Genomic DNA, 67760 nt, shown 5'->3' with positions numbered 1-67760 from the left:
TTACTAATAATCCTTATCGGTTCATATTTATTGACCTGACTTACTGTGCATGATTTTTAGATTTAAAAAATCATTCTCGTCCTTTATTTTCCTAATAAGCTCTTTAAAAACTCGGTCTTGATCAAGTTTTTACAGAGGGCTAACTTCAAAGTTTGCTCTTTGACATAATAACCGGCACGAATAATTTCTGATGGTCAGTGGCGGAAATTGGGAAACTGGAAAGGTTTTCGCTGTCTTACTGACTGAAGAAGAAATGTTTAAGAACCAACGTCATTTTTAGGCCCGAGCGCCTATTCTAGGCGTAAGGGGCTATTGCTTTTGCAACGCAGAAGACGACAAGTTGACGAGCGCAGCTCGTCAACTCTCGACTAAGTTGACGAGCGCAGCTCGTCAACCCTCGGCATCCAACTTTGCCATGCTGTTGAGGACGACCAACACACTCACGCACACACACACCAACACTCAACAGCACACACACACACACCGACACTAAACAACACAAATGCACACACACAGAGATCCACAAACACGAGTTGACGAGCGCAGCGAGTCAACTCGTGTTTGTAACTGTCTTCCGATGGTTGACGAGCGCAGCGAGTCAACCATCGGGCGACCAACACACCCACGCCCACACCCACGCCCACACCCACGACACTCAACAGCACACACACACACACCCCGACACTAAACAACACAGACACGCAGACACACACACACACACACAAACACGAGTTGACGAGCGAAGCTCGTCAACTCGTGTTTGTGTGCCCCCACAGACGCGTAGCCCTCGTCGAGACCATTCCGAAAATGTATTTTGTGTAGAAATCGCACACTCAGAAAAAAAGTTATATTGTTTTTGCAAAAATTCTTTATTAGGCCCGAGCGCCTATTCTAGGCGTAAGGGGCTATTGCTTTTGCAACGCAGAAGACAAGTTGACGAGCGTAGCGAGTCAACCCTCGACAAAGTTGACGAGCGCAGCTCGTCAACCCTCGGCATCCAACTTTGCCATGCTGTTGAGGACAACCAACACACTCACGCACACACACACCGACACTCAACAGCACACACACACACACCGACACTAAACAACACAAATGCACACACACAGAGATCCACAAACACGAGTTGACGAGCGCAGCGAGTCAACTCGTGTTTGTAACTGTCTTCCGATGGTTGACGAGCGCAGCGAGTCAACCATCGGGCGACCAACACACCCACGCCCACACCCACGACACTCAACAGCACACACACACACCCCGACACTGAACAACACAGACACACAGACACACACACACACACACAAACACGAGTTGACGAGCGAAGCTCGTCAACTCGTGTTTGTGTGCCCCCACAGACGCGTAGCCCTCGTCGAGACCATTCCAAAAATGTATTTTGTGTAGAAATCGCACACTCAGAAAAAAAGTTATATTGTTTTTGCAAAAATTCTTTATTCTTCTTTTTAGGCCCGAGCGCCTATTCTAGGCGTAAGGGGCTATTGCTTTTGCAACGCAGAAGACGACAAGTTGACGAGCGCAGCTCGTCAACTCTCGACAAAGTTGACGAGCGCAGCTCGTCAACCCTCGACAAAGTTGACGAGCGCAGCTCGTCAACCCTCGGCATCCAACACACTCACGCACACACACACCGACACTCAACAGCACACACACACACACACCGACACTCAACAACACACACGCACACACACAGACATCGACAAACACAGTTGACGAGCGCAGCGAGTCAACTGTGTTTGGAACTGTCTTCCGATGGTTGACGAGCGCAGCGAGTCAACCATCGGGCGACCAACACACCCACGCCCACACCCACGACACTCAACAGCACACACACACACACATCGACACTAAACAACACAGACACGCAGACACACACACACACACACAAACACGAGTTGACGAGCGAAGCTCGTCAACTCGTGTTTGTGTGCCCCCACAGACGCGTAGCCCTCGTCGAGACCATTCCGAAAATGTATTTTGTGTAGAAATCGCACACTCAGAAAAAAAGTTATATTGTTTTTGCAAAAATTCTTTATTCTTAGGCCCGAGCGCCTATTCTAGGCGTAAGGGGCTATTGCTTTTGCAACGCAGAAGACGACAAGTTGACGAGCGCAGCTCGTCAACTCTCGACAAAGTTGACGAGCGCAGCTCGTCAACCCTCGACAAAGTTGACGAGCGCAGCTCGTCAACCCTCGGCATCCAACACACTCACGCACACACACACCGACACTCAACAGCACACACACACACACACCGACACTCAACAACACACACGCACACACACAGACATCGACAAACACAGTTGACGAGCGCAGCGAGTCAACTGTGTTTGTAACTGTCTTCCGATGGTTGACGAGCGCAGCGAGTCAACCATCGGGCGACCAACACACCCACGCCCACACCCACGACACTCAACAGCACACACACACACCGACACTAAACAACACAAATGCACACACACAGAGATCCACAAACACGAGTTGACGAGCGCAGCGAGTCAACTCGTGTTTGTAGCTGTCTTCCGATGGTTGACGAGCGCAGCGAGTCAACCATCGGGCGACCAACACACCCACGCCCACACCCACGACACTCAACAGCACACACACACACACCCCGACACTAAACAACACAGACACACAGACACACACACACACACACAAACACGAGTTGACGAGCGAAGCTCGTCAACTCGTGTTTGTGTGCCCCCACAGACGCGTAGCCCTCGTCGAGACCATTCCGAAAATGTATTTTGTGTAGAAATCGCACACTCAGAAAAAAAGTTATATTGTTTTTGCAAAAATTCTTTATTCTTCTTTATTTTTCTTTTTCTTTTTCTTCTTTGTTCTGCTGTTTAAACGGCAATTTGACCCCCTGAACATGCTCGAAAACTCACCAAACTTTGAACCAAGCTCAGAACCGGCGAAAAATTAATTATTTTATGTGTTTTGAAATTGGGCATGAAAAAGTGGCGCGCTAGCGCCACCTACAAAAATCACAATGCATTGTGCCTATGGGGGGTCCGACGCCAACTTTGTCGGACAGACACGAAATTTGGTACACACATGCGTCAAGTCGGTGCAAAAAAAATATAATATTATGGCCACGCCCCGAAACACACAGGAAGGCGGCCATATTGGATTGAAACTTAAAAACTGCTGAGTCAGCGTTTGCACACACACACTCCAATCCAAACCAGACATTAAACACTTATTGACCCTTCCTACCTGGACACTAGGGAAACTTTGACAATCAGCCTTACAGCGCCCCCTAGAGAACGATAACAAAAATTGAATGGGAATTAAAAAAATACTTTGCCAGAAATGATTGAAACTTACCAGAAAAGTCCCTCGTGTGGTCCCGATCAAAAAACACAATCGTAACCATGTTGTTTTTACGCTGTTGCCATGGCGATGGCAACCCCTCCTATGGGGAGGGGTCCGACGCCAACTTTGTCGGACAGCCACGAAATTCGGTACAGACGTGCGTCATGTCAGGGCAAAAAAAAAATGTATTGTGGCCACGCCCCCAGACACACAGGAAGGCGGCCATATTGGATTGAAACTCCTGATGGCAGATAATCCAAATAACGATTTGACTAAACTGTGAGCTACTAATGCAGCTCAAATCTAAACACTTGCGAAGCACTCAGGACAAAAGCGGCGTGCGTCGGCGGGTCAGCTCAACGGCCTGTCGGCCGGCGAGGGCCTACAACGCCGCTTGCGGCTTTAATTTATTCTTTATTCTTCTTTATTCTTCTTTGTTCTGCTGTTTAAACGGCAATTTGACCCCCTGAACGTGCTCGAAAACTCACCAAACTTTGAACCAAGCTCAGAACCGGCGAAAAATTAATTATTTTATGTGTTTTAAAGTTGGGCATGAAAAAGTGGCGCGCTAGCGCCACCTACAAAAATCACAATGCATTGTGCCTATGGGGGGTCCGACGCCAACTTTGTCGGACAGCCACGAAATTCGGTACACACATGCGTCAAGTCAAGGCAAAAAAAAAAAAGTATTATGGCCACGCCCCCAGACACACAGGAAGGCGGCCATATTGGATTGAATTTTAAAAACTGCTGAGTCAGCGTTTGCACACACACACACTCCAATCCAAACCAAATTTTAAACACTTATTGACCCTTCCTACCTGGACACATTAAAAGGGAAACTTTGACAATCAGCCTTACAGCGCCCCCTAGAGAACGATAACAAAAATTGAAAGGGAATTAAAAAAATACTTTGCCAGAAATGATTGAAACTTACCAGAAAAGTCCCTCATGTGGTCCCGATCAAAAACCACAATTGTAACCATGTTGTTTTTACGGTGTTGCCGTGGCGATGGCAACCCCTCCTATGGGGAGCGTTCCGACGCCAACTTTGTCGGACAGCCACGAAATTCGGTACAGACATGCGTCATGTCAGGGCAAAAAAAAAATGTATTGTGGCCACGCCCCCAGACACACAGGAAGGCGGCCATATTGGATTGAAACTCCTGATGGCAGATGGCCATATAATCCAAATAACGATTTGACTAAACTGTGAGCTACTCATGCAGCTCAAATCTAAACACTTGCGAAGTACTCAGGACAAAAGCGGCGCGCGTCGGCGGGTCAGCTCAACGGCCTGTCGGCCGGCGAGGGCCTACAACGCCGCTTGCGGCTTTAATTAGGCCCGAGCGCCTATTCTAGGCGTAAGGGGCTATTGCTTTTGCAACGCAGAAGACAAGTTGACGAGCGTAGCGAGTCAACCCTCGACAAAGTTGACGAGCGCAGCTCGTCAACCCTCGGCATCCAACTTTGCCATGCTGTTGAGGACGACCAACACACTCACGCACACACACACCGACACTCAACAGCACACACACACACCCCGACACTAAACAACACAAATGCACACACACAGAGATCCACAAACACGAGTTGACGAGCGCAGCGAGTCAACTCGTGTTTGTAACTGTCTTCCGATGGTTGACGAGCGCAGCGAGTCAACCATCGGGCGACCAACACACCCACGCCCACACCCACGACACTCAACAGCACACACACACACACCCCGACACTAAACAACACAGACACACAGACACACACACACACACACAAACACGAGTTGACGAGCGAAGCTCGTCAACTCGTGTTTGTGTGCCCCCACAGACGCGTAGCCCTCGTCGAGACCATTCCGAAAATGTATTTTGTGTAGAAATCGCACACTCAGAAAAAAAGTTATATTGTTTTTGCAAAAATTCTTTATTCTTCTTTTTTCTTTATTCTTTATTCTTTATTCTTTATTCTTTATTCTTTATTCTGCTGTTTAAACTGCAATTTGACCCCCTGAACGTGCTCGAAAACTCACCAAACTTTGAACCAAGCTCAGAACCGGCGAAAAATTAATTATTTTATGTGTTTTAAAATTGGGCATGAAAAAGTGGCGCGCTAGCGCCACCTACAAAAATCACAATGCATTGTTCCTATGGGGGGTCCGACGCCAACTTTGTCGGACAGCCACGAAATTCGGTACACACATGCGTCAAGTCAAGGCAAAAAAAAAAAAGTATTATGGCCACGCCCCCAGACACACAGGAAGGCGGCCATATTGGATATAATTTTAAAAACTGCAGAGTCAGCGTTTTCACACACACACTCCAATCCAAACCAAATTTCAAACACTTATTGACCCTTCCTACCTGGACACTTTAAAAGGGAAACTTTGACAATCAGCCTTACAGCGCCCCCTAGAGAACGATAACAAAAATTGAAAGGGAATTAAAAAAATACTTTGCCAGAAATGATTGAAACTTACCAGAAAAGTTCCTCATGTGGTCCCGATCAAAAAACACAATCGTAACCATGTTGTTGGTTTTACGGTGTTGCCGTGGCGATGGCAACCCCTCCTATGGGGAGTGGTCCGACGCCAACTTTGTCGGACAGCCACGAAATTCGGTACAGACATGCGTCATGTCAGGGCAAAAAAAAAATGTATTATGGCCACGCCCCCAGACACACAGGAAGGCGGCCATATTGGATTGAAACTCCTGATGGCAGTTGCCATATAATCCAAATAACGATTTGATTAAACTGTGAGCTACTAATGCAGCTAAAATCTAAACACTTGCGAAGCACTCAGGACAAAAGCGGCGTGCGTCGGCGGGTCAGCTCAACGGCCTGTCGGCCAGCGAGGGCCTACAACGCCGCTTGCGGCTTTAATTCTTTTTCTTTTTCTTTTTCTTCTTTGTTCTGCTGTTTAAACGGCAATTTGACCCCCTGAACATGCTCGAAAACTCACCAAACTTTGAACCAAGCTCAGAACCGGCGAAAAATTAATTATTTTATGTGTTTTAAAATTGGGCATGAAAAAGTGGCGCGCTAGCGCCACCTACAAAAATCACAATGCATTGTGCCTATGGGGGGTCTGACGCCAACTTTGTCGGACAGCCACGAAATTCGGTACACACATGCGTCAAGTCAGGGCAAAAAAAAAAAAGTATTATGGCCACGCCCCCAGACACACAGGAAGGCGGCCATATTGGATATAATTTTAAAAACTGCTGAGTCAGCGTTTGCACACACACACACTCCAATCCAAACCAAATTTTAAACACTTATTGACCCTTCCTACCTGGACACTTTAAAAGGGAAACTTTGACAATCAGCCTTACAGCGCCCCCTAGAGAACGATAACAAAAATTGAATGGGAATTAAAAGAATACTTTGCCAGAAATGATTGAAACTTACCAGAAAAGTCCCTCACGTGGTCCCGATCAAAAAACACAATTGTAACCACGTTGTTGTTTTTACGGTGTTGCCGTGGCGATGGCAACCCCTCCTATGGGGAGGGGTCCGACGCCAACTTTGTCGGACAGCCACGAAATTCGGTACAGACGTGCGTCATGTCAGGGCAAAAAAAAAAAGTATTGTGGCCACGCCCCCAGACACACAGGAAGGCGGCCATATTGGATTGAAACTCCTGACGGCAGATGGCCATATAATCCAAATAACGATTTGACTAAACTGTGAGCTACTCATGCAGCTCAAATCTAAACACTTGCGAAGCACTCAGGACAAAAGCGGCGTGCGTCGGCGGGTCAGCTCAACGGCCTGTCGGCCGGCGAGGGCCTACAACGCCGCTTGCGGCTTTAATTTTTCTTCTTCTTCTTCTCTTTCTTTGTCGTGCCAGAGCTGTGTGGGGATGAGGATTTGGAAGCGGAAGCAGACAGCCCAGATATGGAGCCTGGAACAGAGATGGAGCAAGGTGAGCGATCAGAATAATGCAAATAATAGTAAATGCACATCATTGATTTAAAGTCACAAAGATCTGTAGTGGTAGTTCCGGCCCACATTTTTTTTTTCTTTTATTCCAGATGACATCCCTTCAGATGCTGAAGCCGAGGCTCGTTTGCATCCGTCGGAACATGTCGAAGGGCTTCCTGAGGAAGACAGCAAGTCCGAGAGTTTGAGATTGTCCTCCAGTACCGGTACACGCCACCAACAATTCTTTCAAACATGGGATTAAAAAAATGTCCTCAGGGGGAGGCTCTGCGAACCGAAGTGAAAATTTATGACCATCACATGGAATGAAAGGGCTGAAATCTGACTTAGTTAAACTGATCGCGCCGAGATATAGTAGTTATGAGGAATTGCAGTTTACAGTCACAGAACCAATAGACGTTATAGAATGGTTTCGTTACAGAATGTCAAAGAGCAACAGCAGCGTAATTCAACGGTGTCTTTTCAATAACTTAATCATGATGTGGTAAAAAATAAAGGGAAGTTATCGTAGAGCTGGGATCTTTTTTCAGGCCCTTGGACCACAGATGCTGAAAACCCTTGCGGTGAATTGATTATTACCCACAGATGCATTTTACAAAATTAGAATCGAATGACTTTTTTGTGTGTGTGTGTGTGTGTGTGCATCCAGATCCATCCAATATCAGCCCCATCCAAAAAGGAGATGCTCTTCTTTCCGTACTCAAACCATCTCCAGAGCCTGAAATGCAGGTGAGAGAATTCACGATGCTTCACTTTCATTATTTGAAGCCAGCTTTGACTTAATCTAATATTTTAAATGAACCTGACTAAAAGTAGCTTCTTCCAGCTAACTTCTTGACCTTGGACTACGGGCACAGCACTAGCTATACCAAAGTTGAATGCACTAAATTGCAGAAAATGTGTTCACTTCTACTGCTACAGTACCAAAGGCCACTGGTCACTGTAACAAGGTGCCTTATGTTCTGATTTTGAAGCTCATAAAAAAAGAAAAAATCTGAACCCCAATATTTAAGTATAGAGAGAACAATAGATCTTAAACATGTATAATGATATTTGAAAATTGAACTATCCCTACCAAAATACAGTGACAGTCAAAAGATTGTCTTAAGTAAAAAATGAACCTCCTCTCAAAGTATCATTTATTCTCTATATTTCTCACATTGGTAACAAACGGTTGGCTGATCCAGGACAGGACAGAAAAATACCTTGATCATCTTCTTCTGTTTTGTTTCCCAGATAAATATAACAAAGTCTCCTGGTACTCGCTTTTTCCCGGACCCTTTCTTGCCCGATGAAACAAAACCTGAGAAAACATCTCCGTCTGCTCCTCCAACTCACAAGAGCCCCATTTTCCCCTCTCCTGTTTCGCACAATCCTTCCTTATTCCCTTTGCCTACTTTTGCGGCTGCCGCGACTTCCCCTGTCAAAATCTCTGCCTCACCCTGTTCCAATTCAAACACCCAGTCACCCATCGGCTCCCCAGTTAAGCCAGCCATTGTTTCCCCTGTCAAATCGACCACCAGCTCCCCTATCCAGTTACCCACCGGCTCCCCAATCTGCTCTCAGCCTACTCCCCTAGCAGAGACACACGCTCCCAAATCTCCAGTATACCCTCATTGCTCTATTTGCCCTCTCACTGGCAACCCCCTCTCCCCAATCTGCACTCAGCCTTTGGCCTGCCAAGAACCCTCATCAGCCCTCACCTCTGACTCTCCTGTCAGAATTCCTCCTGTGCCTGGGGTCACTTCAACACCCATGATCAAAACAGACGGTGGCATGTCCGAGTCCTCAAAATTGTTAGATTCCTCAATGGCAGAATCGCCATCTAAGAAGACGGATATCATTGAGGAGTTTTGGTTGAAGAGCGCTGAGATCAGGAAGAGTCTCGGGCTAACGCCTTTGGACCGCAGTAGTCAAATCTCAGAGAAGAGTGTTGTTAAGGCTCCGATACAGGAATCCACCCCTGTGAAGACACAATCTCGAGATGTGTCTGTGGAACAGAAGCCTTCTTTTACTGGCCGAGCAGTCATCCGCAGGCTCAACATCACTCTTGAGGGTCAGGTAATTACCCCCATTGCTCCTGTGGAGCCTAAGAGTAATTTATCTGACAAGAGGTACCCCAGCAGCAGCTCTGGCTTGGGGTTGAATGGGAGCATGGCCACGAGTCAGACAGCAAACAATGACAGCTACAACACGTCTCACTCCACCATGCTGACCCCACCCTCCAGCCCACCACCACCTGTGCCTGCTAATCAGTCTCCAGCGGTGTTCAGGCAGCACAGACACCGGGCGTCGTGGAATAACAGGGCAGACAAATCTCCATCTGAGCATTCCAAAGAGCCAGCTAAGTCCAAGAGTCCTGTGCCTGCACCAAGGACCCAGCTAAGCCCAGTGTCTGCACCTAAACCTGCACCCAGGGAAGTCTCCTCACCTCAGGAAGCACCAGAAATGACTCCAGTGGTTATGAGGGAGAAGAAGAAGAAGAAGTCACAATCGGAGGTGTTGAGGAAGTCATTTGTGGAGACAGTAGAGGAGATCCCGTTTGCTGACGACGTGGATGAGGCCTACGATGAGCGGGCACCAGATACAAGCACGAACAGGTCCTACATTGCATCCACCAATAAGCCGGACAGGGAAAGACCTCCCTTGCATCTGGCTCTGGCAATGGAAAATGGTAAACCCAATATCCCTGAGAACCCAGCCTCCAAGAACCAGAGGGCAACTCAATTCTCCCCCGAGGCCAAGGAGATTGCTGAGCATAGAATAAGAGCAAGAGAAAAGTCCATCAAAAGCCAAGCTCTCAAAGATGCCATGGCAAAGCAGTTGAACAAAATGAAAGAAGCCGACATGCACACAGCTGCCTCGCCTAAGGTGGCCTGGAATGCAACGCCGGCTGCTACTGGGAAATGTAAAAAGGCAGCCTTGTCTCCAAAGACATCGGCTGTGAAAGCTCTGGAGTCCAAGAAGGCAGAGACTTTACCAGAGCGTTTCCTCAGTAGCAACAAGAGCCTGGACAGCTCGCTGGCTTCTTCAGACAGCTCTGCAACAAGTAAGACCAAGAAACGAAGCTCTCTCTTCTCACCGCGCAAGAATAAAAAGGAGAAAAAAGCCAAGAATGACAGCACGAGGCTCTCCGGTACGGACAAGACGCCGCCGAAACACAAGTCACTGTGGAAGGCCGTCTTCTCAGGCTACAAGAAGGACAAAAAGAAAAAGGATGATAAATCATGTTCAAGTACACCCTCCTCGAGTTCCACCACTCAGGACTCGGGACAGAAGAGAACGTCGCCTCCTGGGAGATCATCAGTTGAGAAAGGTGACCCATTGTTTGCCTTTGGAGGTGATACTTATTAGCCAAATTTCTAGAACTATATACAAATATCTCCTTTTTTGCTTATTGCTTGTCACAGACCTGAAGTCACGCAGAAACCTGAGTTTCTCTGAGGACTCAGACCTGTCCTGTGACGATGTTCTGGAGAGGTCCTCCCAGAAGTCAAAGACAGATGTGAGTATGAGCAGAGGCCTTTACGCACGTTGGAACATTGCCATTAGGTACCGGTATATACATTTTATATTAGGATCCTTGGCAGATGACACTATTGATCGGCTGCTTGCAACAACCAAATTACACAGAAACAATTGAAATAGTCTCTATATATTTTGAAAATAAAGGTGGCTGATTAGTCTTGCTTTCCGCTGTAGACTGTATATCCTATTCAACCTGAGCTCAAGACATTTTTCTGGGAAAACCAGCTTCCCAGAACCGGTCCAGTGAAATATCGATGTTGTGGGTAGAGGAAAGCGTGATCTTAAATCATCACGGCCCATTTATTGCATTCATTCATAAAATGATTTTGTTGGGTAATTTCAGCAAATAGCACATTCTCACCGACTTAAGATGACATCCATTTAGTACGACTGAAATGTACAATTATTTCACTGCGATTATTATGTTGATTATCTTAATGATTGATAATTAAAATGTTTTGCATATTAAATGCCAAGAAATTCTCGTTGCAATTTCCGGAGAGCCCAATTTGATTTCCTCTAATTGCTTCCTTTATTCAACAAACAGCCAAACTCTCTTAATTTATCTACTTTATAAATGGCAATGAAAATACAAAATAAAACATTTGCATTTACGAGCCAGACTTAGCAAATGATTTGAAAGGCTTCATTATCAAAATAGTCTTTCCATTGGCTAATTGATTCATTGGCTAGATTTTTAATTCTACCAGTAAGTTGAAACAGATTTTTTTTTTTTTAATCTTTCCTTGGCAGATGTTCCTGTTTAGATTTTCCCAATCCACAGTGATTGACATTTGTCTTTATGAAACCCAAATGTTTCCTCATCACGTCTTTTTGCATCCATTTCTGTTTCACTGTCCCTTTTTAAATAATTTGTTCCACTCCCAGCGACACATGGACATCTTTGACCTAGTATCAGGCGTGCAGAAGGAAAAGGAGGAAAAACTGGAGAAGCAGAAAAGGAAGGAGTTGCAGGAAAGAAAGAGGTTTACAGAAAGACGTAAAGGAAGAGAGCGAGAAAAGGATGATTTTGAAATTTCAATGAACATAATTTTGTAAGTAGGCCATTATAATATTCGGTTATATTCCTCAAAACATCTATCGAGGACTTCTTCCTGGCTTCAAATCAATCTTTCATGTTCAATTTAAATTGCTGGATTATTTAAAATATCGGTTAAAGCAGAGCGTAAGGATTTATTAAACTAAAAGCGGTACCATGGCCTCTAACATCCTCCCACAGATTTAGGAGTGATGCTATTACCTCTTACCAACGAACTTCCTGACAGGAGTTTTGGGTTATTCCACAACCTTTAGCGATTTACAGCGCGTTACTAGCATACGATTCAGAAGAAGCACAGACCTGCCGTCATCACTGCAGCCGCTGAGGCACAGCTTCAGCCAAATTGTTCTTAAACTTGTTCCTTGCCCAGTTTTTAAAGCAACGTCAAAATGAATCAGGATTCATTGTCCCTGAGGCAGATTACGTAACCAAATCATGATTAAAAATACATTTTCAACATGTTCAGCTCCAGAATATGACTCGTTTAAACGTGCATCATAATGAGATCTATGTGCCGAATTACACGGTGGGCGAGTTCTGTGTTCATTAAATATGCAGGTAGAATGGATATGATTATTTGAAAGTAGGACTCCTTTAATATTGAACTAATTCCATTCATCATGTTGACCTGAATTTCAAAATAATTTCCCCCACTGCTGCCCAGTCTGTGTGTGTTTGCTCCAGGCGCCTTAGCTGCCTAGTTCTTTGCCAGAGGCATGAATTCACCTAAATTATAGGGAGATTGATGCTCTGACATGCCTGTCAGGCCATTATTCAATACGAGCACACGGTGTAGACTAGACTTACCCGACTGCTGTGGTGTTGATAGTGCGCTAGATTTTTGAACGTTCGATAAATCCTCTAGAGACCCCTCTAGCTGTAGTGGTGTGTACACGTGGTCGTGCTTTAGAATCTGTAAACTGTGTTTTCTGATCATGTGGCTTAATGTCTGATGAACATAGATGTGTAACATGTTGCTTTAGCCTTCCATTTTTGTTTTGGTGTGGGACATTAACTGCCTGTTTTGGATGTACCAGCTAAAACGATGACTTTCTTTGTTTTAGTTTGAATGTGTTTTTTTTTTTAAAACATAATCATTAACCCATTTAATCATATCATTTTTATCCTGTTTGTTTCCCATTCTTTTTGTTTTTGTCTTCCCTAAGTCTGTTTATGTCCCTCACGCACTGGCGTTCAAGAGATCATACGCCACAAAGGTAGTATTATATGCTCCCATTGGTCACCCCCCCCCCCCCCCCCCTTGCACCCCCAGCCTCCTGCGCTTGTGCCAGTAATAACACTTTATGTGTATCTGGCCTCCAACTAACTGTCCTCTGGATGCATGTGACAGTCTGTCCACTGCGCCCACCCACTCACTGCTGGATATCCACTCTGCTAAATCACGACTCTCATGGCTCACTTTTATGGTCGCGATGTTTGCCTCTGCATCTCTTGATATCAGGTCCTCTGTCTGGTATAATGTGAACTTGCCTATCATCACTGTGGTACTATTTTCCTTCAAGTCCAGCTGCTGGAATAACTGACCCTTTTTTTGTCTTCAACGCTATTCTCTATTTTTTCTCCTGATTTATACCAACTTTGTATGTCCTTCAAGTCAGGGAGCAGGGTAAAGTAACTTGCTAATGATTATGGAAAAATGTCACAATGTGAGGATTAATCTTAACTGGGACAGCAGCAGGTTGATTTCTGCCACATTGTTTTATGGTTTGTGTTATTGATTTATAGGGCCTAGAAAAGCCTCTAGATTGTGCGGTGAACAGATTCTAGTTGATAGTCAGTGCTGTCCCTCAGCTTCTACATGCTCGCATCAGTCCCCTTCCTATTCTGTTCGGTTTTCCTGAAGGGCTACGACCCCCTGAATTCTGCTCCACATATCAGCAAATAGGACTTTTCAGTTTTCTGATCTATTTTTTTTCTTCTCTCTATCACGCCAGAAAACGTACACAGAAGAAGAGTTGAATGCCAAACTGACACGGAGAGTCCAGAAAGCTGCACGACGACAAGCCAAGCAGGAGGAGCTCAAGAGGCTGCACAGAGCCCAGGTAAAAGCGCCGTGATCCACGCCGTGATCCACCAGGTGGACGCTTGGCTCTGCAGCTGTTTCTGTGAAATATGGTTCAGGGTTAATTAAGAAATCGGTGCAAACCCTAGAATTTACCTCTACTATGTAAATACATAGACAAAAAAATATATTTTTGTTTTCTTATAAGACATAAAATCCATTTTGTTTGGGTGCTGCCAATGTTGTTTACGTTGCAAGGCATTCTGGGTGTGACGTGAAACGGCTGCAGCACCCGGCTCACTGCTATTGTTTAGTATGGCAGCGATCTCCTCCGTTCAGCCTTTACAGTCTGAACCACAGCGTCAGCAAAGACGTGAGGAAGAAGCCAGAGATGGAAATCGAGAGAGAGAGAGCGAGTTGGTAACATACATTCTTAAATTAATTACTCTTCAATAGCTTAGATTCATTTAGCGGGTCAGGGAAGTTGCCCGAGTCTGTCTGATTATTAGTGTTCCCCTCCCACCTGGAGACGTTCATTTTTAATCAGGGTTTTAATGAAGGTAAACGGTTTTATTATTTGTTTAAGGTAGTAACCTCTGCAACCGCCTCCCTGTGAAACTTGTCGGACAAATGAGTAGCAATTAGTGGAACTGCGGCTGCCATTATTGGGTGCAATGGCTCATTTTGTTCACGCTGTACCGTGTTTAATCGTCTGTGCATTTCATTAATAACGTGATGCTGAAATTGCTTATTCGTTCAGATCATCCAGAGACAACTGGAGCAGGTGGAGGAGAAGCAGCGACAGCTGGAGGAGAGGGGGGTGGCGGTGGAGAAGGCGCTGAGAGGAGAAGCAGGTAACGGCGTAGCTTCATGCAGTTATTTATTATTATTATTTTATCATCAACATGGCCACCGTATGGAGTTGTGTATCAGTACATAGATACATAACGTTCAGGGATCTAAAACATGTCGTCGTTTTCAAATGTAATTATTAATAGTCTGTTATTAATGATTTGTTGCAAGTATTAAAAGTGATCTTTTTTTTTGCTGTGTTACACCGTATCGTATCTTTATGACCGGCGCTTTTGAAAAAGGCATGACGTAAGCGACAGCTACCTCCGTGCAGCCGTCCCGCCACGACATTTGGAACCCTCGTGAGGAAACGTGTGAGCGTTTCTCTGAAGTAGCAAACCCAAATTGTTCTTGACGAGGGACTATCACAGACAATGAACATCTGAGTCTGAGATGAAGAATACATTATTTGATAGGGGAGCATTATTTGGCATCACTTTACAAGCACATAAAAACATCGCCAGTACTCAGAAGCAATAAGACGCTGCTTGCCTGATGTGAGGCTTGTATGCATTAAAGCTTTTAATCATGCAGATTCATGCACGTTCCTTTAAACTGCCACCCCCCCCCAAATCATCTGCTTCTCCAGCCAATTGTTTATGTTTTAACTTTTTGCACTACTCTACTCTTTTAAAGGGTTGTGTAAAGGTACTTATACATTACCCAAACAGCACAAACGACGATCAGGTATTAGACTTACCGTAGTCTCCTTTCCCTGTTTGTGACACTGTTATGCCGGCTCCATCTGTGGCGACACACCGAAACCGCTCTCCATCTCTGAACATGTCGACATGTGTGTGCGTTCATGACATGCCGGCCATCATCAGTTACGAGCTGCATGCCGTCGGGAGAGTGTGTGTCCCCCCGACATAGATTTGTGTGTGTTCTCATTCTGGATGTGTTTTTGTCCACTTCACTGCCTGTGAATGAGGAGAGTTTCCCTACTCTTATCGAGATTCTCATCACGTTGCGCTTAAGAAAATGCAATCAGAATGTGACAAATCAAAAACAACTGGCTTCTGCAGCCTGCCGGCCTTTTTATTAAAACGTGTTCTGTGGCTCAGTGACTCAACACGAATATTTGTTGTGATTGTTTATATATATTTTTTTTCCTGTTATTGCGATGAGCAACCGCTGATCTGATCTATTCAAATTTTCACTTAACACCCTGCTGCATCTTTCAAATGATGAACTATTACATGATTCAATTATTGTAATCAAACATTGCCACATGTGGATTGGGTCGTACCTCAATGCGGCTTTTTAATCTCATTTTCAATTACAAGCAAATTGTCAAGTTAAATGCACACATCAATAAAACGGTTTGCTACAGGATGTCAGCACGCGGCGCTTCACGCACGCTGAGCGTGCTTTAAGCAGACTGAACCAGCAAACAGCAATGCACCAAATCTATGTTGTAGGCTCTTGTTATTTGAATAAATATTACGTAGCCTTGTGAAACCTGACTGCATTATGCCCTCTGGTGAGTACTGACAAACTCTCTTTATTCTGAGTGTAGCTCAGTGTGTATGTTTGCATGACTTGCTGTTGTAGGAGACGTGTGTGTGTGTGTGTGTGTGTGCGCCCAGTTTGGGGGCTGTGTGTAATAACTCCTATCTCTAATATATCCCTGTCGTTATAGACTATTGGGGAGATTCTAATTACAGTGAAATCCTGGACTTGCATCTGGGCGGTATGTATTTCAAATCTGTCGCTTTGAACTAACCTAATGGCTAACCCAATCTGTCCTTGTTTTTGTTTTTAGTGCTCGAGCTTTGTACCTCTCATATCTGTGTTAGCTGGCTGGCTGACTGGCCGATTGGCTAACCGGCCGGCTCTTAGCCTCACAGTGCTGTCTGCCCCCCCCTCTAACCCCCCTAACCCTCCCGCTCCCTCCACGCTCACTGGGTTTCTAGTTGAGAGGCGCTTCACATCAAACGGAGATCAGACGCTCTGGCTCATGTTGTCCTCTTAAAATTATCTTTGATCTCAGTGAAGCTATGAAGGCATTAATGAGAAACTTTTGTCACTTCTTACCACGGAAGCAGCGCAATGCACAAAACTACCCGGGGGAAAATATGGCAACATGAAAATCCTTCCATTCGGAGAATCGCACCGTCCATAAACATGGACGACTGTAAAATAAAAGTAGTAAGAAACCGACTATTGTCCACGGCACAGCTTGACTCTGCACAGAACATGTTGGTTGGACTTTTCGTCTCCGTATAGTCATAATGGTTAGCACACCTTTTGTTGAGTGATATAAGAAAACACACGGCAGCAGTTTAATGATAGAGCCAATAGAATCTTGTCAGTCATTCGCTGGATGGACTGAAAGTCAGCTTTAGCTCATCATAAGTTGACCCCATTTCCAAAAAAAAGTTTGGACACTGCAATAAAATGTAGATTAAAAACATTCTGCAATTATTAGCAAAGCAGTGAACATGCTAAATATGATTGAAGGTCTTGTGCCAGCCAACGAACCGGGACAGGGCCACGTTTTCACCAGCGTGTTGCATCATCAGTGGTCCCTTTTTGTTTGGGGGGGGGGGGGGGCTTCATCCCTCTTCCCGTCCCGTCTCCTCCCCATCTTTACTTTACGACTCTGGGATGCTCCTTTACAAACTAAACTCATTAATTTTGAGATGCTCTGTGCGGTGGCTTCTTTCTGTTTTTCCTCTCATCATTACATTCTGTTTTCAGCGTCTCAGCCTTTTTGGAAACGGGGTTGTTTGTCTTTCTCACCGTTTGCTGAATATCATGAAAAGAGCAAAACCAACAATGAGAATCATCCTGGTAGCAAGTAGCTGCTAGTTTCCTCCCTCAGAAGCTATAAACATGTCAGTTGAACAGCGATTTAGCTTCAGCCAATCTGTCCTGCTGCCTGTAACTACGGCGACAAATATTTATTCTGTGGCTGAAAGCAATCCCCCCTCTGTGAGTGTTGTTTCCTAAAAGCTGCTGTTCCTGACATCATTTTTGTAATTTCTATAGTTTTTTCATTGAATGGGAGGAAAGAAAACCGCATATTTTCACCTTCACTGAGATGTTGAGCTCGACCCTGAAGCTACAGATGGGCCAGCCCCCCCTGACTTTCTCATACCTGCGCAGTTGCATAGCTTCCCTAGTGTGTGTGTGTGTGTGTGTGTGTTAATAGAACATTTTCCTACCCCCAGACACTGTCTAAAATTCCTTCCCAACAATTACCCTGCATCTGCACATCCCAAGGTGTGTCATCTGTCTAGAATGCTCACATTTGTTGCGATGAAATAAATGTTGGACATCTATAATAATCACTGGCGCAAAAGGAAAGCTGCATATTCCTACTTAGCAGCGTGCGTCCGCCTCTTCGTGCGTTGTCGTCACTCATTAGACAGCAGATGGCGTGGAGTTTTTACAAAGCACCACACAAATGTTCGGGCCAGTGGTGGAAGTGGTGTGTCCGTTCTGCCCTGAATGTGTCCTACAGGAGGATGCCGCCATGCCGACACATTTTGAGTCACTGATTTTGATCACGTGATGGGGAATTCTGACTTTGGTGCTTATAAGTTTATCTTTATAAACATTTTCTCATAATTTCAATCTGCACCATACATGATTATTCAGCTGTGGATTTACTAAAGTGCTAATTATGGCCTATGTGGCGATAGCTGTGCCATTTGGCCGTAAAATATTGCATACGCTAATATTTTTAGCAGATTTATTTTTCTCTCTGTGATAGTCCCTTGAAGTCGTCTTGCTCAACACCTCGCCCTGCCTGAGTCGCAGTTATTTGGATATTCACCTGGCACCCTCTTCACTTAATGCCTGTTCGACAATCAGATTTTTTGGGTTTTCCAGGTTATGATCTCGCGTATCTTTGCCACTGTGTAATTTGCACTTCAAGTAGTAGCTGCACCCGAAACGTCGCCTCGCCAGTCAAAGTGGTTCATGTTCGTTCGTGTAGCGCTTACAAGTACAAGCAAAAAAGCGTCTTTAATGAGGAGGCGATCATCTGAGTCCTGGTAAAAAAGATCCAATCATTGTGTGTCGTGCGGTGCTCCATTTGTTTTCACTCTTTCCATCATTGCTGTCATGCGGTGATGCCTATCTGAATATTATCTGTAAAGCGACAGAAAGCCGATGGATGCCTTTCCCTTTCTGTCCTCCCAAGTTCTGGCTCTGGCCTTGTTTTCCGTTTTCTTTTATTTTTAACCCCTCTTGTTTCATCCCTCATGCCACAGAGCTGATCTCTGCCACCCCCTCTCTCTAGGTGACTTATCTCCTCCCTATCACACTGCTCTTGCCCTGTTTTGATTTTCTCTTCAGTGTTGTCTCTCCTTCATTCCATCCCACCTTCACTTCCCCACCCTTTCACATCTCTGCTTTTCTTCCTGCGCTCTATCTGTCATTCTGTCCCTCACACCCTTCTTGGTCACTCCCTTTTTCCCTCTGTCTTGTGGAAGTTGAACCCTTTGTGTGGATGCCACGCCGAAGACCTCTCTCCTTCTGCCCCTGCTGTTCTCCTGAAGGTAACATAACCTCACTGCCCCGGCTGATGTTTGTGGCGGGTTACCTTGGCAACTGTAAGGATTCCCGGAACTGGGCTGCTGCCTCGTGCCCTTCACTAATGTATATTCCCAATCATTTTTTTCCTCCCTCTTACTGTTTGTGCGTGATTGATAGATTTCCATCCCCAAAATCTGATTTTGAAATATTTATCATTTATTTATATTTCAGGTCAGAAAACAATACAATGTGGTTAACTGTCGAGCAATGCCTGCGAGCAATACGTCATTAGACTGGGCTACAATTTTCAAAAATATCCAAATCAAAGCTGTCAAAGGACGTGCACTTCAAATGTTTAACGTGAAATCTGAAAAATGTGGTTGATCTTTTATTCTAGTACAAAACGTAAAAAAGCAGCATTAATCATATGACATCGCTGCTCCTATAATCTTCAGGGCCATGATTTGCATCACATGACACACCCTTGAGCTTTACCTGCAGAACACGGATGCGTATAACGTATACAGTAGTAGTTGAAGTAATGCAGTAATATTCTCTCAACCATACTCTGAAAAAAGGAGAGAAAATACATGTTTTTTTTTGTCTTCTTCTTCTACTCCGCCTCCATGGAGCAACTCCTCTCCTTAACTAAAGGCCACAGAATGTAAATATTATAATGTAATCTAATGATGAAATCTTTTTCATGTGGTACAAAGTGCTTTGACAGATAACGCTATGACAAGAAACTCTGGATGGCATTTGACATAAAAAGCCATATGCCCCAAAAAGGAACAATAAGAGATGCATTTAAGGACTCAAGAATACCCGGCAGACGGTTAAAAGCAAGAAGAGAGAGACGTAAGAAAGTCTACAAATTTGAAAAGAGAATGAAGACCCTCTGCCTTGAGGGTACAGCAGTAAAAGGGAAATGAAAAGCAACGTAAGATCACGATGAAAAAAAACAATGTGTTAAAAGGAATCAAATAAATGAATGACATATGACACCTCACAGGACTTTTACTGGCAATAAAACCATAGAATAAAAGAATCAAGTCCAAAAAGGATCTCGTAAGAGCAAGTCTGTTTTAAGTTCAGATTTAAAGGAGTAAATGTATTCTCCGAGTCGTACTGCTCAGGCCGGTTATTCCAAAGATGTAACCGTTTTTAGACGGGAACCTTTGGCACAGCCGGGATCCAATGTCACCAACTCCTCCGGAGGGGCTGGATGCCAGAATCGTATTTTAAAAATCCACTCTGAAACGACGTGGCAGCCAGTGGATCGATCCAGAATAGGATTGTAAAGCTGCCATTTAAACTTTTAAAAAATGTTTTTGTTTTTCAAAGAATCCCTTGAATAAAAGTAGCCAAAGAAATCATGCCGAACATTGAACAGGACTCAGGACTAGCTCATAGGCGTGTTTGTGGTCCAAGAAGTGATAAACGCGCATGAAATTCGTATTAAATATCCAAAGCGTTCAGAAAGAAGTTTTAATTAATAAAAATGAACGCATTGTTTGGCTTGTTCTTGTGTTTAACACCTGTGAGTGGGAAACTTTGCCTGAGCGTCTAATCGAATGGAGCCTGCTTCTCTGTTTGTGTGTGAAGTGCTTTCCCGCCTTGCACCAGCCGCTCTTCTAGCCTTTGTGCAAGGAGCCTTGGGCTGACGTTGATGTCGGTGTAAGACTTTGAAAAAGGGGAAAGCTAAGCACAGGTAGTTGTGTAGGTTTGGAAACTCAGCCCTGCTTTCATAATGCCTCCTTTCTTTTATCTAGCGTTCCTCTACTCTAAAGCTTTCTCCGGCTTTCCCGTTTTTCTGGCGATGACTAAACCCCCTCCCCGTCGTGCAATGATTTCCCTTTTCATATTTCAACGTCTTCTCCAGCTAAGTACGTCACACTGCGTAGCCTTCAGGTACGTTATTGAAATGGCGTAACCTTTAAACCGCTGTAATGGTTGTATGGTTCTACTCCGACTGTGACTGATTGCAGCGATTGTGAACGCTGCACGACTGCTGCTGATGTCAGCGGCTCCCGAACACGCTTTGCTCTGTGGCCGACTTAGGAGAGGAGGTGAACATTTGACCCAGAGAGGCTTTTTCTCTCTCTCTCTCTCTTTCTCTACTCAAACAGCTCAGCATGACTTGAACTAAACGGATTTCACTTCTGCTGGTGGGTCGCCGCGAGGGTGAACGTATCTGGGTCTGCTTTTCTGTCGTCTTAGCTGCTTATTGTTGTTTGTGTTTTCTTCAACCACCTACCGTCTCTGAAGAGAAAACAAACTTGCGGATTCTTGAAAGTTACGCGTTACACAAAATCCAAACTGGGTAACACAAAATCTTGACTTTGCAATAACTGGCATTGTGTGTGTGTGTGTGTGTGTGTGCGTGCATGTGAGTGGACTTACCAAAGTTGAAACCCGTAGCGCTCGCGCCATCTTCTGCTTAACGTATGGCGTGACTGACAGCGGTGGCGTAGACGCCATCCTTCCACCTCACCTGGAATGTTCCTGGCTTGGCTGTGGGACATCAGTTTTCTCTTCCCAGCCACTCACGCCCACTGTGTGCCTCTTCCTCTCCCCCAGGCATGGGCAAGAAGGATGATCCCAGGCTAATGCAGGAGTGGTTCAAGCTGGTGCAGGAGAAGAACGCCTTGGTCCGCTACGAGTCGGAGCTCATGATCTTGTAAGTGCGTCGCTTGACTGGAGCAACCAGATCTGCTGCAGGTGCTTCACACTTCAAAGAAGTATCGTGCAGCTCTGTGTTCGAGGTGCTGTGCCAGATCTTTTGGTACCTCAGCTGCTAGTTGTTTTATTCTGTTTTTACATTCTCCATTATGTACTCGAATTTATCAAATTTATGTTCAGACATCTTGATTCGTGCATTCAGGTTGACAAGGAGGTCATTCTTTTTTAAATAAATGCTGCTGATGTAACACAGTCGGTAAATTTTAACATGAACTCAAATCTTTGTCGAGTGTATAAAGGATCACCAAAAGGGTCGTGTAATGTAATGCAACCTTTTCCCTTAATGGATTTCATTATCCAATGTATGAGGTCATTAAAAAAGCATAATATTAGGTTATAAAATCACACTAACTTAATATACCATTGGATTATTATTATTGTATAAATAATAATTATAGTGGTTACTAGTCCATTCATTTATTTTATATAAAAATATATGATAGGTAATGAATTTTCTATTCCAAATAACGAAACAACTTACTTACATTCTGACATTATTAATTATGTTTTCTCCTTTTCTAAAAGCAATTGGATCAACTCTTCAATTTTTGTTTTTTGTGTTTAAAAAATAAATAAATATTATGCTCCTTGGATAACGAATTAAATATTGATGCCACTGAAACAAACTTGTCCAATGGTTTTGATTTCCGTTCCAAAGTGCCCGGGAACTGGAGCTGGAGGACCGGCAGAGCCGACTGCAGCAGGAACTCAGGGAGCGGATGGCTGTGGAAGGTGAATGCAGGCGGTCGCTTTATTGCTGAATAAATAAATGGTGTTATCTCTAACGCCTTGTTTTCCTGAAACCTCTCTCAGACCACCTGAAGGCCGAGGACGAGCTGACTCAAGAGAAGCAGATCCTGAACGAGATGTTGGAGGTGGTAGAACAACGTGACGCCCTGGTGGCCCTCTTGGAAGAGCAGAGGATCCGCGAGAAGGAAGAGGACAAAGACCTGGAGTCCGTTATGCTCTCCAAGGGCTTCAGCCTCAACTGGGCTTAAAGAGTTGACTTGTGACGGGCGTTCTCTGCTTAGATCGGCCATCTTTAAACAGTCTCTTTTACACCTGCAGCAGTGAATGTGTTAAGATCCCCACCAACACACACACAAACACTAAGACCTCTGGCTTGGCAGCAGGATGCATCGTTTACATATCCTCAGCCTGAAGGCGAGGCAGGCAGGCCCAGTTAATCACTTTGCAGTTTTGCTTGCTTTCTCTGTGGGTGGAGAGGCGAGTGCATTCACAGCTTTATCATCCTAGCCTTGAAAGTTGTTCCTGTCCTGCAGGAGGAGGCGGGCACGTCCTTTGGTGGGGGGAATGCTTCATTCTGGGTTGTCTAAAAGGAAGAAAACGGTTTGGTCCTGCTGATGTAAAGGAATTGTTTCGTGTATATTTGTGTCACATTTTCAGCAGATGCGAGTCCTCTCTTCTAACATGGATCCCAACAGAGCTTTAGAACACTTTAGTAACGAAGTGATTCTGCATCTTTGTGAATTGCAAAATGAAATTATTTGTGTTTGTGCCCCCCCCCCCCCCCCCCCAGTGTTTAGTTTAAAATCCAGTTAATGCGGTGATGTTTTATGTGTTTATTAACTTTTATTTGATTGACAGATTTTTTTAAATCTGCCTTCACAGGGAATTTCCCGGATTCCCATCATCTTGCACTTCTGCATTACTTAAGGCCTTGTTTACACGGTGATGTGTTTCCTGAAAACGAAACGGTGTGTGTTTCTTTGTCACGTTTTGAAAAAGATCTACGTTGACCTGGTTATGTCTTAACTGTGAGCCTGTTATAAGCGGGCCTGCAAAATGGATCGGCAGCGCCGCATCGTGCCTGCAGTGGCCGTGATTGGAGACGCGAGGGGTCAACATTTACAGGGTGAGATTGTAGTAGCGATGAAGCAAATCTGCATTGGAGGAGCACCAATAAACTCAGCAGAATCTGGAACACAAAAAGGAACAGATGTCTAAAGTGTAGAAGTGGGTCGGTGTCATTAGTTTCAGGAATCGTGTTTTGCTGCTTTCTGTTTACACTCATTTTTAAATAACATTTTTTCTGTGGCATTTCGCCTTTAATTGATAGGACATCAAAATATATATTTTGGGAAATCGGGAGAGAGAGGTGTGTGTGTGTGGGCCGGGGGGCAGCCCCATGTCAGCAATAGCTGAAGCCTCCATGCATGGGGCACGTGCATAAAATGTCTACGCCCCCTTACACAACATGACACGCTGCGTCCCATGATCAAAAGTTCGCTTTTTTAAGGATCCTCAAAATGCCATTCCTGGTTAGGCGTTGTCAAAATGCACGTTTAACGCTTTGGGTAAAACCGTCATCGTGTAAACAAGACGTAATTTACCTTTAAGCCATTGCATGTCAGGGATGAAGACTCCAGCCACGCGTCTTAAGCTTGTTTTTGATAGCTAGAACGCGGAATACAAGCTTGCTATACTTCATTCGAATACATATAATATTGCAGTTTGCTCAATAGTTTGATCAATAATGAGTCTCTTTATGACATGCTACTCATTGTATACGACACTGACTGCTGATGTTTACAAGTATTTGTTCGTGTTCAATATCTGATGTTCTCGCTCGTCCTGAAAATGATTTCGCTGTCATTTATGTCACTCGCTTTACTCATGCTGTGCCACAGGACTGCCTCAGTTAGATATACTGAGGCGTAAACCTCGAGAACATTCACATTACTCCCACCACACTTACAGCAGCGAATGGCAGTGTTAATATTTTACCTTTGAACAAGAGGCCTTTTTCATTCTCTATACAGATGTATATTTTTTCTGTGTTGACTTGCTTTTGAAGTAATATCTGTTTATCCCACTGGAACGCGAGAATTTTTTATATATATGTATGTAATTCTAATTATACAGCAGATCCCAAAAAGCATATAGATGATGTAAAATGGGCCGCTGAAGAAATGCTAAATGCAACTTGCAGCAAACAGTTGTTGTGATCCGTGCTTTTGGCAGTCAAAGCTATTCTTTAGCCTTTAGGACAACTGTAAAAGCCGAATGGTCGTTGTTTCACAGCACAAAAACACTAAAGGCTGTATATTGATGACTTGCTATGAGCTGTGAAAAAGGATACTTAATTTTAAAGGTTGTTGTTTTAGGTTGTGATAAGTTTGACATGATTGTTTTGATATTTATTAATGTGTGCAAACTGTAATATATGTAAAGAAAATGAATCCTAATTTTTAAGCTGTTCTGTTGAAACATTACTTGCTTTCATGTAGCTAAAATATGCATAAGGGTGTTGGATGTATGCAATAAAACAATGCAGTTGGTCTTTTGAATATTTTCCAAGGCCTCATTTTAAATCTAGATTTAAATGGTTCGGGGTTGAGAATGTGTTTCAGCTCACCGTTTATGAACTGCAATAACTGAGGCACAAACCTCGAGGTTTTACTCCATGTTTTCCACTTATTTCTGCAGATTTGAACTCGAATTGCAAAATATTTTTTTAATCATAAATCAGAAAATCTTGGGATTTGCCTTTTGATTTTATAGAATTTTCCAATAGTGATCTTCTCTGGGTTATATTTGAGAAATTACTATAGAATAATTAACCATGATATGTCAATGAGAATTCTAACACACAATATATATACACATTACATGCAATGTCTCCACAAAATTAATTATTTGAGCTTCCAAAGGAAACAATTTTAATACGAATTTGAATGTTTGCGACAGTGTTATTCAAATCATAAAAATTATTCCTGCTTTAGGACTATCATGTGCCGAATGAGTTGGACATTTTTGCAACCATTGCAAAAAAAAATGCATGTCATCAAGTTCACAAAAATAAAATAAAAACTGCTGACGTGTGAAGTGGGTAAAAAAAAATCAACTTCCGCTGAAGTTGTACTGGCTATTACTGTGTGCTTTTACTTTGGAAGGAATGAGCTGATCCAACATCCGGCAGTCGTTTGAGGCTCCACGGGAGTTCAGTCGGAGGAGAGAATACAAACACGGCCAGGCACGGTCGTCTCGTCCACCCAAAATGACTCCCACGAGCTACCGGGACTGCCAGGTGAGTGAAGGAAACACGCTGCGTGTCTGCTGCTGTAAGCTCATCAGACAGTGGCATGCGTGCCTTCTAAATAAACATCTAGAAATGTATACTGAATGTACTCTGTGCATGCTGAAGTCCTGCCACTCCTTTAACTCGGCTCCTTCACTTCCAGGCATGGAAAGCAGAGGGTCTACCTTTGTACACCAGCAGCAACGAGGCTTGCAAGCTCTTTGATGCCATCCTCCACCAGGTAGACTAAAAACGTTGATTACCAAATACACCTTTAATAACCAAAAGGTGCATTTAATAACAATATCCCAACTTTGTAGTATGTCAAATGGAGGAACGATGAAACGCTGGGAGGAATCGAAGGATGTGTCTCTTCAATGCAGGCAGCCGGCCCTGACTTTGGTGAGTTGTTACTTGTGTATTTATCAATGATCCTCTTTCAAAGGATGCATTTTAGTACAAATAATGTAATAAGTAATGTCAGATGTTAACTCGGTAAAAAATAATAAATGACCTAGAGAGCGCAGACCTCTGGCGAGCAGCTCATTCCCCTCGTAATTAGATTCACTTTCACACCATCCACATGCTGATCTGGATCGTCACCAAAAGATTCTAAACTTGTTCTTGGTATCTTACCCTTGTATCGTGCTGACTATTGCTGCCATTTGAAAAATAATGTTACCTGTGTGGAAGTGAATCAGAGTTGATTTGATGTATTTGTAACTGCTTTTTGAATCCTAAATGAGGTTTTCAATGTTAAAATGTAATATTTTTTCTAGATCATTCTAGATCTGATCCAGGTGAAATTTAGTGGTGAGATAGAGCCCCCACGGCCCCCACCCTAGATGACTGTGTCAATACTATAAACATTGGTCAATAATCAACCGAGCTATTGAGGAACACATTTTGAAACTCCATTGACTGCAATGTTAACGCATATTTCAAAGTGAACCAGAATCCAGGATCTATTCTGGATCGGCACTCTACCCCCCCCGGCGGAGGTAGAGTGCATCAATGCCCTGTTTTATTTTGTCGGGCTCTCGGGACCACAAGAAGCCTACATGTAGAATATACTCTGATCCATGAGAGGTATTAGTGGTTGAGACAGTTTTTACCTGTATAGATACAGGTATATATGAACCTATAAAGTATTGTTCCAATAAAGTGAGTCAGCGATCTGGCAGGAAATTAATTCTAGCAAACATTTAGCTGATAATCAAAAAATCTCAAAGTAAAATGACGGTTTGCTGCACGAGTACAAATTACCACATCTAAAATACACAGAGCATTTTTTTTCTAACGGGTTTGCAGAGGAGTGTTGAAATGGAATAAATGACGTGCTGTTTGTTTTTCCTGCAGTCATGGGTCATGTGATTAGCACGGGACTGGATCTGCTATCAATGGGGAGCTCCCCTCGTTTGGATGAGCGTCTGGCGAGTGCCGTGAGGAGAACAGTGGAGCTGGCCAACAGCCAGGACATCTCTCCCAGGGAGAGGCTCCACGTCAAGGCTGTCGAGTACTTCTCACACGGGTAAGATCCAGGACTGGTCGCGAGAAATACAGTCCAACAAAGAAACCATGGAGTTTAGCTCTGGAATTAAAACTTCAAAAACTTTACAGTACGCAGCTGTGAAGAAGAAATGAGGAAAAAAGAATCCCAATTATTTCAAGCTCATTTACACGCCGGGCTTTATACCAATAGCTGCTCTGTATTCTCCTGTGGGTGGGCAGATAAAATGAGACCTTGAGGAGGAGGAGGAGGCCCTGCTGGTAGATAAAAAATAAATAAATAATAATAACATACTGAAGATAGAAAGAAAGGACTGATCGTTCAGGTTCCTTCAAATTGCCTCCAAGTATGTGGTGATCTGTAGCACTAGAGAGAACGAGGGAGGAAAAGCTCCATCCTGGTTTAGACTCTCATTTTCACCCTCTGCCTGAAGCCCAACCAAAGAATTACGGTAATTATCTTAACCAAAGTGCAGTGAATGCTGCAGGACCCTCGGGCCACATTGGACCCCAGGAGAAGATCGGGTTGTTCTCCAGCACTGCAGAGGAAATAGTGTCGGCGTTAAAGAGGGGCATTTCTTTTAGTTAAAAGAAGTCTGTGATATTGAGAAGATACTTTGTTTGTACATTTAAACAAAGAGGATGTGTGTGTGTTTTTTAAGGGCTTTAAATTCTGAGGAATCATCTTAAAGCGTGTCGTCATCTGACTCGTTTCATTGATTCTCATAACTGTGTGCATCTTGTAAAAGTGACTCGCGTTTCCTCTAGAAACTATTCGAAGGCCTGTGATGCGTGGGAAGACATTCTGATCGATCACCCCACTGATATGCTGGCTCTCAAGTTCGTTCATGATACCTACTTCTACAGAGGAGCCCAAAAGCAGATGAGGGACTCTGTGCTCCGGGTGCTGCCCCACTGGAAGCCCCACCTGCCCTTATACAGGTAAAGAAAAGGGCATTTAGTAAAATGACACAGCGGTTATATGAGGGGAAAGACGGGCAATCTTTAAAGTACTTTTTATTTACATACTCGACATAAGCCTGTGTGTAAACTAAGAGCCGTGAAAGTGTAACGCTAACCCTAACCCTCTACGGCGGTAAAGAAAATAAGAGAAAAAGAAAAAAAAGAAAAAAAAAAGAAAGTGTAACGCTGAGTTGGAGATCGGAATGGGGTGTGTGCTGTTTGCTCTGGCAAAAGCAGGTATATCCTGTCTCGTCAGTTCTCAAATTCTGCATGTAATCATGAGCCGGAATGCATCAGTGGGATTGTTTTTAAAACATAATCATTTACATTAATTCAGAATACTTAAAGGAGACATATTATACCCTTTTTCCCACAAGTTAATGCAGTTCCCGGACACTTACCGGTATATGAAATATCTGTGACAGTCTTTGGTCAAAATAGCAAACAGATGCTGCAGGATCGTCATCCCTCTTTTCTGTCTCAAACAGCTCAAAAGGGGGCGAGTGTCAGTACACACACACACACACACACACACACACACGGCACGTTGATTTCTATTTGGATCTGCTGCTCTGCAGAGCTTTAGTCTGACTACTTTCTCACTGTGGGTTACTTTCACTTCCCTGAAAGTGTTGCTTTACTTTATGGAAAAACAAGCTGCTGCAATTTGACTGCTCAGTACAAAGTAGAATGTAGAAACGGTTGGCTCCTACTCTGTATTGGTACGCATTCAGCAGTTAAATGAAATGATGAAACAGGGCGATGGACTGGACTTTCATTCACATGCTCTGAAAAGCATGATTGAATACAAATAAAGAGTTTTTTGAAAGTCAATTTGGGCCTCTTCAAATCACATCATAAAGAGGCATCACCATTATTACTTAAGGAATGCTTTATCCAAAACTAATGTCTGTTTTTCATCTTCACAGATGAAAAATAAATTAAAAAAAGGCATTCCTCTTCAGCTTTTTCCCGCTGATTTGTCTTTCTTTTTTCCTTGTTTTATTTGTGCTCAGCTATCTGAAAGGACAGCAAGCCTTTGGTCTCATGGAGAGTTGTTTCTATGATGAGGCTGAAAAGGTGGCCATGGAGGTGAGAGCTTCATCACCGTTACTGCAGCCCCCCCGGGCCGACCTGTCTGTGCTTGTGTCGGTGCATTTAGCTACAGTACAGTCATTTGTGGTTTGAATAACCAGCTGTCTCTCTGTGCAGGCCAGTGTACCATTAGAACACTGGAGCGTTCTAGAAATGGGCCTCGATACACCTCTGTAGATATTGCAGCTAGAATAGTCATTTAGCACATTTGCAATGTACAGAGTGTATTTCTGATTAGATTAAAGTTACCTTTGTTGAAAATCCGTGCTTCTCTTTCAAAATAAGGGCATTTCTAAGTGACCCAAAACCTCTGGCCGCGGGTGTTACGTGCTGCTTGGCCTTACTTCAGACCTTCTCCTGCAGGGTCTCGCTCTGGTTCCAGATGATGCCTGGTCTGTCCACGCTGTTGCACACGTTTATGAAATGAGAGCAGAGGTGGATAAAGGCTTGAAGTTCATGGAGAGCAGAGAGAAAGACTGGAAGGTAAAACCTTTATATCCCCCCCCACCGACCCAGTCGGGTTTTCCACGGGATCGCATTTCAGCCTTGTACCGCTGTTGAAATGTTGCGTCTGCTAATGGAAAATGCAAATTGAAAAATAAACCTAGAAGAATATTTCCAATATGTCTTGCTTAATTTCAGGCATCTGAAATGCTGGCCGGTCACAACTATTGGCATTGGGCTCTATACTTCATCGAGAAGGTGAGGATTGTAATGAGTTTACTCAGTCGAGCAAACAGGAATGGGGTAATCTTAATGTTCAGATTGATTATATCGGAGGATTAATTTGTGTTTTGCGTCTGAGCAATACAATCTCTCAACGTTGCTCATTCAAATCCATCTTTCTCATTTCTCTCCTCCTCCACAGGAGCAATACGAAGCTGCTCTGCAGATCTACGATTCTGAGGTTGGTCGGTGTTGAGAGTTTGCGTCCCCACTTTAATGGTGTTCTTTACTTTTTCCAATAATTCTCCAGTGCTACTTACGCATTTACATGAACGCAAATACAACAGAGATTCTCAAGGTGGCTGAATTTCCTGAATGTTTAAATTCTGTCCAGCAGGACAGAAACACGTCTTTAAAAAATAAAATAAAAAATACAATAATTTCTCTAAGAATGTCCTGTAGCAGAAATGGTTAAATGTCACATCTAAAAGGCTTGGTCCTGTTTCCCCTCAGCTGTTTAAACGTTGTAAAACCTCAGGATCCATGCTGGACATGGTCGATGCCAGCTCCATGCTCTGCAGACTGGAAATGGAAGGTAAGACTGGCTAATGCGGGACTACACAAGACCTCGTTATCAGTGGATGCGATATATGCATTGAGGAAATTGGGAAGGGAGTCCAGTTCATTAGATTCAATATCTTGGATGCAGCTAATCAGAGTTCGATTCGGATTCTTGAAATGGGGTGTGTCGTTGCACATTTGGGAATGTTTCAACGCCTGATGAGATGCTGCAGCAGATTTTGTTGCGAATGGCCTGAAGGGCATTTGCAACATCTAATTTGAGCTCAGTTAGAATAGGCGGGATTAACGAAATTATCACACCTCATTAATCTGAAACTGGAGTTATTGTATTGGAAGATGTAAATGTGTGTAATTTAAAGGAACTCTGATCACAAACGTTTAGTTTTTTCTGTTACTCGCTGACCTTTCGGGTCTTTTTTAGACCTTAATGCCTTCTGGCAATTCGTACGTTCATATTGTCGCGTGTTTCAGGGGTTTGCTTGCAGGACCGCTGGCGAGAACTGCTCCAGGTGACGCAGCCTCACACGGATGATCATGTGACCTTGTTTAACGACTTCCACTTCCTCATGGCATCGCTCGGAGCCAAAGACAGCAGGACCTCTCGCCGTCTGCTGGAAGGCCTCCAGGAATTGGCTAAGTAAGTTCTGCGCCCCCGCCCCCCCCTCTTGTCCCTGTCAACGTTACATAAGAGCAAAGCAGGCTTTATGTGAAACTGAGGCCGAGCGTAGGGCTGCGAGATGGCGAGCGGATGCAGCGTGAAGGAAGACCCAGTTCCAGTTTGTCTCATGGATCTGCGTCTTCTCTCTGTAGCAGATGCACCGGCATATGCTGCTTCCCGAGGCGTTTGTGTCTTCCATTTTATCCGGCAACACAACCCACAGGAAAGCTGCATTTTACAAAATCATTGTTTTTTTTTCTTCACTGTCGCATAATATCGTGCGAGTCAAAAGTTTGGGCAGTGAAGCGGCTAATGGCCCCTCGGCGAGTGACCTCAACGCCGCTCTGCTTTGGATCAAGTGAAGTCCTGAGGACTGGTTTGAGCTTTGTATTTGTTTAGTTCCATTGTTCACATGCAAACATGCTGCTAGCCTCACTCTGCTCTGGGTAGATTCGAGTTTTACATAATCCACATTTTGCCCATAATGCAATTTATACATACTTCCCTTACATTCAGAGGCGCTGGGTCTGAACTGCAGCTAATCTTATAGAGCCTCGTGGCAGCGTGGAGTCGTTTGCCTTCCATCGAACCAAACCCTGTAAATGTTAACGCCTTTCACGTTTTAGTAGTGAAATACATGCGTCAACGTGTAGAAACAGAAACCTGCAGCCGTTTCTGCATTCGAAGCGGCTACAGATCAATTTCTTTCTATTATTATAGTTACGAATTATTTAAGTAAATGTGAACTTCTTTTAAAATCTTTTCTTTGGCCTTCTGCATATAGATAAAAAAAATAAAAATAAACGTTAAATCCTTGCTATTCTGGTAAAAAAAAAAAAAAAAAGCTTGTCTTTTCATTTGCTGTGAAACACTCCTGTCCTTTACAGAGCGCCGGGGGACAATGAGCAGCATCAGCTGGCTCACACTATCGGTGTCCCAATGTGTCAGGCCATGATGGAGTACAACCAGTCAAACTACAGCCAAGCTGTAGAGCTACTGTACCCGCTACGCTATGACCTGGTGCACGTAGGTGGCAGCGACGCGCAGGTAAGGTCCATACAAAAGAGCACCATGTTTAAACGTCAACAGTAGGGATGTAACGATTCAGCTATCTCACGATTCATGTTACACCCCTAGTCCAAACCAAACTTTGCTTCTTTCGTGTGCAGCTGAAACGCATCGAGTAAAAAAAACAAACTACCGGTAATCCATCGGCTGGATGTGAAACCCGTTCTACTTGGAGGCTTTTAGCCCATGAAAAGACAACATTGTGAAAGATGTGGAGCACGAATAATGAATCCGTTGTTGCGGCTGATGGACTTACATTCAGAAAAGCGTCTCTCTAAGGCGTAAAGATCTACGATCGGTATACCGCAGGAGGTTGGAGATAGTGTTGAAAGCAGCTTTGTGTTCACTCCTGGGTTTTGTCCACTGTTTCAGAGGGATGTCTTCAACCAGCTGCTTATCCATGCAGCAATCAGGTCAGACAGGAAACACCACCAGAAACTGGGAAGGTAAATACCCAAGAGTCGTAAACAAATACCCAACAGAAGCGTCATCCTCCATCGTCAGCCTTGTTTTCATGTTCAAATCCGTTGTGAGACTTTGGGAGTTGTAGTATCTGAAGCACTAGACTGCTTCATGATGCTGTGTGCGTCCTCTCATTGCGTCTACACACCATGTTAAACCGTTCATTATTGATCAGGTTAGCTTCTCGCTACCTCTGTGTTAATCGCCTCTATTGTGCTGAACCTGCAGAGCTCTTCTGGTGGAGCGTGACAGTCTGAGGCCAAACTCTGCTTTGACGGATCGTCTGATGCAGAAAGCCCTGGCTCTTCATGGATAGACATGCTTGCGAGTTGCACAGAGCAGCTCTCGTGCTACAAACATCCACGCAACATTATAAATTCATGTGCCAGCCTTTTGGCTTCAGGAGACTCCTTCGCCTTCAGGCACCGCAGACGTATAGAAATTCTTCTGCATTCGATTTAATCTCTGATCTCGATGTCGTGCTAGATTTATAAAGGTATTACAATAATTACAGAAAATACCTTATTTGAGTAGATTCTTTTTAGAAGACAAAACTGTAATCAATATATAACATTGTAAGGTTTTCCAAGTTGTTGTAGCCAAACATTATAATTTTTATCAATATATGACATTGCAACATTGTCTGAGTTGTATTAGCACACGTCACATTTAGAAATAATGTTCTGCAATAAAAAGGTCCATGGTTCAAAACCAATAAAGCCGAACCTTTTTATTTGATGACTATTTGAGTAATAAAAGTAAAGTACACCACAGTTTTATGCCCGTGGGCCAAAGCACATTCAGAATACGAAATGTAAGTCAGACATCGCCTCGACACGGTAGACATCTTTGCACGTTTCAGAGAGGCTGAGCTGCACACTGCCCGTCCTTTTCTCCCCTCGCCCCCGCGTGTTTGGGATCTGGTCTCACAACACTGAGGTAATCTCATCCTGGATCTGGGAGATCAACATCTGGGACAGCACGATGCCTGCAATCTAGAAGAGGAGCAGCAGCCACTTTAAACTACACAGCAGACTTTCTGTAATTGAACAGGCTGGTGTCGAGCGTCTCAAGGTCTCAAAAGGGTGTCGCGATGCTCAGCACGGGGAGGGAAGACTCGAAATGAGAAAACACTGTCAGGATGATTTGAATGAAGCTATTCTTGCATTTTTAGGATTCTAACTTTTTAATATCTTTGTTATAATTAACAGTTTGATTGTTTTTGAGTTGGGCTCGTTGGTTTTACTTAGGATGTGCAAGACAAAAAGGAGAAAGTCATCAGATTTGCTGCTCATCAGAGCAAATGGAATACTAATGCAATTATTTTGGAGGGTCTTTGGGGCAAATCCTCTGAGCAGAATCTTTGGATCCCAATCAGCCAGATGTAAGAGGGAGAGAGAGAGTACAGGCTAAAGATCCAGTAGCTAAAACTGCATGCTGTATGAGAAGGCAACAAGGAGCTGGCTTAATCAATTTGATGAATGAGAAGATTAATTATTTGGGCATAGCTAAGATTGAGCTATGAGAGAACTCAGGAGTTGCGTTGTGCAGCGTTGGAAGGAATATGTCGATTTATTCGGCACAAAATCTGAAATCAGTTACACGTTAAGCTTTGGACATTGAACACTGCAATAAAGGAATAATGTGCAGCTCAAATGTTAATTCATTCATAGTTGATACCTTCTAGAGATAACTTTTAAATCAGTTATGTTACTTATATTCATCGTAAATCTCAGTGTCTGATAAAATTAGACTTTCCTTTTTCTACAAGGGATCATCTGAAATTGTGCAGTTACTTTAGGAATGGCACCGCATCTTCATCGATGATGCTCAGTGTATTGGTCTGATTAGTCCAGATGCATGAAGGGAATGTGTTTTAGACTAGGGCAGGCCGGTATACCGATTTCCACGTGGGTGAACCTGCAGTTGATCCCTGTGTTTATGTGTGTGTGTGAAATCCAGAGTCACGTGAGAGCAGACTTGACCAATGGCAAAGAAGTGCCGTCGGCTATAGAACGCAGCACGCAGCACGTGTACCTGAGGCAAGGCCAGGCCAAGAGCAAGAGCCCCCACCAGCAACAGATGAGACTCGATCCATGTCACTGCTCTGTCCGCACAGCCCGCCGGGTAAATCGACTTGTTTGCCTCCATGTAGGGCTGAGTTTGAACCCCGAAGCCACACATAGTGTTGATCACTGACTGGACAACAAATGGAAAACGGAAAACAATGAGAGATTGAGAAATTAACTTCTGACTCAATAAATGCTTTCTGACATGTAAATATTTTTTGCCGTGAGGCCTTGATGTCAGTTCATCCATGCTGTGTGCTGTGAGACATCACAGAAAAACACTCACCTCTCCGGGAACAGGAGAACAGCAGGAATAAGGCACTGCACAGCGCTCAGAACTTGGGTTCTCATATGTACAATTAAAGTACAGGTTCCAAGACCAGTCTGTGTAGCCATTCCACCCACAGCACTGGAACTGAGAGAGAGAGAGGAAGAGGCAGGGCATGAACATATTTAGAAACGAGGTTTTCTTCTGCACCGGGCATCTTGCCAGACATATCTAATGAGGAAACCCAGTCCAGTGTTGTGGATCATGTGGAGACCCCACAGGATACAGGAACAGTGTGTTACTCATGGAGACCCTCACCAAACATGAATGTTGCAGACAATTGAGCAGATCACCTCTTTCTGAACATGATCCATCAGGTTCTGCAGATCCAGGTCATCTCTGTAGTGCACAATGGCTTTCTTCATAAACTTTCCCAAAGCTTCCCGCGTCTGAGAGGGGAAACATGGGGGGGGGGGGCGCTTATTGAACACAATAATAGGTTTTACATCAGCACCGCTACATTCTAAAAAAAAATTATCTAATGTCTAATGACTTCATTAAAACGAACAAATTACCAGCGGTGAACTTCGCTACGCATCCCTCCAGGCTCCCACGATGCCCGGTGTCGGTGAGAAAAACGATTATTTCATGGTGAGGTTAATTTGTTGCGCTGCTTCTATTACAAACAATTGCGAAATTGCCCTTTTAGGAAAATCCATTGGACATAAGCTGCTAACAAAACCCAACTGATTATAACAGTGATCATTTCAGATCCAAGTTAAAAGCATCCATACATCCATTCACTTCCACCGCCGGGTCGCGGAGGCATCTGTCTCAGCTGGGATTTCGAGAGTTCCCTTTCCCTAGACACTTCCTCCAGCTCTTCTGTGAGAATCCCGAGGCTTTCCCAGGCCGAGGCCTCCTACCGGCGGGACATGCCCCGAACACCTCCCCAGGGAGGCGTCCGGCCACTTTTCATGTAGAATTTAATCATTTTTGCATTTGCATGTAAATTACCTTCTATGCTGTAAATAGTTGGGAATTAAATAATTAATTGCATTCTCTTTTTGGAAATGCGTGATTATCCTTTGGTTCGTATCTTAACACGATCGCAAGAGTTCCTGCTGCAGAAGTGCAGCATAACAATAACACTCTTCATGCCTCCGAGGTCAATGCACATGATTAATGCCAAACATAGAGCATAAAGGGAGGTAACGATTGCTTGGATTGATCATTTATCATTATTATGATGTGTTCATTTTCATCAGGTCTACTTGAGCCGAGTAAACAAACTTCAAATGAAATATAAATCATCCGCAATTATGATTTCAAGCTTCATGAGGTCGATACAGACATTAAAACTGAGTGCTGCGTTGTTATATATCTTTTCAGGGTATTAACGAAGCCCTTGCTTCATAAATATTGTTTCTCGTATTTAAATAATGTTTTAAAAAGGTATTTAATCCTTCATACCAACAACGACACTCATGGGTCAATGTAATATTGCTAATCGCCGCATTGTGCGCTAATAAGCTGCTGAACTTTAAAATTTCATTACGTTTGAATTAACTTCTGGGAGCATTTTGCTAATGACTCTCTCAGTTGTTTGTTTTACAAGCCATGCTTAGAAAGGATATGTTGGAAAATACTGTGAGAATGAAATATCCCACATTGTTTTTAATCCTCAAGTACCGTACTAATTTTTGTTTCGCCTTCCATGTGTATGCTCGGAGGCTTTGGAACCCACACCTCCCCCCATGACATTAGCGGTGAAGTCTCCTCCAAGGGATCTGTTGAAATGAAACCGTTGGTTCCACTTTGAAGTGGCAAAGATTTTGAATCATTTAGCAAGGCGGATGACTCAAGGGGTTGTTAAACTGCTCTGTTTAAGCGGCAGGCGTTCCACACGGAACCGGAGAACACAAGAGACACCCGTCAGGAGCGAGGTGGCTCGTCACCAGATGCTGACGCCGTTGCTCCTTGCCACAATTAGCTGTTCCGTTTGTGTTCCCGAGGGGAGCTGTAATGAGATGTTAGCTCGGCATGTGATCCTCCCCCTTCCCTGCCACCTCTAAATCCGTCTCTGTGCACCTGTGAGTGATACACAGAAATGCACATACTTATACTATACTGTACACTCATGCAGGCACAGAGCTGGTCGGTTGCTTTCACACACACAGAGAAACATTCATCTCTGCGTGTCCAGAGGATCAGACCTCCAGGAGGAGTTAGAAAATGATTTCCTCCTCAGACGATCTGTCCATCTACAGTCCCACGTTCACTGATAGTTTCCACTTGCCCACCAGATGCCCCCAGGGCTTTGCCTCCTTTCACCATCACCTGACAAGAGTGCCCAACCATACACCCTTCCTCCTGCCTTCCTCATCTGCTAGCAGTTGACCGGCCAACTCCAACCACGTTCCCATCATCTTCCACTCGCCCCCCTCAGGCCTGCAGATAATTAACAACCCACTTTCCACCGGGACCCTGCATTTACACGCTGGCTAGACCGACGGTGGGTTTAACATTTTAGATAAGGTCTTGTGATCAGTGCTGCCTTTGTGTGACTGAACGCTGGATTACCAACATTTTTAAATGAATTTCAACGGTGCTTTGGGCCCTGGGGGGGTTGGAGGTGAACAACTGATTAGATTTGCAGACGTATCTGCTAAATGGTATGGACCCAAGATTTGTGCAACTTCAAGGTTCGTGTTTATTGTGACGTATGGTGTATTGTTCTTTAACAGTATTCTTAAATGAATTCAGAGGAAACAAAAAGAGAATGCAACATTCTAATGCAGTACCGGTACATTTATTTGCATGCCTTTTTTTCTTTAATTCAGCTTGACACCAGCAATTACTGCCTAATTTATTGACCCTGGTAATCCAGTCCTAAAAACTAAACCAGCTGAGGCCATATGACTGATTCTCTTTTCCCTCAGCTATATATTGGCCATGTCTAAACACCTCTCTATAAGCCTCCTGCAAAAATGTGCATTTCCTTTTGTGCATAGTGATGGAAGATCAGGATTTGCAGCAGTAGCCTACTGTAGAGGTATATATATTTCCATTGCTTGACATACTTATTTCTTTGGCTGAGGACACAGCGCTGTTATTACACATCATGTCCAAAACAAGAAAAATAAGACCCACGTTGGATTAAATTTTAAACTGATGCAAAGGACTATGTTGTTTTTTTTTTGGCAGCCTGGTAAAACAAACCTGATATTATTTCAGGATTTGTGGGCAGCCCATCAAGCGCTGATTTTCAGCACTGGTCTACAAGTCAGGTCCATAAATGTTGGAACATCAATACAATCCTCATATTTTTGGCTCGAACGCCACCGCAATGGTTTTGAAATGCGACAAACAAGATGTGCTTTAACTGCAGGCTTTCACCTTTAATTTGAGGGTATTTTCATCCAAATTAGATGTAAATACCCAATTTTAGAAATTACAACAGTTTCTAATGGGCCCCACACCTTTTAAGGGACCAAAGGTCATGGGGTAATTGACTCATGTGGGTATTCCCTCATTATTTCATCTTCAATTAAGCAGGTAAAAGGTCTGGAGATGATTCCAGGTGTGACCTTTGTATTTGGAACCTGATGGAACTCTCGATATAAAAATCCAAAGAGCTGTCACCATCAGTGAAACCAGCCATCATTAGGCTGAAAAATGAAAACTAACTCAGAGAGTTAACAAAAGCATTAGGTGTGGCCAAATCAACTGTTTGGGACATTCTTAAAAAGAAAGAGCTCAGCGACACCAAAAGACACGGAAAACAACTGTGGTGAGCGACAGAAGAATTCTTTCCCTAGTGAAGAAACCCAGGAAGTCTCCAGGAGTGTATGCTTGTCAGAGTGAATATAGATGTTCACCACAAGCTGTAAACCATTGGAGAGCCTCAAAAACAGGAAGGGCAGATTAAAAAAAAAAAAAAAGCCTTTACAGTTTTGGCACAAAATGCTATGGACAGATGTGCAAAGATCAACTCGTACGTACTTTGTGTCTCAGTCTGCAGGTCCGTCTGTCTGTGGTGCTGCAGAGCCTGGACCTGTGGCTGTCAAAACGAACATCCTTATTGTTAGTATTAGCATTAGTATTTTGAGTTTCAGTATTTCCTATACAGCAGCTCTTTCCTCACTATCTTATATGCTGCGAATCATTGGATGTAGTGTAAATACATGCTCGTGTTCTCGCTCTCTCTCTTTCTCAACCCAACCAGCCAAGACAGATTGCTGCCCCACTATGAGTCTTAAGTTCTGTTCAAGGTTTCTGCCTGTTAAAGGGAAGTTTTTTCCTTCCTCTTGTGAGTCAAGTTGTGTTCTGTCTTTCCTCATTAGTGAAGCATAGCAGAGGTGTCATGGCGTGGTCATGTATGGCTGCCAGTGGAACCGATTCCCTTATGATGATGGCGTGACGGCTGACGAAACCAGCAGGATGGATTCTGTTGTGTTTTAGGATTCTCTGCAAATATTCTGCCAAATGCTTTAACACTCTTTGGACGGCGCTTCACAGTGCAGATGGAAAATGACCAATGAGTTACTTAAGGCAAATACGTGGAACGTTATGCAATCCAATTGAGCATGCATTTCACTTTGTGAAGACACAACTAAGGGAAAAATGCCCCAAGAACAACAGGAACTGAAGAAAGTTGCGACGGAGGCCTGGCAGAGCATCACAAGGGACGAAGCCCAGCGTCTGGTGATGTCTGTGTGTCCCAGATATTCAGACTGTAATTGCCTGCAAAGGACTTGCAACCAAGTATTGAAAAGTGTCAGTTTGATTTATGATTGTTTGGTTCGTCCCATGACTTTTGGCAGTTAAATCACATCTTGTTCTTTTCGTTTCAAATCTATTGTGGTGGTGTTTAGAGCTATAAAGAAGAGCATCATTTCTCTGTCCCAATATTTAGGGACCTGACTATATGTGTTTGTTAAATTCTTCGTCTGCGTATGTTGTAGTAAATGAAGAACAAGTACCTGATCAGAGTAGAAAAAGCCCAGAATTGCTATGACCAGTTGGGCGAGGAAGACCAATGACAGGCTGAAGGAGAACTAAAGTAAAAAAAAAAAAGAAGACCAGTCAAAATTCCAATCTGCTGAACACAGAATCGTTCCTGACTGTCAGATTTGGCTGAAAACAGGAAGAAACACAATCAGAATATGAGTGATTTGTCTGTTACTGTCTTGAGGAGGCGAATGTTCTCTCTGAGGGCTCCAATGCAACCGCAGAAAGTGATGAAGAACATGACCACCCCCACCACTATTAAGATGACAGCTGGGTCAATGAAGAATGTGTCTCGCACTGTGTCTGGTGAAAACACAGGAGCACAACAACATCCGTTAGGATACATCTTCCATCCTCCCTCCCTGTTTTTAGTTCTCTTTTCTAGCCATCTGGTTTTTTTATTCAAGTAATTCCCTCGCTCACTCTGCTTTTTCCACTTCTCCCCCTCCCTACCTGGCTTCCAGCGCCTGACAATTTCATTATCTTAAAACAGCAATGAGCTCCTGAGGTTTATGCAGGATGCGGAGGCGTAATCAGCGGATTGAACTCTGGTTAATCCTCTTTGTTGTCCATTAAATGTACATTACAAATTAGATGTTAAAGTAATGACAAGGTAAAATAAGGAAAGAGCTAAAAACACAATGCTGTTCCGCTTTGTAGGCAATAAATAGAGACCATGTCACGTCAACACATGTTGGGAGGCTGCAGTATATGTAGAAACAGCTGATCACACAAAGCAGGAGCGGAATGGATGCAACAGCGTTCAAAAGGTGTGTGGAGGATGTACCTGTAGCCTTCTGCACTTTAGCATACACCCCAATCGCAACAATCAACAAGGAGAAAACCTGGAGAAAAAAAAAAGTTCAACCATAAAACAATAGAGTGCAACAGAACGTCGAGTTCAATAACTTTCTTATGGATGTTACTGTTAAGGCAACGGGAAACCAAACAAAGGTCAGGGGCGAGGGTCTCCATAGGAACATGTCACTTTCTTTTTAGATTACAGAACTTTATTGATCCTTTTTTGTTTTTTTTTTGGGGGGGGGGGGGGCTTCTGTCAGGGAAATTGGGAATGCCAAGCTATTCCTTAGAATAAGTTACAACGAACAACATTCAAAAGATCACATCCACTCTTTTCTTAATTAGCACCAGCCAAACCAAGATGAGCCACCAGTCATATTAAATTGCTATTTTTAATGCTGTATGCTAATTCGTGGCTTCCAGGTTTGAGCAGATGGGCGATGACTATATATGAAGCACCTGTGGCAAACCGTGTCGGTTTTATGTGTTTACAGACAGACAGATGTCAACAGCAGAAAAAAAATCCAGAACATATGGACCTCGGCTTTAATCATCTGCGTCTTGAGGGCATCATTCTGGAACATTTGGAGTCTGAAATTATTTGTCTGGCAAACTCAGTCCACCTGTGATTTGGAAAACAATCGTTTAAAATTCAACACTTTGCATCTGAGGATTTCGGTATACACCTTGCTGGCGAGTCAATTTTGACCTTGGTTAGAAAGTCAGATAAGATCATTATCCATCCACGGCCGACTGAGCAGTGTTTCCATCTTATTAAAAAGGTCAGAGACAGAGATGAGACAGAGATGAGGAAAAAAAAGGGCAGAGAGGGAAAGAATAGAAATGGTGTTTGTTCGAAGACCTGCCCTCTGCTCACACAAGAAAATGTTAGTGGAGCAAAAGAAAAGCTCCTTCTGAGCCTAAAAGAGATGGTGGCAGCCCCCACTGTGCATGCAGCGGATGAAGCAAAGAGTGTCTCATTTAATGAGGCTTCAGAACAGTGGCCACATCCAGACACGCACAGCGGTGCGTGTTTTAAGTTGTGTTGTTCCATTAGGGTGTGTAAAGCTGCTCAGGGTGTGAGTTCATCTGGACATGAGACAGTAAAATACCAGCGAGTGTGAAAGACAGACCGAAACAGAGTCTCCTTCCAGTTAAACTGTCAGCACTAAAGTCAATGCCAATTTCTCTCCTTTCCTGGATTGCTTCAATTGTTTTAATTAAATTTCACAGCCGCCGGATCGCCTTTACTTTCATTCCCAGCGTCCACATTCCCAGTTTCCTGATTGTAAAATGGCGTCAATGCGCAGGTCTGTTTTTTATTTTACTTGACAAAAATGCCTTTTGTCCGGCCTGTAGAAACATTGTTGCGTTTATTCTTGACTGAAAAGCCTGTTTTAGTTGACTGGATATCATAAGAATCCATGTCCATATCATAATCTGCTCTGATTTACATTCGGTTAGCCTTCAACGGCTATCGCATTTTATCCTCCAGCCAGTCCCCCCCCCCCCCCCCCCCCCTTCCAGGCAGCCCCTCACATAATTTTTGAATCATTCATCCACCCTGGCGCCGCAACAGCAGATGCAGCACAACATCAGCGATGCACACATTCCTTCCTTCAAAAGAACCTTCTCCATAGTGCATGACTGACACACCTGCAGCTTCACTTGTCGGTTTGCCACCTTGTGTGACTGTAAGTGGCATTGTGCATTTGCAGGAGAACACACACACAGTGAATATATTCCAGTTCTGTGTTCAGGCTTTTGTAAAGGATGAGCCAGGCTTCTCCCTGCAGATTGTGTGCCCGTGAAAGCCGGCTGAATTGAGCCATGGGGACGTGAGCACAAAGGCCTGACGGATTAGGGCTGCAGTGTTCACTTCTGAGCCTGTGCCTGATAAACAAAGTCAACACAGGCCAGACAGTCGGTGGGGGGGGTGGGGGGGGGCTGCTGTTATTGCTGATTGGCTCTAAACACTGGAATGGCACTGCACCTCACTCTTCACTGGGGAACGTGAGGAGTGAGACACAGCCTCTCTGGGATGAGACGTTTTACACCCCGTCATGATTTTCTATGCCAGTTAATCTCAGTAATCTCATTAAGGTGTTTTCTTTTTAGCCTCCCAAAACTGGCATCAAATTCATAATGGGCCTATAACAATAATAATAATAATAATAATTTGAATTTGAAAAAGGCAATGACAAAATCCCAACTTTATTTTTGGAAAACTGCGTCACATAATTTGACACTCAGGTTTGTGGAGCTGGAATCTACTGATTCAATTAACCCCCCCCCCCCCCCCCCCAACATTTGCTCAAGTGATGTATGAGCAGTCTCAGAGTCCATATATAACTGGAGTAACTTTAAGATAGGCAGTCGGGGCAGCTCTGTATTTTATGCAAATGTTACACCCACTGATAGCTGGTGATTTATTTATATGTTCAAGTATATTAAGAATACTTCAAGTATATTAAGAATACACGCCGGGACACAAAAGCAGCTTTCTGAAGACAATCCTTCAGTAGCTGTAACTCCACTCACCCAAAACAAAAAGCTGAAGAAGAAGAGAAAATATCGGATCCAGGGGTTGACGAAGGAGAAGGTCTCCGCCCGACTCAGGTCCAGCTCCCTGTCCATTGCGGACGGTGTTTTCATGCACATCCACAAGATCCAACCGCACCTCGCAGATACGCACTTGCCCTGTGAATCCGAGAGGAGGGTGTTGTGTGTTAGCGGTAGGGGTGTCAGGCTGGCTAAAAAAAAAGGGGGCAAGGGGCCTCTGATGCAGCCCCCCCACCACCACCACGCCGGTAGAGCCCAGAACTGTCTGTGTAGGCAGGTGGGTCAGATTACACCAAACTATCTCTGGCTGACTGCAGCTGAATGTTTGACAACGCTTCAGAAAGCTGCTGCTGGATGGGAAAGCTCACAGAGACTCTGAGTAGAATGACAAAGCCAATTAAACGCCAAAGAATGGCCCCCAATGAATATTAAACCTCAACTGATTCAAATGGCAACATTAACAATCATAAATATTACGAATACTATTTATGCTCCCTGTCCTCAGACAGCATTAATAAAATAAATGCATCACTAAACTATGAATTTACTGTGAATAGATCAAATACTCACTGCTGGTTTCTTTCCCAACTCCGTCTCATAATTCAGAAATGCAGCATGAGCTGTCCTCGGTGATGGGAGCGCTGTGGCTGGATACTTAATTACAGAGGGTTTTCTTTTTTTCTTCCCCCCCCCCCCCCCATCACATTATTTGTCTCCTGTGGAGGGACAGAAGGACAACTAGTCCCTCAGGCATCCCAGAGGTAGACAGAGACTTAATGAAACTAATTTCCCTCAGAGAAGCTAGAATTCTGTTTGTATCGTCACTAGTGTTGTAGTCGAGAGACCACACCAACGAGACCAAGGCATTACCGAGACCAGAGAGCATCGAGACCGAGACCGAGACCTTTGGAGGACGAGACCGAGACGAGGCCGAGACAGGAATAATGCTCAAGAATGAAGTGAGTGAAAAAAAATACCTACACAATTGTTATCAGCAAGGTATGTTTTTTTTAATTTAACCTTTATTTAACAAGGTTGAGAATTAATTATCTTTTGCAATAACAACCTGGACCTAAGTTGCATGTTTTTAGTGGTGGGGGGAAGCTGGAGAACCCTGAGAGAACCCACGCAGACACAAGGAGAACCCTGAGAGAACCCACGCAGACAAGGGGAGAACCCTGAGAGAACCCACGCAGACAAGGGGAGAACCCGGAGAGAACCCACGCAGACAGGGGACAATATGCAAACTCCTCACAGAAAGGCCGCAAGCCGGCTTTGAAGCCTGCAACCTTCTTGCTGTGAGGCAACAGCGCTAACCACTGTGCCACAATGCTGCCCAAACTCCTAATATAATTTTCTTGAATATGAATCTTTAACTTTGACAGACGATACCGTTAAAAAGTGGTCTCGAGACGGAGACCGCTTTAATTTTAATATTCCCGTATTGACAGATTTTCACCATACTAATTTCCACAGTACGCCGTATTGCTCAAAAATCAGATTTTCCCGTACGAAAAAAATGCGCCGAAACATTCTAAGTTGACAGGTTAATACATAAATAATGTATTTGTGACTGTACAATGACAAAGACCAAATACCTCGTCTCCAGAAGTTAAACAGAAGAAGAGCCTTTACTCGACAAAACATGACAGATTGAGAACAGAACACAAACAACTTGCATATCAGTCTGACTGCAGGTTAACAAGCCGGATAATGCTATATGGGGGGGGATACAAACAGGCATTCCAGTTCAGTTAAATTAGTTAGGAGAAAGATGTAAACAAAACATGAAATTCTGCAGTAATATTGGGGGGGGGGTCATCCACAGTTCATTCTGCTTGCTTTGTTTCATTACTCGCCACTCATATCAACTAATCTGTACAAAGGCTAAATAGGTCATCTTTTGCATAGAAGGAACAGTGATGTAAAGCAAAAAGCCATAATGGAATGGCACAATAGATCTCACTATTAAACATGGGCTTAATAACAATTAGGGTTAAACACAGGATAAAGCGCTCTACAAAAATATTCCGCTGCTGAAACACAACACAGACAGGTGATTGTTCCCACGTTCAAATTCTCTCCATTCTTAGAAAAGAATCTACTCCACGGCTCGACTCCCATTAGCTCACAGCCGTGTCTTTAAGGCAGCAGCACCCCCCCAGGTTTGGGTTTTTTCCCCAAATAGAGCAGAAATGCCACCGATTCATTCAACACACACCATGAGATCTGCTGTGGCAGCGCTTCTCTTTGCTTTTCATGCCCAGTCCCGTCTTTCAACCCTCCCAAACGTTGCATCAAACAGCGTAACTGCTGCCTGGATAATTGACAATGACATGAAAAGAGAATACATCATGAGCATCAGGTCATGAAACATGAAAGGCAATGAGCTTACCGTCTCGCGGGGATTTTGTGATACATTTTCCTTTATTTAAAAAATAGTTGGTTTAGAGAATAAAGAGAAGGTACTGCACCACCTACTAGATATATATATATATATATTCAGAGTGCTTTCACGTGTAGCAGAAAACTCCACAGGACGAGGCTGGCAGGTATCAGATAGTGCCACATAACATTAAACACACAATTTTCTAGAGCATACATTTCCACTGGTCAGATATGCATGGGGGATTAGGAGAAGATTACAGAAATAATAAGTCATAGGTGGCAAAACAAAATACAATTTCTGTCGCTAATGTCTTCACAGCAGACAAAACCCAATTGCTCTGTGTGCATATTTACTTTACTTCTCTGCAGCTGACTGGGAGTGTTGAAAAGAAAGAAAGAAATAATCTATTTGTTAAAGATCCAAATGGAAAATTAAGTACAATCGTGACAAAAAACACAAATCGACTTTGTCTCAAAGTCCTTCGTTCCCTTCGCGGATGCCGAAAACCTTTCGCAGGTGCTGGGAGGTTGTTAGGGATTTATAAGTGGCGTTAAGTGATGTAAAGTCTAACGTGTGGCAGAGGTAAAGTATTAGTATTCAACATCAATTGTAAAGAAATTAGCATATTTACACCTGCGCCTAACATGAGGGACTGATTAATATGCTGTAGCGACATGAGCATGGGAGTGCAATGTTTTAACAGACATACGGCAGATTAAGACCATCCTATTCTAATTTGATGAAAGGAGGAAATGCAGAGAAGAACAATGAAAACTGAGCAGTCTGTCTTTTGTAAGCTTCCCCCCGATGCTTCATGACAATGTCCTCCGCTTCAATCTGCATGCTTCAAATGCCCGTAGCAACATTTCCCCTGCATCTCACAGTGAAACATTGCAAAGACAATAACTGCTGTCATGTTCTCATGATGATGCTCCATCATACTGGGAGAAGGCTAGTTTAAAAAAAAAAAAGAGCCTCTAATGATAAACACAACTGTATATAGTAAAGAAGCAAACATTAAAACAGCAACAATCACTGTACAAAAATAACACTGTTTAATAGCTTCCGTTAAAAAAAGAGCATCCATCCCTGCATTTGATCCTTTTCTCTGACGAACTCGCTAAACCTGGGTGACGTGAGCTGGACAAAGACTAGTCAGAGCAAAGACAGAATGGCCAAGTCTCTGAATTACAGCTCCAGATCTGGAGAGCGATACAATTTAAAGCAGGTTTTCCCATTTGACTCTGTTCCATCCCATGCAAGACAAAGCAGTACCACTGAATAGTCTTCCTGCTATATGCTTCAAATACAGCTTGATTTACTGAACAGTTATGGCCATTTTTCTGATAACCCCATGCCAGTGCAAAAACATACCTCACAGCTGCAATGAAGCATCCAAGAGCGCACATCTGTATTTCTTTAGTATCAGTGCTGCTGGACTCCAGAGTGATGTGGTAAATAAGGGATGCGTGGAGAGTTTGTGAAAGCAACCGAGCAGAGGAGATGCGACCACTCATGTCTGCACTGTACATCAGCGCCTGTCATGTCCCCCCCCCATGGAGACAAGAAGCGTTTCAGCACACGGGCAAGAGGAAGTGAATCAGCCAGACGGATCGCTGCGCATCAAATCAAAGTCCAAATCTATTGATGCCTCAGCCCCCTCCCTAAAACTGTCTCCGATTAAGTAATTACAAAGCCAATATAAAAAAATAATAATCAGAGGACCACTTTGGGTGACACAGATGAGAAGAAAGTCTAAAGAGTGATTCCTTGTCGTGACTCTTTGCTCACATGCTTTAACGTTGTAGATTCGTTGTGAATCTTGTTTCCACTGAAGTAATAATAGTTCTGGGAATGTGGCGACGTTTCTAAAAATGAGTCTGATGAGCCGGAGAGAGCTAGTCTAATTATAGACCTGGGAAATAAATAAAAAAGGCTTGTGTCCTCCCTCTCCAACAGATCAGCTCTTGTACCCAGAAACAAGCCAACTGCATCGATGATGTCTTCCTATGATAGAAACAGAAGATTTAGGCTGTGTCAAATCACTCCCAATTTGGAACCAAAGGTGCAAGGAGCTAACATTTTCTAGCCCCTCCACATGGATGCCCATCAGTCCAAGATCGCTCACCACCGAACGTGTATAGGCAGTGGGGAGGGTGTGTGTTGTATTCAGGCCTATAGGTGTGGAAAGAAAAATTGTATTGTGGCAGGTGAAAAAAGAATTTCCTGATTGTGGGATGAATAAAGCGTCTTCTCTTCTTTAGCTGCTAGTAAAGACCATGAGTGACAAGGACATTGTTGCATCTCACACTGCCGATCGAAGACCATTTAAAACCTCCTCCCCAGCAGAAAACAGCCAACCAGCATTGAAATGAAGCAGCTCAACAGTTCAGTCTGATTATCAGCTTGACAAACATGATCAACCATATCGATTATGCACATGCTCCTTTCACGAGCAGAACATATTGAATAGATAAACAAAAGGTGCGAAGGAAAATGAGAATTTCACTTGGTTGAAAACATCTGAGAGCCGACCGATGGAATCATGACGCTCATTTCTTCCTCTTACATTAAAAACAAATACCGTTCCTCCCGCCTGTATCTGTGCACATTTTTACTGGAATATTGGAAACGGAGGAAACGGGGCAGCACAGCTGGAACTGGATGGGGCAGTGCAGCAATAAAGCCAAGCTAGACTGCAAATGTTGGCAGTGGATGAGCTGGGATCAAAACTTCCCCACCATAGCTCTGCTTCTGGTAGAAGAGTTCTGCTGCTCTGCCACCATGTTGGATGTGGGTGTGGAGCCATAAGTCCTTCGAGACTTATTTCATTGGGCACATGACAGAGTCCTATCTTAAAGAGGCAACCGTGACCTCCTGCTGCAAATCAGTTTTAAACAGAAATGTCCTGCGGTGACAACGTCCACCCTAGTCACAGGGTCTCTGTTCCCTCTGCGGGCATCTGGGAACATTTGCAGAAGTGTGTGCTCCTGTTCCACCAGACCACGGAGCACTTATTTCCCCTCAGGCGGTGAGACTCCCGAATCCATCCTCCTTACTTCACATTTGAAAAGTTTATTCTGTTGTGCAAACATCAATATTTTAGTTGCACAGTGTTTATCTTAGCACTGACTCTGGACGGACTCTGGACGGACTCTCAAGAAAACAAAGGGAGACATCTCCAGTCATCTCTGCTAACACGATTGCTATCAGCAGGGAGGCAACGTGGCTCCTCTGTGTGTCCTCCGTGCCCTCGGCTCGCTGTGCTCTGATGCACTGTTTATTTCTCTTTCACCCCAGTTTGGACAACGTGAGAAAACAGACCCACAAACGGACGCACACGAAAGCTTTCTCAGAGGGAATTTCTCCCAGACAGCTCTGACATCGTCCATGCAAACAGCAATTTTACACTATTTGTATTGTCTCACAGGGAATGGATAATAACACTGCTGTATGGCGTGTGTGTGTGTATGTGTGAGTGTGTTTGTGTGTGTGTTTTGTTTAAAGGCAGATTTGTGCAGTACTATGCATAATTCAGAAGATATTGCAGAATCTAGTATCAAAGAAATTTGCAGATGATTCCTGTGCTTACACGGCGCTCCTCGATCCTGGCTCACTTTATCCAAACTTCAACAACTCAATGAAAAAAATATGACTCATGGATTACATTAAACAGCACTCTGACACGTCTGCCTGCGCCCCTCCGAGGAAGCATCACATCAACCCCCCCACGGCATGTTTGAGAGCTCATTGCACTGATGTGTTCAACATTTACATACAAACCACAGGAGCATCAGAAAAACAGGACAAGATGTAGACGGCTGACATTTTGACCTCAAAGGTAAATCAGTTAATGAGAAAACCAGCATATCATACAAGAGAAAATGGAGTCGGAGTTTAATAGACATAGCAAACAAAACTCCACTCCCAAAAAAGAAAAAGAGAAACCCGTGGCGGTACAGGTGCTCAGCTTCACGTTCTCCTTGACTCAGGGTGGGGGGCCGTTAGTATTCAGTGTCTCAAAGTCCTTCATTCATTTCAGCAAGTTGTTAGTCCAAGCCAAAAATAATAATACAACAAACTAGAAATGTACTCAAGAGGAGTGACAACCAATGGGGTTCTCTTCCTTGCCCAGAGTAGCTGTCCCTTCTCCTCCATGTTGTGATACTCTTTGGCAAACTGAATGGTGAACAGAGCGTGCGGACCAGAGTGGGGGAGGGGGGGGGGGGTAACAGCTGGAGTCTTTACAGGAGGCTTAAGGAGGAGGCGTGAGGCAAATGAGGCTCCAAAGAGTGCTCTAGAGTGAAGAAGGGGTTGGGAAAGCAGGGGCGCTTAAATCAGAGTCTCGTCCCATCAGGCTTCTCCTCTCCGCTGGCGCCTCCCCCAGTCGGCTAAGCGTCATACTTCTTCCCTGTTCTGTGGATGTGGTGGAACAGAGTCATGGAGAAGGCCATGCCCAGGAGCTGTGGAGGAAACCAGGAGGAAAAGTGAATACATTGTGAGCATTAATCGTGCATTTGCACCTGTAACTGTGGGTTAATACTTTATGCGCGTTTATCCCGGTGTGGGATTTAGGAGGCGACGCCTCGGGGCTGATATTTGTTGTGATGAGCAGCAAACCCCGCAGTGACAAATGGGCAGATTGCCATTCTTTCATTTCCTCAGACGGGCTTCAAACATGAGCTTTAGAATCTTTTTGGTGGGGGAAAACAACGCAGTAGCACGCACAAGCATTAAGTCAGTGATGTCAATTGAGATGCCGCTGAATCAAAGTAGCCAGCTGGCGCTTTGAAGTTTCCATTAGCCCTCATAAGTTGACATCAAACACAGTCACAAGGCTGATCCTGAAACCATTATCTGGCAAAGTTTCGAAGGCAGAAAAGCTGCAGAGTACAGAGCACAGTCTTAACGAAAAAGCCAAAGCGGACTTCCTGCAAACAGCATCCGCCGGGGATTCCGGAGGGATGCGATTAGCTTGGAAAACTGCAGCTTTTAGGCCTTTATTTTCCGTCAAGATCTAATTCATATGGGCTGCTGAGAGAAAATGCTACCTTAAGCCGCTGTCAGTCAAAAGACGAAGAGCCACTGAGGCAAACATCCTGCTCAGAGGGAGTTTGGGCCAATACAAAAATAAATGTCTTAGTGCTTTGAAAGCAACCCAATGATTTACACGTGGCTCAGTTTTGCTGTCTGCTTCCCTCAGAGCGAGACAGAGAAACAGTCGCTCCTCCGTTAACATGCCCATGTAGGTGACATGTCTGACCCCATTATGGGTGGAGTTACACATACAAGACTTTTGCCAAAGTGTGCCTTATATACGCGGCGAGTCTAAATGATTCATGAACCCGTTTCGTTGCGCCTCTGGCCATTACGTAACGTTGTAGAGTTGTCAGGCATCAACGTTCCATGATCATCACTGACAGCTGAAGTCCTGTTTGTTGATATAGACTGAGGAGTATGTGTGTGTGTGTGTGTGTGTGCATGCGTGTGAAACGGGAGTGTGACATGATTGTAGAGCGGTCTGAAGTCGGCCAATGGGCTGCCTTTCCTTCAGTGAGGCTGCGTTAAAGCTGCAGCGTCATCTTCCCTTGATGGAGTTAGAAATGTGCAGAATCTCAACAGGGCGATTTCACAGCAAAGATCTTTCCTCTGAGCGAACCCGTGGACTCATGGCTTATCAAAACAAAGACACATCTTGCACATGAACAGTCACAGTAAAGCCCAGAAGGGCAAGCTAAAAATATTGCAAGAATAAGGAGCAAAAAAGAAAGCAGAGTACACAGTCAGGCGTGGAAAGCAACTTTAAGCTCCACTTCAAATAGTTCTGCCCTCTAGTTCTGAAGTCCGACCGCACTGTGTGTTAAACAACCTCCATGTCAGCCAGTTCCACGCTAAAGCCGACGTGTTCGGAAGATATGCTCGTGCTCATGGAGACGCTTCACATCGGCGCACAAATCTTTTTGTAACTTCAAGGCTGAATCTCCAAATCTAAATCACTAAATATTAGAGTGGTGTTTGTCCACTGGTCTTCAAGTGCGTGGAGATTACGACCGGTGATTCACAGGCCCATGCAGGAAGAGACTATAGGATTGAAACCTTTTTTCTTCTTCGTGAATTAAGTTATTTTTTTATCCTAAAGTTGATATCCATTAAAACAATGTTTTTGTTTTTATAAAGATTAATACATTATGTACTTATACATTATTTATCCACCTGTTTTGACGTTTGATGTGGAAGATTAAATCATGTAAAAACTTGCTTAGTGCCGATGTGGACGGGCCACAAATAACCAGACAATAGAATAAGAGCAAACTGCACCCAATTTCAATTACATATGTAAAAACAAAGAAACTGATGAAAGCGATAATGGCACAACTTTAGGGCTCCGACAAAACATGTGAACTTAATTGAATTCTGTCCAGGGTATTTTGAGGAGATGTGGGAGGACCAAACCCATTTAGATAAGGATGCCTCCTTTGGCAGAGACATACCAGCAAAACGGAAACGGTCTCAGTAAATAATCACAGCCTTCATGAAACACTCCACATGGGCAGCATCCAAGCCAAAAACAGCCGATGTCTGAGGAACGATAAGGAAAGTGCAATGTTGAAAAATACAACACAAACATTTCCATCAATTGTAAAGAAGAAAATGCAATAATTTAAGCTGAGAAAATCAATGTGGTCGTCTCCTAACAGCAATTTTAGTTTGATCTTTTTTTTGGAGATATTATTATCCTGATTAAGTTGACTAAAATTCAGAGTATTTTAGTTTTATTTTATTAAAGGAAAACGAAACATTTGACTCGTATCTTGACATTTAGTCATTGAATAGAATAGGTCTTTATTGTTATTAGAACTGCAACAAAATTGCAACCATCAGTCCATTAATCACGTTTCAGTCAATCTGGTTCGGATAAAACCAATATGATTTCTCTTTTGTGTCACAGATTCATCTGGCCATTATCTGATGGGAAATGGGTGATATGATTCAGAATGAAAAGAAGCTTTGCAGAAAGTGTCACGCCCCATGATCCCACCTCAGCCCATGCAGCACACCGCTACACTCAAATACGATATGTAATTGAAGGATTTCTTCTTGTGTGTGTGCGTGAGAATAAAGAGAGAATAAAGGAGACAAAATGTGTTCATGGAGGCCGGATGGCCTGCCCTCTCGAGAATTTGAGAGTTAATAAATGAGTAGCAGCAGGTTCGTTACGCAGTGAGTGTTCTAGGCCTTGTGATGCAGACTGCACTCCACATACCAGGCTGGCAGGGAAACACCGTGATCATTTTGATCAATAGCCGATGAGATGTGGGTGAGTAAAATACATCATTAATGAAGTAAATACTAATTCCACAACGTACATAGCCCAGGTTCACATTGAAACCATTTGAACTGAAGAAGCTGTCCTGCAGAGGAATCCTGATGTGCTGATGGAGGTTCTTTTTTAAAACTCTACCGAAATGACAGACAGGGAATTATTTAAATGCATATGATCCTCTCTCTTTCACCTCTGGCATCACGGAACCCGATTCCAGGTATTACTGATAATTAATTGAAGGACTTTTCTTTTAAATTCTCCCTTCAAGGACAGAACACATTTACTGCTGGCAACAAGAGGAAATGCTATGCTAGGGTCTCTTTATTCAAGAGAGAGAAAGTGGCACAGCAGAGCAATACTTTGGTGTAGGGGAGGAATGTATAACTTTAAAAGGTTGTATTTAGGTAGCATTATAAATCCTTTTCTGCATTTCAAAATGCAGTAATTTACTACTGAATCACGACTGAATTCAATACACACCATAATCACTGCAGAGGAGTTTGTTTGAAGATGAAAATGGTGCGAGCCGAACACCAGCAATGATACTTGTGCAACACTTTGCTCCGAGCAGAAGACAGAGACCGAAGTCAAGTTCAAGGTTTAAGAGAAGCTACATCTTTGCAGAAATATCCAAGTCTCCCCGCAGCGCCTTCAATTTGCAACTTCATTTCTGCTCCTCTATATTCAGAATCTATGAATATCTTCTGATGGCTCATCATGCATGACTGCAGCCGGCCTGGCACAAACCAAGTGCTTGTGATTCTCCCAGACAGGATCAGGGTTCATTTCAATATGTGTGGGTGCCCGGAACACCCACTCCAGATAGTCCTTGTGTGGAAGACAGAAGCACAGAGGGCACCGGATGCAAGCGTCTGAAAGCGGTTTTGCTTTATTTGTTGCCAGACAGACATAAAAATGCAGCCAGAAACAAAGTGAAAAGAAGCAAAGGGAGGGAAAAATGAGAGACAAAAATAACTATTTATCATTCCTACCTGCAATACCAAGATGACCATTCCTATGGTTCCCAGCAGGTGCTTGTTGTCATCCAGCCATTCCTCCACTTTCTCAAAGCATCCCTAAAATAGATACAGGTTGTGAAGATGAAGAAATGTCCACTTTTAGAGTGCAAAATTCGCACTTTCCGAGAGGAAAAAATTGGAACATTGAAAAGAAATATAAGCCTGGATCAATGAACTATACCTGGTGAGTAGTACAATAAATTAATATCTTGTCACTTATGGTCCAAATGGACATAAGTGAGCACTACCTTTGGATTATTCCCACTTGGGTTCATGTTGAGGTCACTAACTGGTGGGTTTAATGGCCGTTCTAGGTAAAAAAAAAAAGGTTTCGCCCCGTCTTGAGTGTGAGGAAGCACGCATGTCAGATCTTCTCTGTGCAGGATCACACACAAGCTTGGAATGCTCATTCCCACCTATCCAGTTTCGTGTCTGATTATTCTCCATTCCTGCAATTATATTACAGCTTTTTTATCTCTTGCGTATTTGGCATGTTAAAAAAAACCACTTGCCAAATCACCAACAGAATGGGCTCAAAATGCAAAGAGACTGGCGCTGCTAGAGTTTTGAGGAAATGTGCTGTCTTCTCATGCATCATGCAAGAAATACAGCTGGATCAAAATTCAGGAACAAGAAGAAAACTTTAAATTAACTCCCCATGGCAACCACTGCATGGATGGATCAAATATCCAAGATCGATTGGATATAGAGTGTACATTATGTTTTTTTTTATTAGCTGAAATGGTATTTCGTGCTCCATGTGGAGTTGATGAGCGCACTCGTGTTGTATTTCTGAATACATTTTGACAGAATGGGCCTCTGGGCATAAACATGCAAAGAGTGAGACACAAACATAAACCAGAAACCCTGAAAGCACCAAGCCGAATAACTCTTTGTTGGTCTCTTATGTCCTCTTTTGTGTCTCTGTAGTCGCTTATTATCTTTGAGATAATTGAACATCTCTTTGTAGCCATTTAGCTCCTCTTTTGGTTTGTTTTACATCTCTTTGTATTTGTTTAGCGTCTGCTTGTAGGTTTTTAATCGACTGTCTCACAAGAAAGGCTAACAGTCACATCAAACAGAAACTCCGTCCCCGGAGGCCAGTGAAGCCGTGGAATCTTATATGTGTGGGGAAAACTCATTCAGCACCGCTTCCATGGTTATGCCATATAACGCGAGTACACCAAATACATGTGTGCATTTATAGTTGGGCTGTTTTAAACTCACTCTGTTCCAGAACATGTTGGTGGCGTTACGCCCGCAGTCTTGGTAATGCTCCTGGCAGCATCGGTCAGGCACTACCTTCTCTTTGAGGGCCTCGTGCCAATCGGTATACGCTATCACACCACAGCACTTCCACTGCGAAGGACACACAGCCAAATGTTGAACACAAGATTAGAGGTCTCCAGTCCGGGGAGATCTCACACTAACTTTGATGAAACAAGTATTATAATGAGCCCCTGTGCTTTGGAGGCCTGGAGTAAATGTACTTCATTCACAACCTTTGACTATGAATGTTGCATTAGTTCAGCAGCTACAAGCCAGGAAATGCATTAGCCGAGAATATTTCTAAAATAAAATATATATTTTTGTAACACTGATGCATTCTACACTGAAAGTAACTTTCTCTAATATTTATTCTCCTCACCTCTGCCTGGATGATGTTCCAGGCATTTCGCAGGCCTATATTGCTTTCCGAGTTGTAGAGAGCCAGGCCATCCTTCAGGTCCTTCTTGGCATTCTCACTCACCTGGAGAGGAAAGAGACGACACCGACCTTGGTAAGAGACCAATTGTCTGTTGCGTTATAGCAGCATAATAATAATAATAATACAAATATCAAATAACGCGCACATCTGAAGAAGACAAAATCAGAGGCATAAGTGGGCTTATGGTTGTCATTGTAAAAGTTGTCGGCAATGCATCTCATCGATGCCATATAGGAATGATTTTAGGCAATTTTAGCCTTTGTGTGCGACTGATCGACTCATCGGGGATTTATTCTTGGCAGCTCACAAATCATGAGACCTGTCCTGTCATCTAAAATAAATAAAAAAAATACCTCATTGCACCAATTTAGAATTTCAACGTGCATATCATTTGTCGAACTGTTCCGCAGACACGCGCTTCAGCTGAACCCTTGAGCCGAGCTTACAAATCATTTTCCTCTTGACTGAACCCCAACAACGTCCTCCGGGCTGTGTCAGATTTTTAGTTTTTGTGCTGTTTGCCTCTGCAGGGCTAACTGCTAGGACGGATTGAGAGGCGCTTGAGATAAGGGGGTAATTATGACTGGGAAAATGACTCACTGACTCACGCCGCATTTCTTCACAATAGAATTTGAATCACAAAAAGAGGAGTGAAGTTTAATATGTTGAGCTTCAGTCTTATGACTAAGGTCGGAGAGAACGAGCACATTAAGAGGAGGGGCATCGTGTCTGTCACCGCCTGATACAAGAAGCGTCTTTGCAGAGGAAGGCGACGAATATTCAGCGAGATGTTCGGCTCGTTGAAGGCTGCCTGGCGAATTCCTCCATTACAAACACGATGGAACTGAAGCAGCCCTCTTCCAAAGGAAATATAAAGTCACTTAATTAATAACCTATGCAGCTCAACATAAACTTTTATTCTGCACAGAACTGTATACTGTATATAAAATGCAGATCAAACCTTCATTTGACCACACAGGAAGTTGTATTAAGTATAAACTTAAGCACTTCATGAATGTATTGTTGGGAAGGAAACGCTCAAATTCAAGTTTCCTGAGCTGCAGGGGATAAGAAAACAATCTGCTGAATTAAGCATCAAGGTGAAACACATTTCCTTGTCTAATTTATTCAAGTTTCACTTGTAATAAAATGCTTGAGCTATCATCAATCATGCAAACCCAATAAAAAAATTCCGCCTTTACATTAAGTGTAATTTTGAATCACATTCCACTTTGTCGCTCTGTAACTTTGCTCATTCAAAAGGAGCAACTCAATGCATTCAGGCTTTTCCATATCTGTTGTAGCAGGGAAATGAGGTGAGGGGCAGTGTCATCAATCTCTGCCTTGCACTTTGTTTCTAGCCACTATCTTCTCCTCTTCATCTGGGCTGTATGTGATGGTGCTCATTACCGACTTCTCACACTAGCACAGTTACTCGAGAGTAGTCGGGGTCTCCCCCTACTGCAATAAAAGTCATCTTCTGAGTCTTCAATAAGTCATTGCACATATTCCATTTCATGTGTGGAAGCCTTCGTTACAGCCTGGAATGAAATCTAATGATCCAGATTCACTGCTAACAAGAGGCATACAAACGACTGCAGAACAAACAGGGATTTGATCATGCAACACTGACCCATTTTCTTCCTTGTAAAAGGAGCAGATACAAACAAATATTTGGTGTATAAGCCTATTTTTTTAATCATGAATATTTTTCACAAATAAAAGTCCAGCACCTCAGGTTTCTCTAAAAAGTTGTTACAGGGCAAAAATGTGATAACTTATATTTTCCATTCTGCTACAGCATCAAAACACCTCTCATAGTTCACGCGACAGATAGACTTGTGTGTCCTCTGTACCAACTTAGTGCATCAGCCAGAAAAAAGAACGAGAAAAAACAGAGAAAGACATGCATCGAAACATGTTGACAGAAAGGAGGGGGGTCTACATCTGTAATCCAGATGGACAGAACAGAGCAGTTGACAGACATCGGTCTGAAAAGTTAGAAGATATTAAAGCGAGTCGTTATTTATATTGTGTTTACATGATGATTCACTGTGGCGTAGTGGGTGGTACTGTCGCCTCACAGCCAGAAGGTACTGGGTTCGAGTTCTATCTGTGTGGAGTTTGTATGCTCTCCCCGTGTTAGCGTGGGTTTTCTCCAGGTTTTCCCTCCCACCTCCGAGAACGTGTCATTTAGGTGAACGGATCACTCATAATTGTCCGTAGCGTGTGAGAGTGTGCACGAGTAATTGTCTGTTTATGCGCTGCGCTGGCAACGTGTCTGGGATGTACCCCGCCTCTCGCCCCCGCAGTCAGGCAGGATAGGCTCCAGCAGAACCGCAAAGCGGCTGCAGAAGACACGATCATCTCATCTGCAAGAAAATGGATGGAGTGATGATGATTCGAATTCATCAAAGACGTCCAAGCATATTTATTTGGTTTCAGCTGATCCCAGCAAGGAGTCATTTATAATTCCAGTCCAAAGCGCTGCCTATTGAAACAGGGCGCTCGGTCTGCTGACGTGGAAACACACTGGACAGCAGGTGCACTGGGGGGGGGGTTGTCCCCACACAAACACAGAGGAATGCTGCTTCCTCATTACCCAGGTACACACCTGCGATTGTTCAGGAATATGAAGGATCTGAGCTTTTTGTTGGCATTTCATTGTTGAATATGCGCCACAAATCCAATTTCCCCATTCAGACAGCAAAGGTCACATTTCGACCATGAACATGGCATATTCTTCCGTTGAACTACACATTTAGAAAATGTCTGAGTTGCAACCCTGTGTCGATGCCCTTGAATTTCTTTTTGATTAATTTAGCCTCAGAGGATGACTGACCAACAACTGGTGTCTAAGATGGCGGACTGAGCTTCTCAATAAAGGCTAATTCTTATCACTTCATTTATAGTGTGATCAGTGACAGGTGTCTGGGAAGGCAATTGCTGTATTGGCATCTGGGTTTTATTCACTTTGTACTTTTCCGTTGCTCAAAGATATGTTTAATCCCAAATGATTCTCAGTCGCTGTGGCGCAATTTAACGTAAAAACCCACAGACTAATTTACTTAATATATTAGAGTGGAGAAAGAAGACTATGAAAATTAATCCATCTGTGAAAGCGGCGCAGCAGCGTGGAGTGAGGTAACGGTTTAGAAACAAAGTCAGCAGAGAGACGATGATGCCATACAAGCAGAAGCAACAAGGCATAATGTGACGCACTGATAGGATGAAGTGATTGATTATAGCCAGTTGTTATTATTACATTCCCACCCAGGACAGAAATGACAGCAGCTTTTATCAGCAGTCTCTGAAAGCACTCTTATGATGCTTTAAGTGAAATCACATGGGAAGCACAAGTTCGGCAACAACAGTGATCTCTTATGTGCACTAAAGCTGCAGACTGGCCTCGGCAACAATGTGGCTACGAGTTGTTTGACAACGGAAATGTTTTTGATCCTTAAAAAAAAAAGAAAAAGAAACTGAACAATATGTGACTTGTTGTCTGTCTCCGTGTGGCCACGCGATGCGCTGGCGATGCATTCGGGGTGTACCCCGCCTCTCACCCATAGCAAGCTGGGATCGGCTCCAGCAACACCCGTGACCCGCAACGCGGACAAGCGGTAAAATATAGATGGCTGGATAAAAGAGGGGATCCAAGGCAAACAGTTGTACTAAAATTCCACATGCTGTTCAACTCCCCTCATCTCACCCTTGTGACCTGAGACATGACTCACTGTTAGATGTCGCAAACAGTCTGAATAAATAGTCACATATTTTACACTTTCTTTGAGGTCATGTACACGAAGGTATTTTTCTACTGTTTGGCCGATCATCCACACGAAATCGCAGATTTCTGTCACAAAAAACGAAGGTTTTTGAAAACTCCGGCCAAAGTGAAGATTTTTAACACGAACTCCAACATCACAGTGCGAGTCTTGCTCCCATCATTAGCTGCGCACACACACACGCGCGCACACACAGTAACAAACTAACAGCAACCCTGACCTTCCCCTTATTCACATTCAATGCCAAATGTGTTCAGCGCAGCAGCAGCAGCAGCTAGCCAAACTAGATTTTACTGCTGCTCTCAGTGCACGAATCTCAGTGCATTATCTAACTGTGTAAAAAGTAATGCGTAGCGAAACAGCCTCGCAGAGGTCCCTGCAGCACATCATTAACCAGGGTACTTAATTCCCTGCTTTGCTCTGCAAGGCTGCGCTGGTTAGCCCGAGGACAGGGCGTCAGAAGAAAGAATGAGCTACACAACCCAACAACTCGTGGTGATTGGTCTGGAAAAAGGCAAAGCACGACTCGGACTCAAGTATAATTCTGCATGTAAAATCAAAATCAGCATAGATTTGTTTTTCATTTGCAGAAATCGTGACTGTACTCTTCTCGTCAACAAGTCTTACATGACTATCCCTTCCTCTTCAATGACATTGATTTTCTCAGGTATCTTTTTCTACAACTTTACATCAACACCTCACATCACTTCTATTATGCTAATATTTTTTTTTTTTTTATCAAGTCTTCCCTTTAAACTCCTATTTGTCCATGTTGATGCTCTACTCCCTCTCTTGCTTGACTACAGTCCGTGAGTTTCACCTCATTACTCACTAAAAAATGAATCTTTTTTTTTTATGGGAGTCAAATCAGAGGTGCCACAACACACACTTCCATTGCTATTTGCCCTTGTAGATTTATTTTTTTAAAGTCTTTAGAGGGCTGTCCCCAAAAAGTCCATGATTTATGTCGTCAGTTGAGAACCCCATAAGTCATCGTCTTTTTTTTTTCTTTTCAGATTTGTCATTTCACACAGAGATACATAAGACTATGTCGAAGCAGTGGCACGGACCAAGGCAAACTCTACAGGCTGAAGCTAAAATTACCACCAGAGTCACAGTGATAGAAGAGGAGAAGAGAGCAACTAAGGACAGGACGTTGTCTGACAGGACATCAGGGCAACATGACTCCTCTGAAGTTTGGTAAAACACTTTTAAACTAGCCTTTGGTACCGTTTCCTGCTGCCATCCGCTCTGACTGACACTGCGTGTGACACTATTTGACTGACAGTGCTGTCAGAATGTCGTGTTATCCAGGCAGGAAAGACACACCGTCTTATTTAGTTTGACCATATGGAAATCTGCTGTTTTCACATCACGGATGACAATGAAAGGTAAAATAAATACATAAATAGAGTCTTGCTGGCAAAACATGAGACTAACATAGGCTGATATATAGTTCAATCTGCTCAACCCACGACACATTTCCCTTGTATTTGTTTTTATGCACACGCTTTGGTGATCCTGTCAGGTTCTGCTTCCTCTTTCTGGGCTAATAAACTTTCACTGGGGTTCCACTTGGCACGTTGGGCTGACGGGGGCACGATGAAGTCACAGCGTTAAAGACCGATGGTTGTAATCTGGTTTGTGTCACCAGCCATCTGCTGCAGTCCGCCGGTTGCTCAATGCAGGGCCAACCTTTATTATATGAAACATGCCATTTAATCAGAGAGCTTAACATCGCCGCTGTGTGTATGTGTGTGTGTGGGGGGGGGGTACAAGGGAGCAACTATGCATAAACCGTACCTGGAGGCAAGGCTAAGGCAAGAGGGAAAAAGAGCAGCACTTTTTACGTGAGATTAAACTGGTGGAAATGCAGATGTAAGAGGAATGACAGATGAAAGCAGCAGAAAGTATTTGAAGGAAAAAAAACGTTCCTCCAGCAAAACCAGCTGCCATATGTCCCTTTCTTCCCCACGTGCTGTGGAATGCTGGAAGGACCACAGTTTGCAGAGGCATCACCCGCAAGATGACCCATTTAAAAGACAAAATTATATTTCATGCAAGCCTGTGTTGGTGCGTATTAAACTGCTGCCATCAACTGTACGTCTTCCAGACTTGTTAATAAATGCCTTGTGATTAGAGGATCAAATAGGAGACGTGAATTACTGATTCCTGTGATCACAGCCTGTGGCAGGGCAGGAGGAGAGTGATCACGCGATGAATGCGATCTCCCTGGAGAGGCGCAAAAGGAAAAAAAAACACAGCAACATCTGACGACTTTGTCGGATGGACAACAATTGTCTAATAAATCCCGACCATATTTCATGAGCATCTGCGTGACAGCGCGACACAATTTTACACATCTAATCTGCTGCGATGCCTTTGATTTCAGACGATGCTTCAGATTTCAGATGATTATTTCGTAGGGATCAGTGGTGCAGTGATTTTGGTTTCATTATACATCCTATTATATTTAAGCCAGGATAAACACGATGTAATTTGGCGAGATGAGACAACGAACGTGCAGTTGCTATTTACCGGGACTTGTGTGAATAAGCATCCTATCCCTTAGTAATGCAGACTATCCCCCCCCCAGACCAATTCAAGTATCTTCCCCCGACTTTGCAGGTGATGGGAAAGGTGGAAAGGAGCTGCTGTGAAGTCAAGAGGCTCCATATTAAAATTTCACCGTAGGAATCCTTTATTTTTTTTTTAAGTTAAGACAGTAATATTTGAGAGATAAGGCAGAAGACTTATTTACTCCTGAAGGGCTGTGCCTCTGAGACTTGATCCAAATCTGAGAAAGGATTGGTTGCTAAATGAATTCCCTTCTCTGCCTGAGAGATTACGCTTGAGCATTCAGCTAAGAACAAAGAGCGAGAACTCGCTGACATCTTGAGGGTCAGGCGACATCTACTGTAATGATTCTCTTAACAACATGTCCTTGGAAACAGTCTCCCTTGGCTTCGCCATGCACATTTCCTTCAGCTTGAAACATTAAATTTAACCTGGAGAGGAATCTAGTATTTATATTTCACTGATGCCAGCAACTTCCAGTGCCTTGCTTATTGTCATCTGCTGTCGCCATGCAGGCATAGCCCTGACTCGTGTGCAGCAGAGGTCATGGGAAATATGCTTCTCGCCGAAAGCTCCCCAGAAGCCCGGGAGCATGAATATGCTGTCAGACTAACACCTTATAGCGCTTCGTGCAGTTGTTCGAGGACCCGCTTGTACCAGATTTAAGACGATTTAACATTTCGTAACGTAAGCTGTGATATATACCTCGCTGTGGACGATCTCTGGTGACTTGTTGGTAAAGGCAAACGCAGACAAGATGGGTAACAAAAGAAACTCACCTTATCTGTATACACGAAGAACAGGATAAGCAATATCAGCTCGGCCAGGAGAATTATCAGCAGGACAATGAAGAACTGTCAGAGAGAGATGGAAGAGGCTCGTGTTTGAAATCGCTTTGCCCATATTATAGATCAACATCATCAAATCTCCTGAAAACACATTTACTGTTGAGTCATTTGTGTCGCTGACTCAGGACTGTAGACTGTAGATTACATACATGTAGATATTATACATTGTCATATGTTCAGAATCTGTGAAATGCAAAGCTTTGATTTAAACTCCGTCCTAAAATGAAAGCGTCGTGGCCGTGTGATCACTTCTATATTCGATCATTGAAACTTGATCTGTAACATTCTGGACGGATCCTGATTACATTTTCAGGAAATGTTGGGAATGTTACCAGGAACATATGATTACATTTTTGTGATGATCCAGCAGAGATCCTGGATTATGGAACAGTTTGACATTTTCGTTAACATTGCAGTCAATGGAGCTTCAAAATTTGTTCCTCAATATCTCGGTTGATTATTGACCGATATTTGTGGACGTACAAATACTCAAATCGACTCTGATTCACTTTCACGGTTGGTGTATAAAGATACCAAGAAGGTGTACATCTAATTACGAGGGGAACGAGCTGCTTGGTGGAGGTCTGCACTCTGAGTGTTTTTCTAGGTGTTTAAGTGATCTATAGATGTTTAATCTAAAGTGCTATTCACTGGACTTGAGCTTCCATTAGTCGTATGGTGGCAGACCTCCGCCAAGCAGCTCACCCCCAAAACAAACAGAATTTAAAACACTCAAACAGGATAAGAAAAGACAGGAAAAGAAAGCTAGAGTCAGTGGGAGTCACACAGAGAGAAGAATCAAAGTGCTGAAGGGCTGGTGAAAATGTGAATGGTGGAGAAGGAGGTTTAATACCACACTATATTAATTTCCAACACAGGTTTTGCATCTCAATTACTATTCCACTCTCCCTACTACACTTCCTTGCAGCTCAGTGTTCAGCAAGCTTCTCTACTCTGCACTGCATGGGAGGAGTAACACAAGCCCAGATTTTATAAAACCCCTTTAAATCCACACTCATTTGGGAGGAAGGGGTAGATCATGATTTGTGTCAAGGCACAAAGGAAATAGTTCAGACTGTTTGTTTGTTTGTTGTTTGGGCATCTGGACCACCAGTTTAGTGAATCCCTTCATGCCTTAATGGTCCGACCGCCACATTTTCCTTGAGTTCCAGTTCACTCATTTTTGTGGCGCTCTGATGGCTGTGAGTGAAAATATGTATTTGCATGCATACTTGGCTTTGTGGGCGTATGTCCTCATTTGCAAGCAATATACACTTTCTAGGCTTTGAAGTGCTGACGTCTCAGCCGAGTATTTCAGCGCTTTCTCACCCAGTTTTTCTTTTTCTCTCAATTTGTCTTGGTAAACATATTTTGGCAGCAAAAAAGAGAGACTGAATTTTTATTGCAAAGGGTGTCTGGGCTTTGAATTTTTATCATCCGGAGAGAGTTGTCCGCTGAATAACTTCAGAGGTAGCATGTCAAGGTAGACGTTCAGATGCGTTTGCTGAGGGAGATCTAAACCCACTCTGATGTTTCCATATCCTGCACCCCTCCACCCCCACTCCTTGGTGTATTGAGCCGGACAGATAGGAGAGGGAAGAAAAAACAATGATTAGCAAAAAAAACACTGCTCTAAACAGAATTTTTTATGGCCACGCAGCTACAAACAGATGTGGCAAGAGACTTTACGAGTTTCAGAACTTTTACATTTCTCATTAAGGCTGTATTTTTCTTGGTCCAGCTCCTCTCCATCCCCTCCACCTCCCTTTCTCCCTGCAGCCAGCTTTCTACCTCTCTCTGCTTCAAAAGTTGTCAGGCAGGTGAAGGAAGCTATGTTGAACACTGAGGATTTGGTGGGGCTCTTGACTGATGCAAGAGCTTCAAGGGACCGAGCTGTTTGTTATGTTAAGTACACCGAGCCTCAAATCCACTTCTCATTTAAAGTTTCTATCATTTTTGTGCAGCCCAGATCTGTGCAAACCTAATTCCATGGGTTGAACATTTATAATTAACTTGCACTTAAGATATTACAACTTTTGGAAAACAGAGCAAGATCAAGACAGGGGAATCCTCGTGATTAAAAATGTAACAATCTAATTATTGAGCATCCTTTAGTGTGCTACATGTAGACAACAGTAGCTCAGCCATGATGGATGCACCAAAGACCTCTTAACTAATAATTTCTTCACTGGGTTGTGAGCAAAGCCATGAAAACGGCAAGAACGCAGTGTTGATGGTAAAGGACCATTTCACTGCGCAGCTATAATTTCCCTTCATTAGCCCCTGTAGTTCAACACAATGCACATTTAACACCTCCTGACAGTCGCCTTTCTTTGCTGAGGTTCTGTATTGGAGGCAAAGAAAGACATGATGCTTTCCTGGTCTGTGAACAGTGTGCGTAGGTGTATGGGCACACACGTAAGAGATTAATACAAGACAAATCCACCCAGATTTGAATGGGTGAACTGGAAGAATGTGAAAAGGAACTGTCCAAAGGAGGAAAGGAAGTTTCAGAACGTGCTTGTGTGCTTGGTTTGCTGTCTCAGCGCGTCTTATTTATATTGGAGGAGGTATTACGCAGGTATTCGGATTCGACTCACGCTCAGAAGCAGGCACTTGTTCTCCTTGATGGCACCCAGGCAACCAAGAAAGCCTGTTACCATGACAATGGCGCCGATGGCGATGACCATGTTGGCAGCTGACAGTGAAGGAAATGAGGGCGAGAAGGTGGCGAAGCTGCCCTGAGACACACAGAGCCAGATGCCCACGCCGAGCAGCCCACAGCCGCATAACTGGAAGACAAAAAAAATTAAAATAAGACAGACAGCAAGGTGAGAAAACAAAGAGATAAAGATACAATAATGATCCACAACAAGTTCTCTGCTGGAGGTTATTGCTCATCATCCCAGCTCCTCTGAAGAACATTAGGGTAATATTAGCTTGAGAGGAATAAAGTGCAACAGGCTCAACTTCTCTCAGGGCACCAATGTTTCACAGTCATTCATCACTAAACAGTGGCAGGACGGCGCCTTACACAATTCACCTCTGTCATAAACCAGCATCAGCTCTGCAAGTGATTTCATCAAACATGTAAATGAGCCACGCGGGTTTTGCATGTTTGTGCTGCTTACATTAAATCCAGGAACAAGCAACACAAATGTAAATCGCTGCAGTCAAAGAGAAAACTTCCAAACGTTTCCACAACTATGTGCAGTCGGCTCAAACTTCACCGAGATGGAGCAATGCCAGTGCACAGCCGTTAATATGAGAGAGTGTTTATAGAAGTCTTTGATTGGGGAAAGTGGAGCGTCCCACTAGTTGGTGATGTGTCGGTCCATCTATCAGAGGAGGGCGCCATCCAACAAGACCAGCACGCCATGAAATACAGACCGAACAGTAAGTAGTGACATTTCTGCCTACACCTATTATAATGAGATACCCAAGGCAATCTTGCTGCAAATAAAAAAATAAAAATAATCACAAATGAGGTGAAATATGAAGCGGCGTCATTGTAAATCATCACACCGCTACCCTTTCTCCTCCTCCATTCACATTACTCCTCGCCTCCCTTCTCGTCTTGTGCCACCTCTCTTGGACACGGCAACGCCTGTCAGCAAAATATGCAACAAACCTGCTGCGCATGCAAACAAACACTTGCAGAGGCACATATTTATGTACAGTACACACACAATCATCAGATAGGAATTATTGATAAATCAGCGGCCTCATTTCACTCTTTCAGAATCAGATGATTAATTCACCACACACGGCGCTAATTTTCTTCTTCTGACAAAGTTTAAATGATGAATAGCACAACGGATGATGAATCTGCGAAAGTGCTGCAGCGCTTTAACAGTGAACAGGAGCGGACCCGGTTTGACTAATAGCGCAAGTCCTCAGATCAGCCTGCAACAAGCAAATACAGTGACTTAAAGCACATTACAAGTTCACCAAAAATAAGCTCTTGGTGACGCCAAGTGATGGGGCTGAAAAAAATATTTGGAATTTCAAATTGAACTCCTTTGAAATCCCTCTCTCTCAATGGCCCTCATTAACCTCCGACCTTTGCACCATGAGCTTTAACTTCCTGCAGACGCATGCACATCCAACAACAACAGTGTTCCAGCTCCTGCACAGTGGCACACTCATGGGAGTGAATGCCGTTCTGAAGACCGGGAAATTGCTCGACTAAATTAAGAGTAAGAAAAAGAGCTATACCTGTATGCAAATGTCCCCGGATGCATAAAAGCCCTGATGAAGCCTGCTCAAATTCCAGCAGTGATTCATGACACAGAGTGTGATTTTGTGAAGGACTGAAGAGGCTGCTCAAACAAACAAAGTAGGATGAGTGGTTTTGTCAAGGTCGAGGGCAAAGTCAGAGG

At 43.6% G+C, this 67760-nt stretch overlaps 4 protein-coding genes across 4 annotated transcripts in view; 2 read left to right on the top strand and 2 right to left on the bottom strand.

Moving 5' to 3' along the window:
• Positions 1-7182: 7182 nt before the first annotated feature.
• Positions 7183-23418, top strand: LOC137915908 (protein-methionine sulfoxide oxidase mical3a-like; the record flags this gene model as incomplete). Its single annotated transcript, XM_068759028.1, is given in 14 exon segments — positions 7183-7257; positions 7367-7480; positions 7924-8003; positions 8511-10590; positions 10685-10779; positions 11691-11861; positions 13029-13079; positions 13818-13925; positions 14646-14739; positions 16380-16430; positions 19183-19248; positions 21806-21905; positions 22626-22699; positions 22781-23418. Coding segments are annotated over 14 exon segments (3344 nt in total), but the record flags the coding sequence as incomplete, so codon positions are not given.
• A 2518-nt stretch (positions 23419-25936) lies between these two features.
• Positions 25937-33376, top strand: LOC137915904 (tetratricopeptide repeat protein 38-like). Its single transcript, XM_068759025.1, has 14 exons — positions 25937-26018; positions 26173-26250; positions 26330-26411; positions 27369-27540; positions 28287-28460; positions 29498-29573; positions 29940-30059; positions 30219-30278; positions 30445-30483; positions 30756-30837; positions 31296-31461; positions 32370-32529; positions 32923-32996; positions 33241-33376. Exons 1-14 carry the CDS (start codon positions 25989-25991, stop codon positions 33326-33328), a joined length of 1401 nt encoding a protein of 466 aa, XP_068615126.1. The 5' UTR covers positions 25937-25988; the 3' UTR covers positions 33329-33376.
• Positions 33377-33873: 497 nt separating this feature from the next.
• On the bottom strand, positions 33874-43855 carry tspan33b (tetraspanin 33b). The gene is made up of 8 exons (XM_068759026.1): positions 43705-43855; positions 41150-41207; positions 40538-40665; positions 40335-40409; positions 35703-35798; positions 35368-35496; positions 35050-35211; positions 33874-34007 (listed from the first exon to the last, which is right to left on the bottom strand). Exons 1-8 carry the CDS (start codon positions 43822-43824, stop codon positions 33939-33941), a joined length of 837 nt encoding a protein of 278 aa, XP_068615127.1. The 5' UTR covers positions 43825-43855; the 3' UTR covers positions 33874-33938.
• A 6650-nt stretch (positions 43856-50505) lies between these two features.
• Positions 50506-67760, bottom strand: part of LOC137915907 (tetraspanin-9-like) — a 17985-nt gene continuing 730 nt past the window's right edge. The window contains exons 2-7 of the mRNA XM_068759027.1: positions 65979-66258; positions 63310-63384; positions 56106-56207; positions 55685-55816; positions 54431-54514; positions 50506-50577 (exon numbers count right to left, since the gene is read on the bottom strand). Of these exons, the coding sequence (XP_068615128.1) occupies positions 50506-50577; positions 54431-54514; positions 55685-55816; positions 56106-56207; positions 63310-63384; positions 65979-66258 (745 nt within the window). The remainder of the gene's footprint in view (positions 50578-54430; positions 54515-55684; positions 55817-56105; positions 56208-63309; positions 63385-65978; positions 66259-67760) is intronic.

This window comes from Brachionichthys hirsutus, unplaced genomic scaffold (genome assembly GCF_040956055.1).
Source record: "Brachionichthys hirsutus isolate HB-005 unplaced genomic scaffold, CSIRO-AGI_Bhir_v1 contig_1414, whole genome shotgun sequence".
Taxonomy (NCBI): Eukaryota; Metazoa; Chordata; class Actinopteri; order Lophiiformes; family Brachionichthyidae; genus Brachionichthys; species Brachionichthys hirsutus.
The sequence above is the reverse complement of the archived record's forward strand: the minus strand, read 5'-3'. Positions and strand labels throughout refer to the sequence as shown.

What these genes read in the sequence shown, in the direction of transcription:
- LOC137915904 (XM_068759025.1), top strand. Translation starts at nt 25,989, where the DNA reads ATGACTCCCACGAGCTACCGGGACTGCCAG. An exon ending in CTGAAAAGGTGGCCATGGAG is followed by an intron (nt 29,574 to 29,939) that starts GTGAGAGCTTCA and finishes CTTCTCCTGCAG; the next exon opens with GGTCTCGCTCTGGTTCCAGA. An exon ending in CTCTATACTTCATCGAGAAG is followed by an intron (nt 30,279 to 30,444) that starts GTGAGGATTGTA and finishes CCTCCTCCACAG; the next exon opens with GAGCAATACGAAGCTGCTCT.
- tspan33b (XM_068759026.1), bottom strand. Translation starts at nt 43,824, where the DNA reads ATGTGCATGAAAACACCGTCCGCAATGGACAGGGAGCTGGACCTGAGT. An exon ending in TAAAGTGCAGAAGGCTACAG is followed by an intron (nt 40,666 to 41,149) that starts GTACATCCTCCA and finishes TGTTTTCACCAG; the next exon opens with ACACAGTGCGAGACACATTC. An exon ending in GCTTTTTCTACTCTGATCAG is followed by an intron (nt 35,799 to 40,334) that starts GTACTTGTTCTT and finishes TTCCCCTCTCAG; the next exon opens with ACGCGGGAAGCTTTGGGAAA.